This window comes from Cnephaeus nilssonii (genome assembly GCF_951640355.1).
Source record: "Cnephaeus nilssonii genome assembly, chromosome: 11".
In the NCBI taxonomy this organism is placed as follows: domain Eukaryota; kingdom Metazoa; phylum Chordata; class Mammalia; order Chiroptera; family Vespertilionidae; genus Cnephaeus; species Cnephaeus nilssonii.
The window spans coordinates 17,991,966-18,055,544 of NC_137082.1; the positions used below are offsets into that span (position 1 = coordinate 17,991,966).

At 43.6% G+C, this 63,579-nt stretch overlaps 2 protein-coding genes across 7 annotated transcripts; one reads left to right on the top strand and one right to left on the bottom strand.

The window, feature by feature from the left end:
- Positions 1-9,984: 9,984 nt before the first annotated feature.
- MGME1 (mitochondrial genome maintenance exonuclease 1) lies at positions 9,985-17,158 on the bottom strand. Of its 4 annotated transcripts, none has more exons than XM_079784754.1 (5): positions 17,027-17,158; positions 14,656-15,234; positions 13,263-13,479; positions 11,458-11,590; positions 9,985-11,095 (listed from the first exon to the last, which is right to left on the bottom strand). In XM_079784754.1, the coding sequence occupies exons 2-5, from the start codon at positions 15,167-15,169 to the stop codon at positions 10,934-10,936; spliced, it is 1,026 nt and encodes a 341-aa protein (XP_079640880.1). In that variant the 5' UTR covers positions 15,170-15,234; positions 17,027-17,158; the 3' UTR covers positions 9,985-10,933. The 4 variants fall into 4 exon arrangements, with proteins under 4 accessions (XP_079640880.1, XP_079640879.1, XP_079640878.1 ...); XM_079784753.1 differs by lacking the exon at positions 17,027-17,158 and adding an exon at positions 16,884-16,961; XM_079784752.1 differs by lacking the exon at positions 17,027-17,158 and adding an exon at positions 16,839-16,933.
- SNX5 (sorting nexin 5) lies at positions 17,148-44,994 on the top strand. 3 transcript variants are annotated; one of them, XM_079784748.1, is made up of 14 exons: positions 17,148-17,286; positions 17,516-17,598; positions 26,599-26,703; positions 28,955-29,065; positions 29,767-29,888; positions 32,259-32,382; positions 33,862-33,957; positions 35,064-35,169; positions 35,255-35,330; positions 36,396-36,435; positions 36,521-36,607; positions 38,390-38,549; positions 42,350-42,435; positions 44,215-44,994. In XM_079784748.1, exons 2-14 carry the CDS (start codon positions 17,548-17,550, stop codon positions 44,263-44,265), a joined length of 1,215 nt encoding a protein of 404 aa, XP_079640874.1. In that variant the 5' UTR covers positions 17,148-17,286; positions 17,516-17,547; the 3' UTR covers positions 44,266-44,994. The 3 variants fall into 3 exon arrangements, with proteins under 3 accessions (XP_079640874.1, XP_079640876.1, XP_079640875.1); XM_079784750.1 differs by lacking the exons at positions 17,148-17,286; positions 17,516-17,598 and adding an exon at positions 22,550-22,770; XM_079784749.1 differs by lacking the exons at positions 17,148-17,286; positions 17,516-17,598 and adding an exon at positions 22,940-23,406.
- Positions 44,995-63,579: the final 18,585 nt, after the last annotated feature.

Sequence of the window (63,579 nt, forward strand, 5' to 3'; positions counted from 1 at the left end):
TGGCAAATGGCACTAATTGGATTTCTGCTGTCTCCCTGAGTAGGGTGATTTAAGCTGTTTACCCTCTGGTTGGGGAGGAGAAGTGCAAACCATTTACTCTTAAGTGTCCCTGGTTTAGGGAAGATGGCTGAACCTGCTTGGCATCTTGATTTCCTATTTGGCTGCAAACTGCTGTTTAACTATTTGGTCTCAGTTTCCCGATTCCGCTTTTCCTGGCTTACTGGCCTGTCTCAGTCGGACTGCTCTGCTGGAAAGGCCATGGGAGAAGCCACATGGACAGGCCACCTGTAGAGGGAAAGGTCCCGGGACTACTTGGAGAGAGGAGCCCAGCCTCCTCACCCTCCTTGCCAGCACACCGGGCATGTGAATGAGTCATCCTGGACACTCCAGCCTAGTCAAGCTGCGGGACCCTGCAGCTCTGGCAGAAATCTGTGAAGAGCAGAAGAACCACCTAGATGAGCCCAGACAGTGCTGGAATTTGAGAGATAATAAAACAATTGTTTTAATCAACTAGTTTTGGGGTGTTTTCCCATACAACAGTACATCCCTGGAACGCTTTCCCTGACCACCCCAGCGCAGACTGTACCCTCTTCTCTTTGCTTTGTTTTCTTTGCTTTGGTTTGTCTTTCTTCACATAACTTAAACTTCCCTGACATTTAACATGCCTTTGCTTACTGTCCATCTCTCCCATTGGACTGTGATCTCTGTGAGATGAGAAAATTTATTGGTTCTGCTCACTGCTTTATTCTTGGATCTTAGGACAGTGCCTAATAAACACTCAATGAGCAAATATATAAATATCCACTCTTCTAAGATCAAAATAGCCTTGGTGATAGAATGACCCTTTCCTTCTGAGAAAAATAACCCAATCCCCAGCTCTCAGGGACACACACCGTTCTTTTTGTAAGGAACCTTCTGCAACTGACCGTAGGCATCAACATCCACACACTTTTATTGAACTCCTGCTACATGGAAGACTGATTGGGGAACTAACAGATAAACATTTGAAAAATAACTGGCAACTTTAAACAAATCCAGTTCTGTGTTTGGAGAATCGCCTGTGTTCCCAAAGAGGGGGCGAGAAGAAGTAGCTGGTGCAAAGCCAGCTGGAAGAAGGGGTGAAGAGCACCGAGTACCAGGGAGGACATGATGGAGGGCACTGGCCCAGCTCCTAATGACCCCCAGGCTTGCCCTGCACCCCTGGCTAGCTAATAATTCCTTTAGAGAGGCCTCCTGGGCCCCAAGAGTCCTGCTTTCTATGTAAAGGGGCAGATTCGTATGGCCATCACCGTGGTCCACACAGTTGCTATTTGGGTTCTCTCCTGTTCTCTAGGCCTGACGTTTTCTCAACTAATTCCAAGCCCGGTGTACCATTTTAGCTCACGTGGGCGAGTGTTTCGTGGGGACAGCAGATGGATGGGATGACACATAGCAGGATGGTGAGGACAGCTCGGAAGTGCTTTTTCCTGTGTCAGAACTGTTGGCTATGCACGGGCTCCAATATAGTCTAGACTCACTGGGGAAGCAACAGCATGTACTAGGGGATAGCAGACAAACTGGCTTCCATTTCTTTCTTTGCTGCTAAGCAACCTCATCCATACACCCAATGAACCATCTCACCAACTGTCCTGGAAGTAGACCCTGAGACAGTGGTTTATTACTGACATTGTCCCGGGGAAGTGAAACAGGGAAGAGAAGAAAGCCAATACAGCAGGTTGCCGCTGGGCCTCAGTCAGCTGGGGAGTTCTGAGCAACTATATAGAATGTGCCCAAGAGCTGTACTACCTGAGGGCTGAGTAAGCTGGGCTATTCGGCCACTAATTCCTGTGTTTCATTGGCCAAGGGTTGCCTCCAAGGGAATTAACTCCACGGAACTTTGGCCTACCTTGCAGCCAGACAAAAGCTTCATGCGGTTCTAAGGATTTTACAAGAAACCATCTGTCTTAGCTTAGGCTGCTGTAACAAAGTACCATTGACTGGGAAGCTTGTAAACAATAGAAATTTCTTTCTCACAGCCTGGAAGTCTGAGATCAGAGAGCCAGCATGGTTGGGTTCTAGCAAGGGCCCTCTTCCGGGTTGCAGACTACCACTGACTTCTCTTTGTTTCCCCACACGGTGAAAAGAGCACAAGGTCTCTGGCTTCTTCCTATAAGGGCTCTAATCCCATTCCCAGGGGTTCCAACCTCATGACCTAATCACCTCCCAAAGGCCCCCACCTCCAAATACCATCACATTGGGATGGGGGCTTCAACCTAAGAATTTTGGGGGATGCAAACTTCATTGCACCATCATGTGGAACAGCTGAGGGGATATGGACAGGGCAAGATGGTGTTGCCACATGGACCAGCATGGCCTATCTGCCACAAGTCAGGCCCTGTGCTAGCACTGGGTGCAGAGGAAATAAAAACCCGGATCCTTGTTCATTGTCTAGTGGGGGAGATGGATGTACAAGTAGAAGTGACCACTAACACAGAGGTCCATGTCAAATGCTGTGGGAGGTAGATCACCACTGAAGGGACCAGGAAGCTCACACAACAGGGAACAAAAGCTGAGTCTTGAGAGCCAGATACCCAGTTGAGGGTCACATATGTGTTATTAACAGTTCAGAGTTGCCCTGGCCGGGTAGCTCAGTTGGTTAGACTGTCCTGATATGCCAAGGTTTTGGGTTCAATCCCCAGTCAGAGCACATACAAGAATCAACCAATGAATGCATAAATAAGTGGAACAAGTCAATGTCTCTCAAATCAATCAATTAAAAAACATATTTTTAAAAAACAGTTCAGAGTCTCTGCACTCATGTGGTAGCTGCTGTCTGACGTTGGACAACTAGAATTCCTAACCACGATAATGATCCCAGGCATTCACAAAGCAAGCTACACCAGAAGGGGGTGGAAAACTCTCAGTCAATTCCATGTGACATGTGAAAACAATTCTTAGCATACGGACTGTGCTAAAGTAGGCAGCAGTCTGGATTTGGTTCGTGGGCCATGGTTCACTGACTCATGAGCAAGGCTATTGCAATAGCTGTCCAGCTGGTCTCTGACTCAACTCCTGCCCCTGTTTTCCGCTCTCCAAATAAGACTGATCTTCTTGAAAGGGGATGGGATGACTTTATTCCCCTGCTTAGCCTGCCTTTTCATCTTCCTTAGAACAAATCCAATGTCCTTTCATGGCCTATTGAATTTGGCATCGCCTGACTGCCCACCTGTCCCTGGTCTGCAATTCCTTCCCTTTCTTCCCTGCTTCCTGACCACCCCTGACCCTCCTCCGACTGTAAGCTCTCTTTCTTACTTCTAGGCTTTGAGAATACTCTTCCTGTGGCTCTTTACATTGGCTACTTTTCATCTTTCAGGTTTCATCTTAGGTCATCCCTCAGAGGAGCCCTCTCTGACCACCCAATCCAAACTTTCAATCCCCTTGCTGGCTCAGTGATTCTGGCTCTTCATGCCTCACAATCTGTAATTTTCATACTATTTTTTTCACTTGTTAATTGCCTGCCCTTCCTCTAGATTATAAACTCCATGTCTGTCTTGATCCTCAGTGTCTTGCACAAGCTGGCACAAAACAAACACTCAATTTGTGGGGTGAAGGGATGAATTAACCTCTAACTTGCAACCCTGTGCTTTTTGTCCCACCCTGTCCATCTCTGTACTGCTGCACACATCCCATTTTACAACTCTTATTTCACCGTCTGGCTCCTCTAGTTCCGCATCTGCTTTCAAATCACTGAGCTCACAGAACCCACAGCCTCTTAGCAACGGGCTGCCCAGAACTAACCACAGTGTCTCTGGTGGGCCAGTCTGGTCCCCAGCTCTTTTTCTGTTGTTGTGGGGCAGGACACTTTCCTTTTGTTGTTTGTTCCCTCACTCTCTCTTAAAACTGTTCCATGTGTCTTTTGTCTACTTCTTTCAACTTTCCTGATTTTGAATTCAAGATGCACCCAGATCTCCTAACCTGTGACCATCTGAAGCCTGAATCATGTCCTGTAGTTATTACCCAAGTCTTGTTTTAAAAAAAACCCACACCCACTCCTTATGTGTAACTGCTGATTACGGTAATGGAAAAGTAGGACCTTTTGTGCAACAAGCAGTATGTATGTAGTGAATTTGTCCAGCACATTTGTCCAGTGCTGTGGATGTGTCCCAATGACTGGGGAGATGATATACACATCTGAAATGGTTAAGTGACAGAAAAAGGTGGAATTCAAACAAGAATCAATGCAAGTGGCAAAAATAATGGTCCCTTAGGAGTTCAGTGAAGGGTGCAGTCATCATGTGCCGTTTGGAGTTAGTTCCAAGGAGGAAGGAACAAGTATTTGCCCAGGGCCTGCTCCGACAACACTGGTGTCAGTGCTATCCCCAAATTACTGATGAGGAAGTAGGTAAAGTGAGTCACCTAAGGCCGCAGGGCTGGGATTTGAACCCTTGTCTGCCTGATTCTGAGGCTCCTACTTTCTGCACGTACACCATCTCCTTTCCCGCAGAGTTAGGAAGACTTGCGCTGGACCTCAGGTAGGACTGGGGTTCAGGTCCAAACACTAAGACAATTAAGATTTGGCTGAACAGAGGGATGAAGGGAAATTATTTTAGGCAAAAGTATCATCACAAACAAGTGCTTAGAAATGGGCATGAGCCTGGTGCTGTGGGACAGTCGAGATCTGTCTGAATGGATATTTCTAATCACAGCTGACCTTTGCTGTTGTTTGGACTCTGTTTCCTTTTTCTTAACTTCTAATATCCCATTAATTTAGTGATTATACTTATTTAAAGACATGTTATATAACAGTTCTGGGCCAAGCCAGCACAGCCAAGGGTTTGGCGAGCCTGAGGGAGGGCTGGTGAAGGATGAAGAAAAGACAGACAAAGAGAATTAAGCTGGGTCTAGGTGGATCTTCTGTGCCTTGCTGAGGCCACAGAACAGATCCAGACTGCAAGCTGATGGTTTATTTTATAGTCAGGGGTAAACAAGGTAATTTACAATGTTCTTATAAATTTCACTTGTTTTGGCAGCACTTGCTGCACCTCCCACAGCCCATTAGCTACCCAGGAAAGATCTAGGGAGCAGTCACAAGCTCAAGCTTAATTATGCTTAGAGGGCTGTGCCTTGTTTGTGACTTTGCCAGCAGGTCAGTCCGAGGCTTAACCCTATAATCGCTCCCTACAAGTTCAGCAACTTTAAAAAATTTTTTTAAATATATTTTTTATTATTGATTTTAGAGAGGAAGGGAGAGGGAGAGAGAGATAGAAACATCAATGATGAGAGAGAATCATGGATTGGCTGCCTCCTGCACACCCCCCACTGGGGATTGAGTCCATAACCCGGGCATGTGCCCTGACTGGGAATCGAACCATGACCTCCTGGTTCATAGGTCGATGCTCAACCCCTGAGCCACGCCGGCTGGGCTCAGCAACTTTTTTTTTACACCCTTGCTTTCATGGAACATTTTTGTATAGATCTTTTAAAATGTATTTATCTCTTTGATGATTAATATCTAACATTTTCATGCACCCTGAAATCTTTTTAGATTATGACTTTAGGAGTCTTTGCTGTAGACAGGACCAGCCCCTGATTTGGAAAGAAGTTAACTGAGACTCTCAGCTCAGCCCTCTGTGGCAGTTTGAGGGAGCAGCCCCGATGCGTGCATTTGGCCATCTCTCCATGAAAATCCTGCCCTGCTTAGAGCCACAGTCTCCTGCCAGTTTGTAAATAGCCTTGTTCCTAATTTATCTCACTTCTCTTTTCGGAGCCAGTGACCCAGATTCATTTAGCTGTAGGAAACCTCACAGGGCTGTGCAGACAGGTCTCCATGTCGCCATACTAGAAAAATTCAGAAGGAAATCATCAAGCTGCCTAAAAATGGAGAGAAAAATCTCTCACACAGTTGTTACTTTAAATCAAACTAGACCTGTGTTAGGAACTAAGATGCCCCAGTTCAGGTCCATCCCTATTTGGCTTCTGCCCGCTACGTGCAGTCTACTTCTCCCACCACTAGGTGGCAATCCCGTTTTCATTCAAGCGATAATGCTGTTCAAAACAAAAAGTAAAAATGAACTGTTTTCATCCCATCATGCTGGCAAACAAAAGTCTTAAAATTATTGTTAATGAATGTATGGGAAAACAGGAAATTTCAGACATCACTGGTGGGAACATAAAGATGATTTGGGAGGGGAGCTGGGCAGTAATGTTTAAGCTGTGCACGTACTGGGGCCAGCAAAGATGCGTCCAGGTGTGTTCATTTGATGATGGAGGTTAACATTTATTTTGTTCCCATGATGTGCCAGGCGCAGTCCTAAGTGCTTACATCACTGTACTGCTCTATTATAATAGTAGGTACTAGTATTTCTCTCCAATTTACAAAGGAGGAAATCAGGCACAGAACGGTCGGATAACTTGCCATAAGGTCACAGATCTATTAAATGGCAGAGCCACAATCGTCATCCTGCTTCCACCACGTTGCACCTGCCTCCTGTGTGCCAGGAAACACGCACAGGAGGGTGTTGTTCACTGCACCACTGTCTATACTAAGAAAACATTGTTAGTTAGCCTATCAGCCCATTGGTGAGACAATGAAGCATGAGGAAATACAGATTTGGAAGTGGTCACCTGGCGAGATCTCAAAAATAAAGCAAGACAAAGCAAGTGAAACCAAAAACACAGAAAGTACAACCATGTATTTTTCATGGAGACCAGCACAGATCGTAAAACTGTAAAAGGATATCCTGGAAAGATACCCTCCAAATGTATGATGGTGTTTATCTCAGGGGAGAGAAATGGGATTAGGGAAACAAAGGCAAGGACTTATCTGTGATGATCTATTAAAAACTCCCCTCCCCCACTCTTTTCTGTTTTAATTTTTTTAAATTGATTTCAGACAGGAAGGGAGAAAGAGAGGGATAGAAACATTAAAGATGAGAATCATTGATCGTCTGCCTCTGGCATACCTCCCTCTGGGGATCAAGACAGCAACCCTGGCATGTGCCCTTGACGGGAATCGAACCCAGGACACTTCAGTTCGAAGGCTGATGCTCTATCCACTGGGCCAAACTGGCTAGGGCCAACCCCTCTCCCCCAGTCTTGATCATAAAGGAACCCCTAACCCAGAACATCATTTTATGATTGGATTCACACGTGCATTACTCAAACCTGACCACTGTTACTGTTAAGGTAATACTCAATCAGGGAGATCTCCCCAGAGATTCTCTCAAGCTCCCTTCTATAGTATAACTTTAAAGTTCACAGGTTCTGCTTCCAGCAATAGCACATCTCTTTGCTTAACCTGTAGGCCTCAGAGGCTGCAAGCAAGGGAGGGAGGCAAGGAGAATCAGTTCTGCCTTGTACTTAGTAATTGATTGGTTTAAGACAGTGTTTCTCTTTAGGGTACAAACTCCAAACAATTGAAGTATTTTAAAAAAATAGTTCCAACTATTTCCTTGCTTCACTTTTTTAAAAAAAAATATATTTTATTGATTTTTTACAGGGAGGAAGGGAGAGGGATAGAGAGTTAGAAACATCGATGAGAGAGAAACATCGATCAGTTGCCTCCTGCACGCCTCCCACCTGGGGATGTGCCCGCAACCAAGGTACATGCCCTTGACGGGAATCGAACCCGGGACCCTTCCATCCACAGGCCGACGCTCTATCCACTGAGCCACACCGGCTAAGGCCCTTGCTTCACTTTTGTGTGTGTCTGGGAGACAGAAGATAGGGTAGGTTATCATAAAATGTTTAATTGCTTAGCTCTCTCCAACTCCTTTTACTAGTAAAGCTGGTAGGCAAATTGGTTACCTCGAAACACATTGACTTATGCCTAAACCCTTTTCCTGTATTTACCAGAGTCAACAAATATAAAACCATAGGTCATATGTTCACTCGTTTTCCTGGAACTATAATGGGTTTATAGAAAGAAGTTAATGTTCTCAGATTAACAGGTATTAATGGCTCTGAGCAAGAGGCCAGGTCTGAGGGAAAAAAATAAGTATTTTTATTGATTTCAGAGAGAGATAGAAATATCAATAAGAGAGAATCATGGGCTGACTGCCTCCTCCATGCCCCGTACAGGATATTGAGCCTGTAATCCGGTCATGTGCCCTGACTGGGAATTGAAATGTGACCTCCTGGTTCATAGGTCAATGCTCAACTACTGAGCCACACCAGCTGGACTGAAAAAAAATTTTTTTTTGGAAAAATATTGACTCTTGGAGCTTTGGCAGCTTCATTAAATGCAGTCTTATTAAATGCATTAAGCAAGTGTAGAATTGCAGAACGAAATGCAGCTTTATTTTTTAAAAATTTTATTGCGTTTTTTTTACAGAGTGGAAGAGAGAGGGATAGAGTTAGAAACATCAATGAGAGAGAAACATTGATCAGCTGCCTCCTGCACACCCCCTACTGGGGATGTGCCCGCAACCAAGGTACATGCCCTTGACTGGAATCGAACCTGGGACCCTTCAGTCCGAAGGCCGATGCTCTATCCACTGAGCCAAACTGGCTAGGGCGAAATGCAGCTTTAAATCTAATGGACTAGCAAAACATTGGGGGGTGAGGGCATGTATGGGAGTGGGGTGGGAGGGGCAATGGTAAGATATGTACACATATAATACCTTAATAAGAAAAAATAGAAAAAATAAATCTAATGGACTATCTCAAAGCTCAGTCTATAAGGTTACCTTTTGTACTTCTGTGAGGTAATCCCTTCAGAAAAGAATACTTTAAAAAATATTTTAGCCGAAACCGGTTTGGCTCAGTGGATGGAGCGTCGGCCTGCGGACTCAAGGGTCCCAGGTTCGATTCCAGTCAAGGGCATGTACCTTGGTTGCGGGCACATCCCCAGTAGGGGGTGTGCAAGAGGCAGCTGATCCATGTTTCTCTCTCATCGATGTTTCTAACTCTCTATCCCTCTCTCTTCCTCTCTGTAAAAAATCAATAAAATATATTAAAAAAAAAATTTTAGTTACCTCAATTGGAGACTCTCTCATTTCAAATCCTGTTTTATTTCACAATTTCTTAGAACAGGTAGCAACCAAAAACTAGTAATATGTTAATTCTTAAAAAAGTTATGACACATTTAGAAACTCAGATTTGGCTTTTTCCTCTTATGCCTTAGTAGTGAAAATAACTTTTTCCCCTTATCAACATTTCCTTCTCAAAGGATTGAGAATTGGTGAGATTTGAAAATTACCAGGATTGTAGTGAGAAATTGGGGTGCCCTTATGTGGTTCAGGGAAACCTACCCAGGGATTTACCTTCACTGTTCTATCAACCATGTCTTCTTGGTCATACTGTAAGGATCTTTATGGAACTTTTCACACCACCACTAGCTTGGGTCAAAGTGAATTTATGTTAACCCAAAAGAACTGTATTAAATTGAAGGCTCGTTGGATCTGGTTTTCTAAATCCCAGGGTGAAACTTATTAGAGCAGCATGGAAAAAAATCTGCTGGTACAATTTTTAAATTTCTCACTTGATTCCGGACTTTGAATATTACAGGTTACAGGAATATATGCTATTTTAAAAAATGTAGATGTGGCCCTGACCAGTTTGGCTCGGTGGATAGAGCATCGGCCTTTGGACTGTAAGGTCCCAGGTTCGATTCTGGTCAGGGGCATATACCTTGGTTGCGGGCACATCCCCAGTGGGGGGCGTGCAGGAGGCAGCTGATTGATGTTTTTAGCTCTCTATCCCTCTCCCTTCCTCTCTGTAAAAAATTAATAAAATATTAAAAACAAATGTAGATGTGTATAGAGTCAATAATGGTCACCCACAAGCCTCCTCTCTCCCAACTGAACCTTACTTTCCTTGACAGGTGACTGATTCAGGACACCTCCTTGTATTCATTTACATAAAACATATACCAAAGCTACTGGGCCAGTGGTATAATTCTGAATATAAAAACAAAGTCTAAACATTTTCCAGGTTTGTGAAATTAATCTATAAACACAGAAACTAAAACAAAACCAAAAACTTCATTATTTTACTCACATCTTGTATTTTATTTATAATTATGGCTAATGAAAGAAACAAATTGTAGCATCCTATGATTTTAAAACAGTAACTGTAACTTAAACCCACTTCATAAAATAGGGACCCATCCCCCACGGCTATCGTGGGGATTTACTTGTTTCCCAAACCCAGTGACAACTAATAGTTTTTATTACTTATCAAACACCCCCCAAAAATATATTGTTTCCCATAGCTAAAAAAATTCCACAAATGATACATTTTCTCTATGGACATGATTCAATTACTCAAAGCAGAATATAACTAAAATATCTACAATTACTTCTCGGGGTTATTTGGTGGTATGCCAATGATATGGTGAATATGCTCCATCTTTCCCCAGCGCAACATTTATTCAAGGCTAAGGAGTCACATATTTCTTTTTCAAAAATGTTAAATGGAAATTTTCTTTCCCAAAGAAATATATAGAGAACCCCAATATATAAAACAAGTTCTAAGAAACTGTGTTGGCAGTAGTTGGCTGATGTGAGTTCCTCCTCCACACACCCTGGGACTGATATGGCCCCTTCCCTTCTCGTGTAACCCTGGGGAAATGCTTGGCACACCAAGCCTCATTGCCCTCCAATTTTAGTTTAAAGATTGGGCAGCCTGCCCAGGACACAGAGAAGTCCCATGGGGTCCAAGAGCCACCAACACTGTGCCAATCCTGTTTGACCTTTTTTCAAGTAAATCATAGTCAGAGGTAGCATGGCTGATCTTTTGTATGCTAAAGTCCAGTTTTTTTATATCTAAACTTTTCTGGCTTTTCAGTCTTTTTCTTTTTTATTGCAATAAATTTTAACAAATTAATACTTCTGCTTTGTGTTAACGCCAGCTCTCACATCCTGTGGGACCTCCATCTTAGGTCACAGTAAACAGCAATATATTTTCCCAAACTGTGATAAAGTGCTGAATGTTTCCAAATAGCATCCTGCCCCTAATCTGGTTTTTGAATATTCTGGTTCTTTTCCTTTTTTGTATATTCTTCTAGTCGAAGAAGCCACTTTGCCCAGTATTGGGAACACAGCTCTGTGTCCATGAAATGTGGGTGGGCAGGGGATCCATCTTTGTAGGCCACCACAATTAAACCACACTGAACCTAGAAGAAACACAGTAGGATGAGAGAGCTTAGGTTAATTTCCTTCTTACTCCAGGGCAAACTCAGAACAAAACAATCTATAGTAACATCTGCTAACTCAACTTCTAAGATGGGCTGATGAAAGACTGCACCAGGATACACAAGAACACAAAGATGACAGATAACACATTGAAGAATGGACTGTCATCATTAAAGAACTATTAACAACAACAGAAAAAAGCCGCAGAAGGGGAAAAGTGCTTTTTAAAGTGGCAGAGAGACAAGGAACAAAGCAAGCATCGGGCTACAAACAGAATAAGAACCATAATGAGTTAAATAGCTTTAAACAAGTGTTGCTTTAAGCAGAGGCTCAGTGTCCTGACCTGAAAGCTATAGTTGGCATCATGGTTTATGGCACCCATGTACGCCACAACCTGCAGCGGATTGTCAAATGTATTTCGGATAAGAGGTTTTGGTTTTTCCGATGTTTTCCAATCAATCACACACAGGTTGCCTCTAAAGAGAAACCAAATAAAAGTCTTTGTATGTAATAGTTAAAACTAAAAAACTCTATTAAGTTAACCCTCTTATGTATAATTTACTACTTGTCAACCAATGATTGTTGCTTCTATTCTCCACTTGCCAAAAAGCTGAGCTTTACCTCTTAGGATTAGAAAGATCTGACATTCTCTTTGCTTTGAGCCCTTTATTCAGTAAATGAGCCTGTCAGGAGTTTGATGAAAATGTTTCCTAAATTGCACCGGTGAGATCTACAGGTGCAGGCCCACGTGGGAGTGCTGGGAAACAACTTTTTCACAGTTCAAGTTTCTATACACTCTCAAAATGCCTTGGAACCTCCAAGGCCTCCTTTCCTTTAACAAGTGACAGGGGAATTGAAGCTACACCTATTATTACCTTAGTTGATTTTGCTTCAAATGTCTATCAGAATGAACCACCACAGACCAGTAGCAAAGTCCTCATCATAAAAGACTAAACATCCTGGAGCTTTAGAAATTCTCTTGCTCAAAAACCAAGGCTGGGGTTCAAATCCATTAACACTTAAAAAAAAAATCCTGGCCCTAGACAGTTTGGCTCAGTGGATAGAGTATTGACCTGCAGACTAAAGAGTCCCAGGTTCAATTCAGACAAAGGGCACATGCCTGGGTTACGAACTCAATACCCACCCCCCCAGGGGGCCTGCAGGAGGCAGCCAATCAATGGTTCTCATCATAGATGTTTCTATCTCTCTCCCTTCCTCTCTGAAATCAATTAAAAAAAAAAAAGTCCTGTCCTAGTCGATTTGGCTCAGTGGATAGAGCGTCAGCCTGCGGATTGAAGGGTCCTGGGTTCGATTCCAGTCAAGGGCACAGGCCTGGGTTTCGGGCTCCATCCCCAGTAGGGGAGTGCAGGAGGCAGCTGATAAATGATTCTCTCTCATCACTGATGTTTTTTTTTTTAAATATATTTTATATATATATATATATATATTTTAAAATATTTTTTACAGAGAGAAAGGGAGAGGGATAGAGAGCTAGAAACATAGATGAGAGAGAAACATCGATCAGCTGCCTCCTGCACACCCCCTACTGGGGATGTGCTTGCAACCAAGGTACATGCCCTTGACCGGAATCGAGGACCTTTCAGTCCGAAGGCTGATGCTCTATCCACTGAGCCAAACGGGTTTCGGCTCATCATTGATGTTTTTATCTCTCTTTCCCACTCCCTTCCTCTCTGAAATCAATAAAAATATATATTAAAAAAAATCCTGCCACTTTTTTTTTTTTTTTTTTAAGCCCACTGGCGTGGCTAACAGATCAAGATGCTATTTTTAGGGGAACAGGAAAGAAAATCCAGGAATCAAATTTGATCTCATGGCTGGTACCTGGCTTGGGGGGAGGGTAGGAGAACATGCTGGAAAACAGGCCATCCTAGGGATATTAAGAAGTTATCTTCAAAAAAAATAAAGAGAAAAAAATGTTATCTTTTCTCCACCAAACATTTTGATTTTGGAAAAGAGATTTACAAGGATTATGTGGCTCTTCCCTCTGTATCCATCCTTACCCAATTTTTACCTAGCACACAGGTTTTAACTTAACAGAGGCTGTACCTTGAAGTAGGAGTAGGCAGCATCTGTCCCACCCTGCATTAATTCACCTACATACTTTCATAAAAACAATCTAATACTTACTGATACTCAGCCACACAGTCCAGCAGACCTACATACTTTAAGGTCTCATGTTGAACAGCACTTTCAAGAGCTTGAACTCCACTGACATCTTTCAGAATATGCTGGATGCTTTCGATGTAGCCAGACTCACGGTTTTCATATCCCTCTTTTAAGTTCCCCTGGGGTGAAAGTATGCTTTCCAAGGCTTCATGGAACTGTTTCCCTTGTAAAAATAAGTCTAAAAAAAAAAAAAAATCAAGGGAAAAGGAAAAACAAACCAAACTAGTACTAAAAAACAAGTACTCTAAAAAACTCTGTATTAAATTAAAAATTACACAAGATTTACTGAATTTTCTTTAAAACACATGTAACTACTTGTTTAACATGTGTGCACACATGCATGTTTTTTTCTAAGATGCTTCAAAATAACTGCATTACTCTTAAAAAAGTGCTTGTGTACCACCACTTGGGGTAGATACACTGCTCTCTCAGAAGCATAGTCTAAGGCAGTGGTTGGCAACCGGAGGTCCGCAGACCACTGGTGGTCAGTGAGGTCCGAAAGGTTGGTGACTGCTGGTCTAAGGAATGATCAATGTAAAACCTAGCTTTAAGAAAAGATAACTACCCAGTCCTGATGAGATCAGTTAATTCACCTGTGCAATGGTCTTTCCTTTTTATCTTGCTTTTGAATGGAATCTTGTTTAAAGGAAGTTATTCTTTTCACTTGTCTAGTAAGTTAGGAGTTGAAGGCTAAAGTTTATTTATTTATTTTTTTTTAAGGCTAGTCAAGTGAAGCAGTGGGAGTGGAGAAGGAACAAAGAAATCTGTAACTGGCTGTGATCAATTAGTTGTAAGACACCACTGCACTCGGACCAGCCGGCTAAAGTTTATTTATTCTCAGTTCCTAATCAAGAGCATCTGATTATCTCAATTTACCAAGATCTAAATACAGATGATGTGTTCTGGCTTACTGTTTTAATTTCATTAGTCTGGCTTGTCAGTCTACCTTGATAAGTAGAACAAGGGGTATTTACTAGATTCTGAACAGAATGCCTAGCAAACAACTAGAATTCCATTATCAGGTGATTTTCTTCCATAATCAAAGAAAACAGGCAATTCTAATACTTAAGTTTGTAGCTTATAAAATAAATAAATTTTATACATCATTTAGTCAAAATACTTGATCTCTACGCTTGTTTGATTTGTGAAATGGGGACAATAGTATTTATGCTTTATAGAGTTGTCATGAGGATTAAGTGAGTTAAACACACAGTGCTATTTAAAGCTAATTATTATCTGAAAGTAATTTCTTACTAGTTAAGATTAAAAAAAAAAACACCTTAAAAGAATGACACTAGTGCTGTATATTCTAGAAAACATAGTAACAATATAGAACCAGGATTAAGAAAATTACTTGAAGTATATTCTGCAAAGCCATCCTCTCCCAGTTCCAGAATCATCCGCTGTTTCCACCTCTCCAAATAGAAAATCTGTTCTGATGTCATGGTCTGCTGAAGGACCCGGGTCACACTTGGTATCTTATTCCTTTGCAAAGGGATTTTCAAAGGAATTGTTGCACCACCTGTTGCATTTGGCTTTAAGCTTCTCTGTGGATTGAAGAGAGGAAACCAGTTTCCTGGAACTCTTGCTTCCTCATCTTGCTTTGGGGGCTTACACTTACTCACAGGTCCATAGAGTAAAGAATCTTCCTCGAACAATGATTCTGGAGTCTGAGCAGGGCCTCTGAATGACAAGACAGACTGTACTAAATCAGAGTACTTTTCTTGGTTCACCTCTTCATAAGGGTTCACTTTTTTCTTCCGGCCACATGAATAAGAGGAAGTGGAGAAACCCATATGTGGGGATAGTTCTACAGAAAATCCCTTTGAACTTTTAAGCTGCCTGCAGATGGTCTGAAATGCCTTCATCTTTAGACTTTTCACTTCCCTCTAGTCTCCTTGCAATGTGGAGGGTCTTTTTAGTTTTTGCATTCCTATTAAAGAGAAAAGTGGTGTTAGGTGCCAAATGTGTTAAATTATTTTAATTATCAATGTGAAAGCGGCATCAGTATGATATTGCACATTTAAAAGCCTATTCAATAAGCTTTTGCAACATGCTCGGACACAGCTATTTCCAAAGAAAGGCCCTTATCAATACCCGAAGGACCAGCACCTACTAAATTCGAAATAGCAGCTTGGGCAAGACGTCCCCAATATTCTATCTGAAGAAATGTGATGCCTAGGAACTGAGGGAGGAGTGTGAGACTAGAGGAAAAAACAACTCTAGAATCCATCCTGTAATAGCCAGGAGTCACAGTTAACAATTAACCACGGATCCTTAAATATCAGATTCTTTGCTAAGTATTCTGTGTGGAGATTTCTCATCAAACCTCACACCCTGTAAGGTGGGTACTACTTCCACCTTTTTACCGAAGTGGAAATCAAGCTTCTGAAGGTCAAGTCAGGTCCCAGCTGGTAAGCTGGGCAGTCAGCAGGGAGCACCACTGTGATCCCCATAAGTCAGCCTCCCCGGTAGTAGGCAGTTCAGACAGACATGACCAGAGCAAGGACGATTGGTCAGGTACAGGTCACCAGGGTGGGAAACCCCAGGTACCTACAGTAAGGGACAGTCACTCGCCCCCCAGGGTGACTTTCCTTCCCCTAGCAAAAAGCTGGTCAAGTGGTTTTGACCTCTCTGACCTTTCCTCCCTAGAGATAACATCTATGCCTCAATTGTATTTCAGCTCCAGGTCCAGAAAAGCAGCAAAACCAGACCAGCGACCTCTCCCCCACACCCTCAGGACCAGCTGCACTGCATAAGGACCCCTACCGTGGGGCTGGCCAATCAACCAGTGAAGACCACAACCCTGAAAGGACACACCTAGAAAACTGATGAATATTCTATTGAGGTCTTCCCCTAAAATCTCCACCTTAAAACCATTAGGAGGACCCAATGTGTTCCCCCTCCAGGAAGTCCTTATCCCCCCCTCCCCCCAGGCACCTTGCCATTAGTTCCCTCACTTCCAAGCTCCAAGGGCCCTTCCTTTTTTTTTTTTTTTTTGGTTTTGTTTCGTTGATCCTCACCCGAGGATATTTTTCCATTTTTAGGGTGAGTGGAAGAGAGAGAAAGACGATGTGAGGTTGGTTGACTCCTGCCTAAGCCCCAATCAGGGCTCGGTCCGGGAGGAGCCAGCAATGGAGGTACTGCCCTGGACCAGAATCCAACCGGGACGACCGCAGGCCAATGCTCTATCCGCCGAGCAAAACCGGCTAGGGACCAAGGCCCTTCCTTTTCCTCCGTAACAAATTCCCTCTGACCATCTCTTCTACCAACTACTTTTCCGACCTCTGTGATTTACCAAATAACTATTCTCTTCCAGTTTGGGTCTTGGCTCCGAATTCTTTCTGAACAGAATCCAAGTACCCAGGTTGCTGAGGGACGGTCGGTCTGACCCCAGGGGTCAGACTCCTGGTGCCGTAACAGCCGCCTACAACAGAACCATGTTGGCGGTCAGAATGCAGTGGCCCTAACGGTGAGAGTCAGGACTAGGGAAGAGACGGCTTAAGTAGAAGCCTAGCCCAGGGCAAGGGTAGGTACCTCAGCGGCCACCACCCTTCGCTTAACTCCCACGTAGCTAACAACCTCTTCGGACGCGTATTCTCCTCGTTCCCGCGCTTTGGTCTCGAATCAGGCTTCCGCCCAGCCAAGGCGGTCCCAGCATGCACTGCGCACTGCGGCGCGCACGCCCCGCCCCTAGCCCTTGGTTCACCTCCATAGACACTCACGCGATTCTCGGAGAGTCCCGCCCCGCCGGCGGATGCGCGGGCGCTGGCAGATGCGCGGGCGCCTCCAAATCGCGCCCTTTCGCTCTCACGAGATCTCGCTTACGTCACAGCTCGCGGCCATCTTGGACCCTGGCTAAGTAATAAATTTCGCCGCACGACAGCACGCTCTTCCTTGAGACGCGCCTAGCGGGGAGTGTTTCTGGCTTCGCGTCCCTCTCGCTGCCCTGTGGTCTGCGGCTCCCGCGTGGCCCGGAGCGAGGGTAGGCCCCGCGTAGCTTCTTTGCCCGGCTCCAAGATGGACGGGGGAGGCAGCTGTGGGGGAGCACGTGGCGTGCCGCTCGCCTTTCCTGGGGCTTCTGGGATGGTGGCGGAGTCTCGAGGCCTCCTGCCGCCGTGGGGCAGGGAGGCTAGCGGAGGCGGGGCCGCGGCCGCCCCTCTAGGCGCCCCGGCAGCGGCGGCGGCGGCCCAGCCTCTTCTTTCCTCGCACAGCCCGGCAGCCCGCGCTCGAGACCCGCGTCGCCATGGCCGCGGTTCCCGAGGTGCTGCAGCAGCAGGACGAGGACCGAAGCAAGGTGAGGCCTTACACGTTCAGGCGCCAGGCGGGAGGCCCGCCGACCTCTCGGGGCCCCACATTTCTTTCCTCGTCGCAGGGGGACTTTGGGGCTGCTCGCGTGCCCACGAGGGACGCACCTGCCGGGCCCCGAGCGCCCTTTGTTCTTCCCGCGGCTGAGAACAGACGGGGTACTGTTCCCCGCGGCCCGGTGTCCGGTGCCGAGCGGGCGCGGCGAGCTTCTGGAGACCCGAGGATGTGTTCTTACGTGAAAAGAGTTTTAAAACGGATCTTGGCTTCACGAAGACTGGAGGGGGAACGTGAAATCCACTTAACATGCAACAAACGACAGTTTGGTTTAGTTGCCTTCAAACTGCGCCCCCCCCCCCCCCCCCCGGTAAAACTCTTTTTTGGCCTAAATACTGAGGAAATTTCATCAAGCAGGAATCTGAAGCCTGTACCTTATAACTTTATGAACGTTAAAGGCGTCGCTGCGGGAGTTCTGTAGTTTTTAGTAGGTGCTCAAGTAGTCGTTGAACTCGGTTTTTTGTTTTTTTTTTTAAAAAAAACTTGGGTGTTTATGTAAATTACCTCCTTGCCGCTTAAATCTTGAGGTCTAGTAGGTAACTGGTGCAGTAAAATTAGTTAGCCATAGCTAATTAAAAGATTTAGAAACAAGCCTCTACTCTTTTCTTGTCCCTTTACATATGGATTAGTATAAGTTGGTATGAACCACAACGTTATGTGCAGAATCGTTAACAAAAGTTTTTCTGACAGAAAGGGAGGGGGGAATATAAAGCACTCTTAGATTTAACCTGGAAGGCATCTTAAAATGTTACGTCTATGTTAGCCCTCTTTGGAGAGACTCTCATTCAGTAAGTACCAAATTGTTCCCACGAGGGTATCACTGCTGTATTAGTTACTGAAGTGCAACTTGGTGACGAGGGTAGTAAAGTCTTCGTTGGAGTATTTTTACTTGAAAGTTGAAAGAAGTAACTTGTTCTTTTTACTAAAACTGAAAGTGGGAACTTGAGACTACGATTCTTACTAGAACATTCCAAAGGTAGATTTCTTTCTAGAAGTTTAGATGCTGAATAGGAATTTTGATAGCAATTTGATATACGCACACTTCTTCCTTGACCCAGAGTGTTTTAGAGTCTAAAACATTAGACAGCTGTTTAAAGGTGCTCTACCGCTTCACCAGGCCTTCCTATTTGTTAGTATGGTATATGGTAGCTGGAATTTAAAATGCCCATCATTCTAATCCTCCAGCAAAATTGGAGGATTATGAAGGCTAGCTCACCCCCGCCCTCTGCCCCCCGTAGTGGCTACAGGAAAAGGATTATGTAGAATTATTTTCCTTCTATCTTTTTATTAAGAAATAAGGAAATAATAAAACTTACTACAATTATTGCCCTAACACGTGGCTTCATTTTGCTTCCTGATCTAATTTTCGTCCTGTGCTGTGTATCTATAGGTGGTTTTTACTGTTAACTTAAAGGACGTTTTTTATACTCGTAGAGAGGAAGGGAGAAACTTTATCAGCTGCCTTCGCGCCCCCTTTGGTGAATGGAACCAGCGTCCTTTTGGTCCATGGGAAGACTGCTCAACCCATAGCCAGGGCCCCGCAAGCCGTTCACGGACATCCCTGACTGGGAATCAAATAGGTGATTCTTGAGGATTTTGAAGACTTTTTTTAAAAAAAATATATTTTATTGATTTTTTACAGAGAGGAAGAGAGAGGGATAGAGAGTTAGAAACATCGATGAGAGAGAAACATCGATCAGATGCCTCTTGCACACCCCCTACTGGGGATGTGCCCGCAACCAAGGTACATGCCCTTGACCGGAATCGAACCTGGGACCCTTGAGTCCGCAGGCCGACGCTCTACCCACTGAGCCAAACCGGTTTCGGCGGATTTTGAAGACTCTTAAAGGAACTCTTCGCTACTTTAGCAAAACTGAAAGGAATATTGTTCTGTATCTGGTAGCCTGACACTTTCATTTGGTGAAGGTGTTGAGATTTGTCTCCCAAAAAGCAGTTTAAGGGAAGAGTTGCATGGTTTTCTCTACTGATGGAAAAGATTGTATTTTGATCTTTAAATTCAGAAAAATAGGATAACGCATTAACACCAGTGGGCTCCACCTTTATAGTTAACTAGTACTGTGCCACCGTCCCTGCTACATGGACGTTCTCGGGTGTCTGGAGTTTTTAGTGGGTAGGGGGGAAATTACACAGAACCTCGTTCCCATAAAATAAGGTACCCTGGTCTCTAGTCATTTTGCACCTTATAGGTTCTCTAGGCCTTCTGTTTGCCAAAAAGCCACTTAAATAGCTGGCGTTATGGTTAGGTTCCCACTCCCAGATTCAGTGTGTATCCATCTGTGGTGATGAATCTCTTCAATATTCCAGTAAACCCACTGCAAATCGAGTATGGATCCTGATTGCCTACCAAGACTTTTTTTTTTTTAATGATTCTTAAATTGCTAATAGACTGAAGTAAGTTTAGCATGTAGGAAAAATTTTGCAAGGACTAGATGGTAGCCATTCCCAGCCTGGTGGATGTGTCTCCTCAGAGAGTCAAAGAGTTAACGTTTATGCTGCTCTGGTTTGCAGTTTTTTGTTAACTGGTGTGGAAATTGTCTCTAGGGACACTTGGCTCCCAGCTTGAGTGGAAAAATGTCCTAAAGTTTGTTAGTGTAGGAACAGTACTAAACTTTGACAACTACTACGAGTTTCAAAATTATTAATTTTTGTGGACTTTGTTACATTTAATGGCTTTACTTTGTTTTTCTTTTCTAAACTCTGGAAGTGTAGGACTTACCAAACTGCCTAAATCTTAGTTCTGGATCAGTAACTTGTACACAGTGTCTTAAGATGCCTATGATCTCACATTTTTTGGGCTGTAGGAAGAAATGGCCAAGGGGGAGACTATTTCACAGTTTTCTAGGTCCTGGGATCTACATTCTCATTTGGTGTGAGACTTGGTAAATAACCAACATCTGATGTAGAGCTTGAGTTTAAATCAGGGTTTTACAGCCTGAGCATTATTGACATTTTGGGCTTGATAATCTTTTGTTGTGGGGAATTGTCTTTTGCATTGTAGGGTGTTTAAGCAGTATACCAGGCTTCTGGGTGACAGTAGCACCTTTTCCTCCATAGTGATAGTCGAAAATATATGCAGCCATTGTTAAATGTTCCTTGGGTGGGAATCACTGGTTTAAACTTTCCTTTCAAAAATGATGTATATGAGTGGGTGAAGGTTGTGTTACAGAGGCCGATCTTCAGTGTGCCAGTTTTTACATTTTTTTGCAGATCTATGATTGATAACTTATAAGAAAATACATGCTATAGCGTTGACTTTGGGGAATTAGCTTCCCCCACCCCAATATTGAGGAACCTTATCAAAAGTTGGTAGAAGGTTTTCTTCAGTGGGTTCTGGGGGCAATTTAGGATTGCAAAGAGGCAGCTGTGTGTTTATGTTGAAATTTAGTGCCTACTTTGTATAGTGGAAACCTGAAGCTCTGATGCTACAGCACTCAAAACATGTGGACTAGAATTGAAGTTCACTAACAAATACGCTGCAGGGTAGAACTTAGTTTAAAATCTTAAAAACATTTTGCTCTCTATTGTCAGGGCCTGGTTTGAGGAAATGAGGCAAAAATATTTCTGTAGGTTAGTACCCTTGAGATAGCCATAGCCATTGGTGAAAGTGCATGCAGTGAAGTTAGGTGGTAGTTAGGGAAACAACCCTTTACCGAACCCAATTTGAGGACAGCTCAGCATCGTAAGTTCTGCCTTTTAGAAGCAGCGAAGGAAGATGGCTGCCGGAGGACATCTTGTCTCATGCGTGTGGCAAACTTTTTACAAGTATAAATGGGAAGTTTTTCTGCATGATAGAGCTTTCTAAAAAGCTTCACCTCCAACATCTGTTTATTTTCTAATTGGCCACTGAGTTACTCTTAAGAGAGCGCCCTTCTAAAAGGGACATGAAATTCATCAACTGTTTCAAACCCAAAGGCAAAAGCTAGGAGGGAGGTGAGTGTAAGTGCAGTTGGAGGCGCGGAGGAGGACTGCACTTCCTCAGTTCAGATATGGGATCATTGGCTTGACTCCCCCTCCTTCCTTCCCTTTTACAAATTTGTTGTAACTTTTTCAGGCACTACTATGTGGTCTGGAGAGAAAAGTGTAATTTTCTCAGAATAGCTGCTTGTGGTATGCATTTTCTGCTCGAAGAGTATAGTTTACTTGTTTTTGAGGGGCAGGTCTCTAACTTCACTTTAGTCATTGTTAATGGTGAGTACAAATGCAGAAGCCAACTTCTTGGGCTTTCACTTTATATTTCTTGAAGAGCAGTACAAAGCCTCTGGAGAGTGATGAAATGAGGCATTGGAATATTTACATCTAAATGACTTGGGAAATGTGTGGTACCTTTGACTCAAAGCAGAGGGAATCTCCTCAGGAAGCAGGCAGCCTTCTCTTCTCCCCGTGCTGCCATTTGTGCCTCAAACTTATAAAAGCTTAAGCTCAGATAGCTCTCTTGTGTTGCTGAATAATCTTTGGTGGTGATGAAGGTAAATTTGTGTATTAAACCTATTTCCATTCATCTTGGTTTGATCATAAAGGTCAGGCAATGGATGTTCTTAAAAATACTCTCATCGGCATGTGTAGTGTGTGACATGTCAGGTTTGTAGCAGAGGGCTGTGGACTTGATATACCAAGGAGCTTTGGGGAGGGAGCCTTGATAGAATTGGGTAGTAGGTAAAGGGCTTTAGCTTTGAATGGAAGAAAATTAATTTTTTGTTTGTTCAGTTGCTTCCTCCGTAGCACCACTGTGTTGATTTCCAGTAGAATTTCTGTGCTAGAGATCCTTAGATCATATAGTTGAACCCTTTCATTTTGTGAGCTCATTTGAAAATAATCCAGGTATCTAGTAATAAGATAGATTTCTCAAAATGAATGTTAAGTAAATAATTCAACTTAATCTTTCTGGTTCCATGTTGGGATTTGACTAGTTCATGGGCTTTGCAGCCTTGTGAAATGATGATTGAGTTTATCCATTCGCTGAGTACGCTGCACTGACCTTCTTCCAAGCCTTGGTTCCTGTTCTAGGAACTCAGGGTTCAGTAGCCTCCAAATGCCCTGCAGTCTGTGGTGTTCTACCACGGACAGCTTGTGTGTTGGTGGACTACCCGTAAGAATGGTTGGTGTCAGCAGGGATGGGTCCCTCTCGGGCCCATCTCACCAAGATGAGTGGTGGAAATCTGATCACTTGCTGTGGCCCTTTATCTAGTTTTTTTTTAAGCTTATGGCTAACTTCCATAACTTTTATCTATATTAGTATACTGAGATCTAGAAAACTGGTTCTGTTATGATTGATACTGGTAGACCCAAGTTACATGAAGGGAAGAACCAATTGTAGGTTGGGGAGAAGGGGCAGGAAATGAAAAACAAATAGGTTTAAAAGCAGAGCTCATTGCTTATAGTCAGTTCAGTTGTTTTCATGCACCAGTGCCATAAGGAAAAGCTGGGATAGAACAGATAGACAGGTTTTGGAAGAAAATGGTAACAAAAAGTTGGAGTACCAGTACTTGGAACCATAAAGAGGGATTTGTAGAAGGATATGGCATTAGAATTTCTTATAGAGCACTTCTTTCCTGTGAGTTGAAACACTAACAGTAATATATGTATCTGCTGTATATATCTTCTCTGTTCTCCCTTGTAGGTTCTGAATTTCAGAATCTAGCCTTCCATGTTGTCCAATCACATAGCTGCCCTTTGCCATCTGTGAGCCATTAAATCTTTTGAAGAGGGAGCTTTGTAGATGGTGGTAAGTCTTGCACCAAAGAGAGTCATGAAAGTGAGATTTGGACCAAAAGTGGTCTTTAGCTCAAAAGTCTGCAGAGTTGTCCTGCAGCCAGTATCATGTTCCCCAGCTGGGTTGGCTAATGAATGGGTGAGGAAGTGCATATGGATTCTGTATCAGTTTTTCTCCTTTTCAGGCTCTTACCAAGCATTTAGAGTTTTTAAAACAGTTAAAATTTTGCTTTCTAAATAAAGCAGTGTTGTTTATCTCCCCCTCCCCTTCCACCCCCGCCCCCCTCCTCTTTTTCTTGTCACAAGATCATTGTAATCCTTACTATAAGGATTAATCTGGTAGGAAAGTACATTGGGGGCTGAAACTGCATCTAAAACTTTTGGGTATATCATGCAATGGTTTCTATAGAAATATACAAAAGAAAGTCACTTTTAAAACTTATATTCCATTGTTTGAGAATATGTGTTTTAAATTTGATTCTCAAGTGACCTAAGGGAACTGGGAAATTGAAAAAGTAACCTGACTTGGTTCTAAAGCCTGCCTTTCTCCATTGATTTAAACAGCCATTCTTGGCATTTTGACATCAGTAGCCCAACTTGGTATTGGCCACCAGTGCAGAGCAGTACTCTGGATGCTTATTTAGGGTAGGGGATAGAGCTGTGTGAATGGGGTACAACCCAGTTCTTATACTCTACATCCTGCTGATTTATTTAGCAAGTACTGTGGCGGAAGGCTATGGGGTTTGGTTTTTGTTGACTAAGCAGGAGAAAGAATGCTGAACTTTTAATCATACTTGATGCTTCCGGAGTAAGGATTCTGTGCTGACTTAGAAGTTTTAAGCATTTCACAACTTTTTATTTTTTTATTGATTTATTTGCTTCATTTTCTGGCGGGTTGTATGCTGTACTATAGGCTATGTGTTTCTTCATCGCACTCATACCAAAAACAAACAAACCAAAAACCATATTCCTATGGTAACAAGAAAGGAAGATAGTAATATAGTAAATAATCTAGGCTATTAACTATATGGTTAGAGTTATGGGAAGAGGTGAAACCTGAAGATAATTGTTCAGTGGGATAAAAGCAGCTGGTGAAGTTCATTTTAGCTTTGACTGTGATGCTTAAACTATTTCTCTATCACATTCACCTTGGGTCTTTCAATTCCTAATTCCAAAGCTAGTCCATGTGGAGATCACAGGCTCATTAAGTTTGTTTGTCTTATAGTGAGTTAAAATGGAATTGTCAGCATGTTTAGAAATTGAGAGATGCCTAGAAACCAGGATTTGAGACTTCTTTAGGAAATGGAATCTCAGGAAGCATCACAGTTGTTGCTGAGCTCAGGGAAATGTACCTTAAACCTGCCCCATCTTTCTACCAATGTCTGTTGGCCCTTTTACCACCTGCCCACTTTGTTCCTGTTCTGATTGACAGATACAAACATAAGATTAGGTGGGTATTCAGTATTCTCTGCAGTCAAATTTTAGTGTATATTTGAGGTCTTTTGAATTCTGCATTTGCCCAGTGGTAAGTTATCGGAAGGAAGGAAGCTTTTATCAGAAATATGTCAGGAGAGTCACAGTTAGAGTCCCCTGACCTTGAGTCTTATCTTTGTTTGTAGAGATCTCATAAATGGACATAGGAAAATTAAGTCAAAATAAGCAAATATTTCATAGGAGTCATCAGGAATTAATTTGGGAGAAGTACTTAGGTCAGTGATGGGCAACCTTTTGAGCTTGGTGTGTCAAACTTCGCCAAAAAACTGAGCATAACTCGGGTAGTGTGTCACTTTGAGGAAAAAACATTTCGCAAATGTTTCATCCTCGGCATGCGGCCGCAGAAATGGCTACGCGTGTCAGTGCTGACACGTGTGTCATAGGTTCGCCATCACTGACTTAGGTTGAAATGTCAGGGACTTAAATATATTGTGATCTTACTAATACCTGATGTTAAATCAAGTTCTGGTAACAGAACTTGAAGCTTGTTTCTTATTAGAAAGCCATTATTACAGGACTAACTCTGGTTTTTGCAATTTAAATTTTTTCTTAGTGCTTAAGGGAAAAAGGGAGGTAACTGACAGTTTCTAAGATATAGAAATAAAAGTCATGCATTTTTTAGTGGATATATTTAGTCTTTTGATACCCGATTGAACCCGTTTTTCTACTTTCAAAAGTTTATCAGTCTTAGGTCTTGAACTTTATTTTGAAGAAAAGAATTCAAAATGAAATTTAGGGGGAAATATCTCAGTATTCCCTGTTCCCTCATTCTCTTAACTCCAGTCTTCACTTGGCATTCTCCCTGTGTACAATAATCGAGTGTTATGACAGCTTTACTTTATCTCTGGGGGGAGGAGGTGGGAAGACATGAGATGCTTATTTCATGCAGTTTAATGCCTTTGTGTCAGGCCTTTACATTGACCATTAATCACCTTGTCTACTTTAAGAATTAGGGAATTTATCATACTTTAAATTCAGGACAAACACCATTTTAACCACTTTTTTTTTCTAACAGTCCATTTCTTCCAAAAATTTTTTTAAACCGACAAACATGGAGTTGGGTGTTATTTTCCTCTGAATTCCTAACTCTCACAAAATCTGTTGCCTTGGCTTCCAGGGCATTGCTCACACTTGTCTCTTACATGTAGCTACAATGAGATTCTGCTAAGTAGGGTCTTCGTTAGTTTTTCAGTTCATTTCTTGGTGCCTAGATGAAACAATCCCTGTTAAATAACTCTACTCTTGAGCCACATTTTTCTTATCTTTTGACCTAGGATCCCATACCACATAACTGTTCTGTTTTCCTAGTCTCTTTTTTCATATGAATGGTCTGGTGAATGCCACTTGAGGATTCCTTGTAGTTTAGGCGTTTATGTTAGAAGTTCATGATTTCATCCAGTCTAGTTCAAGCCTTCTTAATTACAGTTCTTTAGGTGTTTGATTAAAGGAATTTTTCATGCTGATATAAAATAAGTAGTGCACATATTAAAATTATAGTTGCTTTTTCAGATCACAGGAATACTTTGTACCCATCCATATATTTTAAGAGAAGATTTCCCTACAGTGTCAAATAAACTTAGATTTATCTCAGCTGACTTTGCTCTAAATGATCTCGTACAAGCTGCTTTTTAATTACTAGCTCCCATTTTTGAAAGGATACTTTTTAGGACTAAAATGAATTTGAAACTAATAACCAAAAAATGTATTTCAGCTGAGATCTGTATCTGTGGACTTGAATGTTGATCCCTCGCTTCAGATTGACATACCTGATGCACTCAGTGAAAGAGATAAGGTCAAGTTTACAGTACACACCAAGGTAAGTGGTGGAATGGCTTCAATAATACAAGCAGTGCTGGGTTGCAGCCTTTTTATTTACAGTGGCTGAGAGAAGAGACTTCCTGAACTGAAATGGTTGCCATTTGTTTGCAATGTAGCACCACTGCTAAGTGGGCACCTCCCTCATCTTGTAGTGAGCCTCTAAAGTGTTCTTGCTGCAGTGTTTTCCACTATGGTGGAACCCTAGGGCATTGCTGATATTAAATGTGGCTTGTATACTGCTCTATGAGGAAAGTAAATCAGGCAAAGTGAAGTAGGCAGAACCATCTATCTGCACAGCTATAATCTTCCACCTTTGTTTTTTAATTTGATTTTTTATTGATTTCAAAGAGGAAGGAAGAGGGAGAGATAGATAGAAACATCAGTGATGAGTGAGAATCACTGATCGGCTGCCTCCTGCACACCTCCTACTGGGGATCGAGCCCGCAATGGAATCGAGCTTGGGACACTTCAGTCCGCAGGCCGACGCTCTATCCACTGAGCCAAACCAACTAAGGCCACCTTTGTTTTTAATTTGCATGTGTGGAAAGTGCTTTCCCATGTTTACCAAGTTCTTGGCCCTTGCCCCACTCATTTCTTGTGATTCAAAAGAACCTTTTTTTTTTGTGTGCCAAATTTTTTTAAAAATATTTTTTTATTGCCGAGGCCGGTTTGGCTCAGTGGATAGAGCGTCGGCCTGTGGACTCAAGGGTCCCGGGTTCGATTCCGGTCAAGGGCATGTACCTTGGTTGCGGGCACATCCCCAGTGGGGGGTGTGCAGGAGGCGGCTGATCGATGTTTCTCTCTCATCGATGTTTCTAGCTCTCTGTCCCTCTCTTATTGATTTCAGAGAGGAAGGGAGAGGGGGAGAGAGATGCAAACATCAATGATGAGAGAGAATCATTGATCAGCTGCCTCCTGCCCGCCCCCTACTGGGAATCGAACCCACAACCCGGGCATGTGCCCTTGACCAGAATTGAACCCGGGACCCCTCAGTCCACAGGCTGACGCTCTATCCACTGAGCCAAATGAGCTAGGGCTTGCTGCCAAACTTTTATAAGTTTTAATTTTTTTAATTGATCTTAGAGAAAGGGAAGGGAGAGAGAAAGAGAAACATCAATTTGTTCCACTTATTTATGCATTCATTGGTTGCTTCTTCTATGTGCCCTGAACAGAGATCAAACTCACAGCTTTTGGCATATAAGACAACCAGCTGACTACCAGGCCAGGCCTGTCTCCAATTTTTTTTTTATATCCTCACTCAAGGATATATGTTTTATTTATTTTAGAGAGAGAGGAGTGGAGAGTGAGGGAGAAATACAATTGGTGGCCTCCCATACATGCCCCAACTGGGGATTCAACCCAAAACCTAACGTATGTACCCTGACCAGGAATCAAAACCACCGCCTTTTTGGTGTAAGGGAAAAGACTCCAACTGAGTCATCCGGCCAGGCTTATTTCCAAATTTTTAATTTGTCAAAAGCAGTATCAGTTCTTTCAGGAACACTTCCAGCCTCCTTTTTTCCTTTCATAGTAGTTAAAATGTATTGAATGCTTGTCCTATCCCAGGCGCTGTTGTAAAGGGTTTACATGGATTTGTCTTTTTATAACAACCTTATGGTGGTGTTTTATCTCCATTTTACAGGGGAGGAAACAGGAACTGATTTAAAGCAAATAAATATCTATAAGGTCCTTTCCCACTTTTTTTTTTCTTTTTAATACTTTGGTGGCTTGATTGGCGTACCTCAGTTATTCAAAAGGCAGTGTGAAGACTACATAATTATATCTGAGTTGACCTACAAGGTGGAAATTTGTGAAAAGAATTCCTTAAAGAACATGTTTAATCTTGGCTATGGCTCTTTAAAAATTTATTTTATTTTATTTTATTGATTTTTTACAGAGAGGAAGAGAGAGGGATAGAGAGCCAGAAACATCGATGAGAAACATCGATCAGCTGCCTCCTGCACACCCCCACTGGGGATGTGCCCGCAACCAAGGCACATGCCCTTGACCGGAATCGAACCTGGGACCTTTCAGTCCGCAGGCCGACACTGTATCCACTGAGCCAAACTGGCCTCGGCGGCTATGGCTTTTTATAGTGGTGGAGAGATTGTGTGTTGCTGCATTTTGTTCTTTAGTGGATCTCATTGTGATATTTTATTCAGGATTTTCTCTTAGTGCAGCTCAGGAAACGCAAGCCAGTTTATCTAAAATAAATGGTAGTTACCAGTTAACTTCTCTTTTATTTACAGACCACACTGCCCACGTTTCAGAGCCCAGAGTTTTCTGTTATAAGGCAACATGAAGACTTTGTATGGCTACATGACACTCTTTCTGAAACTGCAGACTATGCTGGACTTATTGTAAGTGCCTTTTTGAAAATGAAGTAATTATCAAAGCATGTTTCTTCTACGTTACTGTTCATTCTGTTTAAAGAGACTTTTACCCATCATCATGGATTGTGAAAAGTCTGATTTCACCTGCCAACTATAGTATGTGCTAATCATTACTGTCAAATTTGATTGTCCTCTGGAATTCTTTTTGAAGTCTATAAACCAGTGATGGGCAACCTTTTGAGCTTGGTGTGTCAAACTTCGCCAAAAAACTGAGCATAACTCGGGTAGTATGTCACTTTGAGGAAAAAACATTATTTCGCAAATGTTTCATCCTCAGGAGCAGCAAATGTTTCATCCTCGGCATGCGGCTGCCTCAGCGGCCGCGTGTCATCAGAAATGGCTATGTATGTCAGTGCTGACACGTGTGTCATAGGTTTGCCATCACTGCTATAGACTATTATCTTGGATGTTTCCTCATCAGCTCTATTTTAGTACTGATTGTAATATATAAATTTTAAACAAACACTATTGTACCCTACCAATTGTTCATAATAGATAAACTGAATAAGTGAGTGCCCAGTTTTGGGGAGGACACTTTTAAATGGCCAAAACGAATAAGGTTAAGAGAAAAACAGGTTGACCACAGGACTGGTGGCCTGTGCACAGGCCCTAACTAGAATGTCACTGCTGGGACAAGAATGCTCACGAGTTACCTGTCTCTGCTGCAGATTCCACCTGCTCCTACAAAGCCTGACTTTGATGGCCCTCGAGAGAAGATGCAGAAATTGGGGGAGGGCGAAGGGTCTATGACCAAAGAAGAATTTGCCAAGATGAAGCAAGAATTGGAAGCGTAAGTGAATCTTGATGGGATGAGTATAGTAGTTACTAGTGCTGTCCTCTAAAACTGCATTTTTCAGAGTGTGGGGCAGTCTTGAGCTTTAGACCTTGACTTCCTTGGGCTACTAGCACTGGATAGAGTAGTTTTCCCCTCTGTAGACCATACTTGTTAGGGAATGCTGATCTGGCGTGGTGAAGTAAACCTTTGTGTCCTATCTAATAAAAGAGTAATATGCAAATTGACCGTCACTCCAACACATGGCTGCCCCCACGTGGACACAAGATGGCTGTCACAAGATGGCCAGCAGGGGAGAGCAGTTGGGAGGGACCAGGCCTGCAAGGGAGGGCAGTTGGGGGCAGTTAGGGGTGACCAGGCCTGCAGCGGAGGGCAGTTGGGGGGGGACCAGGCCTGCAGCGGAGGGCAGTTAGGGGCAATCAGGCTGGCAGGGCAGTGGTTACGGGGTTATGAGGCTGGCAGGTAGAACGGTTAGGGGCAATCAGGAAGGCAGGCAGGCGAGCAGTTGGGAGCCAGCAGTCCTGGATTGTGAGAGGGATCCCAGATTGGAGAGGGTGCATGCAGGCTGGGCTGAGGGGACAGCCCCCCCCCCCCCCAAGCACGAATTTCGTGCACAGGGCCTCTAGTTTTCATATATAATTTTTTTAAACTGCTGATAGTATGCAGTGCTTCTCTGAAGTTTGGTTACTGGAAACATAGTTGAAACTAGATGCAGTGAGTGCTATTACAAAGAAGCATTCTGAATGATGACCACATTGCAGGTTTGGAAGAAGTCCACAGGAAGTTTATTTTAGTTTGTAATTTAATTCAAAGAAAAATGTTTTTATTCTGTATCATAGTTGGAGGTTTGCATTCAAGTTTCTTGTGAAACCATCCTTGCACTTTATTTTGACTTCCTCCCTTCTTCTACCAATTGGAATTCAGGTGCTCATTGCAGCACTTCCCATTAATGCTCTGCACCAAGTCCATATTGTCTAGGGCCAGTGCTCCTAAACCGCCAGGTCCTGAATTATTCATGCATTCCAGTGACTGTCATGACCATTGATGAGGGTAAAGCACTGAACACAGACTCAAGTTCCCACAGTTGGAAAGTTTAGAGTGATCTTTAATGTCTAGATTGAGATCCGCTTGGTAATTTTTTGTGTATGTGATTTTGAGAGTACGTTTATTAAAGCTGGGGGGACAGTGCTCTAGCAAGTGTGGTTCAGTGGGTAGGAGCATTGTTCTGTACACTAAAAGGTCATGGGTTCAATTTCCAGTCAGGACACATACCTCTCCTCCCCCCAAAAAACAACAAACAAACAAACATTACTCTTGAGTGAGGATTTTTTTTTAAAAAAAAGCTGAGGGCAGTGAAACAAGGAAGGGCTTAGAAGAAACAACAGGAGAGAGCCAGAGCCTAGGTGGGGCTGCTCTGGCTCTAGAAATGTTAGGGAAAGAAATAAGCCTAGCAGGGCTTCTTTGGCTCACTGAGAAATAAAGGTCAGTGACAGAAGTGAGCCAAGGTGGGCTGCTATTGGCTCACTGAAAAGTCGGAGAGAAGGGGACTTTGGAGACAGGTTCAAGGGGTCAGCCTTGGATAAGCTGCTATTGCTAGTTGCTCCCCTGGTTGCAAGTCTCATGGAAACCTTTTAGTATATTTTTTAGAGGGTGGAAAGGGAGGGGCAGGGAAAGAGACTTCAATTGGTTGCCTCCCACAGGTGCCTACCCATGGCTAGGGATCGAACCTGCAACCCTTCCGTGTGTGGGCTTATGCTCTAACCATTGAGAAACACAAGCTAGGGCTCTCTGGGACCTTTAGATAGATGCATGCCTGAGGGGGAAGAAAGGGGTGGGGGTGTGTGGAAATGGGGGAGAGTGCTGGGTTTTTTATCTTGAGGGCTTTTAAAGGCTGGGAGTTAGGGGAGGATCTCAATAGTATATTTATCAGCTGTGTTATGCTAATGCACCAAAATGAGATTTATTCCCTTAACTTCATCTGTCCTTAGGTGCCGTATAATTTCTTATGATTCTGAGCCTTTTTAGTCTCTGTGCTGTCTATATAGCTGCCAAATTAAAGGTTTTTTGTGATTTTAAAGAAATCAATGCTCTGTTGGCTGCTAAATACCAGCAGTGTTTGCATGTAGATTTCAGTCTTTGTAGACTTGGTCCATCAACCCCAGTTATAATTTCACTTTCCCTCTTTTGTTTGTTCATTCCATAGATTTCAAAATGGCAACTGTCTTATTACTGAATTAGATATAAAGTTGTACCAAAATGTGTCTTATTCAGATATTTTACTGAGTGGCACGAGCAGTAATAACTGGGTTGGGTAGTAGTTGCCAGTTGAATGGTGCCAACTAAATGTCTTGTATGCTTCTCTTTTAGTGAATATCTTGCTGTCTTTAAGAAGACTGTATCTTCCCATGAAGTCTTTCTTCAGCGGCTTTCTTCTCACCCTGTTCTCAATAAAGATCGCAACTTTCATGTTTTCCTGGAATATGATCAGGATGTAAGGCTTTTTTTTTTTTTTTCCCCCCTAAGATTCCATTTCCATGATCCAGTAAAATGTATTTACAAGACTATTCTTTAAAGATATACCTGATGCCCGGCTGGTGTGGCTCTATGGTTGAGTGTCTACCCATGAACCAAGAGGTCACCAGTTGGATTCCCAGTTAGAGCACATGCCCGGATTGCAAGCTCTATCTCCAGTAGGGGGTGTGCAGGAGGCACCTGATTGATGTTTCTCTCTCATTGATGTTTCTATCTCTCTACTCTCCCTCTCTAAAATCAATAAAGACATATTTAAAACAAATAAACTATAGACTTGTTAAAAATAAAAATACTTGATACATAATCTCCAAAATTGACTTTTAAATTTCTGAATTTCTTTTTTTTTTAATATATATTTTATTGATTTTTTACAGAGAGGAAGGGAGAGGGATAGAGAGTTAGAAACATCGATGAGAGAGAAACATCGATCAGTTGCCTCCAGCACACCCCCTACTGGGGATGTGCCCGCAACCAAGGTACATGCCCTTGACCGGAATCGAACCTGGGACCCTTCAGTCCGCAGGCCAATGTTCTATTTACTGAGCCAAACCGGTTAGGGCTAAGTTCTGAATTTCTTACAACACAGTGGAAACCTTTAGTATATGCCACTTCCTCTCCCTGGCAGATCAATTATGTAAGACATTTTTATAAAAGGCTATTTAAAGATTTTGACCTTTTTCCCCTTCTGAAGAATAGTTTTCTCAGTTAAGTTTGGGATTGTTAGAAGAAAACTAAATGGATCCAAATTTGTTATTGGCTACCTTTTTGTTGACAAAAGACTTGTATACTTGTGTTTTTTTTTTAAATGTTTCTGTTAATATGTATGAAGCAAATCCCAACTTAAAAGTTTCCTCAGTGTCTTCTAACCAGTGAAGTTTAATAAACATAGAACAGAACAAGTTTTACCAAAAATTTAAAAGCCACTGGGATTTGGTGCCTGGCCAGTGGGTGCCTAGCTAATGTGGCTCGGTTGGAGTGTCATCCTGTACATTAAAGCAGCGGTCGCCAACCGGTGTTCCGCGAGGTCTGAAAGGTTGGCGACTGCTGCACTAAAGGATCACAGTTCAACTCCCAGTCAGGACACATATCCAGTTGAGGGTTCTATCCCAGGTCAGGGTGCATGTGGGAGGCCACCGCCGATTGATGTTTCTGTCTCCCTCTCTCTAAAAATCAATAAAAAAGGTAAGGGAAAAAAATCCATCTTGTTGCCCAGATAGTTTTCAAAATATCTATTATGTCATACTTTTAGAATTGTGACCTGGATTTAGGTTTAGCTATATATTCGATATCTTAGATCTGGTGGTTAAGATGGAATTTGTCTATGTCTTTATCTTATGTGTGTGGCAATACTGGTAAACAGTGTTATTTGGAAAGTATTTAGGACTTACCCAGAAAAATGTATTTACCATAAACTTCTTTTGACATTCTCTTTCTTCAGCTAAGTGTTAGGCGGAAAAATACCAAAGAGATGTTTGGTGGCTTTTTTAAAAGTGTGGTGAAAAGTGCTGATGAAGTCCTTTTTTCTGGAGTTAAGGTAAGTGGCTTTTAGCTGTTCCTGACTTTGCATGGAAGGTGACCTTTTATTTCTTTAGAAAAGATATTTGTGAAATGAGTTTTTCCAAAATATCCTGTTCTCTCCCTGGAGAAGGGGATAAGAACCTTTTCACACTTTATTTTCTCCTTTTTTGTAAGGAGAGAAGTGAAATTATTTAAAAAAAGAGAATTACAACAAGGGCAGTCATTCATGATGGTCTCTAGAACTACACAGCCCATTTTGGTAGCTCCAGATACTTGACATTTTTAATTTTATTTACATGCTGTATTCCAAGGACTGGATATGAAGAAAAGAATGTAATATATGTCACTGTCACTGATTTTTTGTAGATAATGCTGAGTTAAGTAAAATATTTAAAGCTAATTTCACCTGTGGCTAGAAAAATTTTAATGGCACATAATGGCTTACACATTTCTACTGTTAAGTACTATTCTAGAAAAATTAATATACAAGTCTCTCAACCTCATAGGTGTGATTTACTCCTTTATTCCTCATCCCCCCTTTTAACTGTGTTACCTTAATAGCTACTATTTGGTATCTTAAGTTTGTCACTTGAGGGCTTGAGTAAGTAGCTTAGAATATAGGTGCTCAGTTCCAGGGGCCTTGTTAGAAATTTGGAAGCTCTTTGATCTCATTGACACAGTTTAAGGTGTGTGGGACTTGATCTGTACCCACATATTGCAGGGTGTTTAGTGTCCCTGGCTGGTGCCCACCGGATTCTAGTATTTGCCTCTCAGTCTGAAAGCGACCAAATTCAGACCAAATACACATAGAGTACCTATGAAGGCTAGGTAGCAATCCACTAAGCAGAACTATTGCTCTCGCAGAATAGCTAGATCTTAGGATACCAGAGTGTTACTGAGCTTTGTTAAATGGTTCTTCAAAATGGTTCTCTGTTGTCATTGCCTGCGAACACTTGACTTTTGCTGGTCTTAAGTGTGAAATGGTATTTTGTCAATTTGTATTTCCCTGGTCTATAGAGGTTAAGCTTATGCATGAGCTTATTTCCTTAATGTTCTAATTCAAAACACATACTCATATTTTAAGTTTTGCTTCTTAAATTTTTCCCCCCCCTCTCCTTTTAGGAGGTAGATGACTTCTTTGAGCAAGAGAAGAATTTCCTCATTAACTATTATAATAGGATCAAGGATTCATGTGCAAAAGCTGACAAAATGACCAGATCTCATAAAAGTAAATATCATTCACCCACTAGCCACCTACCTTTGATAATGTGCCAGCTCTGTTCACATAAACAAGGCTGTCCTTGTTTCTGCAGATGTTGCAGATGACTATATCCACACTGCAGCCTGCCTGCATAGCCTGGCTTTAGAGGAACCCACAGTCATCAAAAAGTAAGTTTTTGTTGGAAATGCTTTTCTCTAAATTCTCTAATCCAAAACTAGTAGGTGGTATGTTTGGAAGTATAATGAGTAATGACTGCATAGAAATTTCAGTTCTGCTCTTGAGTACAAGTTTATCAAAGGTAGATAAGATAGTTTCTAGAAACTAAAATCTTACCCTCTGAACACACAGACACTTTGTAGTGGACTCAGAGGGCACTTTGTACCAAACGTGATTATTGAGCCTATATTGCATGTCTCTACTATTTTTTTTTTTTTGAAGTTTGCCTTGTATGTTCTATTCCACATAGTTCTTGCCACTTTACTTGGCAATATCTTGGACTGGTTTGAAGAGATTTGATGGAAGTGGTCATAAGGATAATGTAATGACCCCAGTCTGATCTTGAGCTTTTTTTTTTTTTTTTTAATTTATATTTTTCACTTTCTCTATGCCAGCCATTTTTGGTGTGATACAGTATTCTATTTAATACCTGGGCTTGGTATAACAGGCGGCAGTATTTCTGATTTGAAAGTGGAAGTCAGCTAATGGCAGAACCAAGATGAAATAGTTTACACTTAATGGCTTTGGGGCACACGTGGTGGTTCATTAGAACCTGACCTTGGTTAACACAGATTTGGCATTGGATAAGAAGTGGGGACATACCCTGGCCAGTGTGACTCAGATGGTTGGGGTGTCATCATGTACACCAAAGGTGGCGGCTTCAATTCCTGATCACATAGCTAGATTGTGGGTTTGATCCCTGGTTGGGGCTCCTCTGGGAAACAACTGATTTGATGTTTCTCAAATCTATCTCTCGCACGCACATGCACAATATCAATAAAAAATATCAATAATTAAAATTGGAGCACAGGTTCTTCATGGCAATATGGCTGAAGGGGGGTAGTGTACCAAAAGGTTGAAACCCATGACTGCGGCACTATAAATGTTACATTTTATTGTCATCTTCTCTACTAGATTGGGCCAAATCTAGTGATGAAAGCAATACTTTGATAAGTTAATTCTAAAGCACCAAAGGCTGAGACTCCTGAATTTACCCATTCCTGTATATATTTTAGGTACCTGTTGAAGGTTGCTGAGCTGTTTGAAAAACTTAGGGTAAGGATTTTTATTTTGGTCTTCATTATATATTTTAAAATCTGTTGATACCTCCTTTGATGATGATCTTTTTTTATTCTAAAAGAAAGTAGAGAGTCGAGTCTCCTCAGATGAAGATTTAAAGCTGACAGAGCTCCTTCGATACTATATGCTCAACATAGAGGCTGCTAAGGTAAGTTCTTTATGTCTGCCTTGCCATGACCTCTAAGAGGTGTGATGTTAGAGATGTATTCTTTTTGTTAAAAATGAAGGAAGATGGGAATTTGTCAGGATTGTTTATGTAAGTGATGAGAACCTAAATAGAGATGTAAATTGGGGCAAGTTTGAGTTATCAGAAATTGAGTTTATTGAGGAATGGCAATTTGGAAAAGGCATGCAATAGTAGCAAGCTACATGTGAGTCTGATCAGGGTTTGGAACAGATTTATGGGCAAGGAGGGTACAAAAAGTGAAGTCCGTCCAGAGTTCAAACAGTAAGTTCATGGGTAGATGTTTGTTGGTCAGGAGATTCTTCTGTAAATCAGGCATTTATAGGAAATTAACCTGTTAGTTCTTAAGTTCTGTTCTTTGCGGGCACATGCGTGAGGTTCATTTTTAAATTGAAATTTTTCCACAGTGGTGTACCTTTTTGTGGCATTGTATCCTCACCTTGTATTACTTGAGATCAATACGGGTTGTACTGAGAAGACAGATAAATAGTTTGGGGGTTACGAGTTATTTGATGCAGGACATAACTGAAGACTTTCCGAAGGGGCTATTTCTGAGGCAAAAAATGTTTTGGGATTTGTGAATTTTATTGACTTGCAGTTGTCATAAAGCATTACTTATTAAAAGCAAGACTAATTGGGAGCAGAGTGACCTTTTAGAATGAAACATGCATTCTCCACTGTCTACACAGCCCTGAACAAAAATGTTTAAGTCATTTTTATGTGAAATATTGAATTGGGCAACATAAGATTAGATAGGGGAAATATATAACCGGAAAATGCTGTCAGGATGTAGACATTCATTATTTTCCCCTTAGTTTAGTTTTATTTTAGTTAATTTAGAAAATTTAGTTCTAGAGTCTTTTGGTATGCTTCTTTAGTCTTATACTATTTGGATTATTATTTTTTACACATTCTTGACTATATATGGGTTTAAGTGCTGATGATAAACAAGTTTTTTCTTTTGCATATACACAAAGGTGGACATAATTGAACCTCAGATGAATGTCATACATGCATATCTTTCCATTTTATTATAATTATTTTTTAATATATTTTTATTGAATTTAGAGAGGAAGGGAGAGGGAGAGAGAGATAGAAAGATCAATGATGAGAGAGAATCATTGATTGGCTGCCTCCTGCATGCCCCCCTACTGGGAATTGAGCCCAAAACCCAGGCATGTGCCCTTGACTAGAATTGAACCTGGGACCCTTCAGTCTGCAGGCTGATGCTTTGTCCACTGAGCCAAACCAGCTAGGGCATAACTTTCTATTTTAGATACTAAGGTAACTTTGCTGCAACATTGCAAAGAATATTTCAGATTAGATCCTCAGGGTAGACTTCCAGAGGCAGGGTTCTCTGGATAGGGTTATAAGAATGTTCTAACTACCTCATTGCTCACTTGCATTCTATCCGCATCATTTGACTCACCTTGCAGTAACTGCACGTTTCAATACACAGTGGTTAATTTTCTGAAATTACTTTCCTAGAAAAAAGAAATCCTTCAGTTTTGATTGTTGGTTGTTGTTGTTTTTTCTTTTGACCCACGTGAATAGTTCTGAAAAAAGTTCTCAGTAATGGCATAAGAATTCTTCCCAGACTAATCTTGGGATTAAAAAAATAATGCGGAGGGGGAGTGGTCATAGAGGTAGACTAGATTTTTGCCATCTAACATTTCAGGTTAGTGCATTGGCACTAGAGTACTTGGGATATTTTACCATGTTTTTATCTGTTAATTTTCTTCTCAGGATCTCTTATACAGGCGTACCAAAGCCCTCATTGACTATGAGAACTCAAACAAAGCGTTGGATAAGGCCCGGTTAAAAAGCAAAGATGTCAAGTTGGCTGAGGCACACCAGCAGGAATGCTGCCAGAAATTTGAACAGCTTTCTGAATCTGCAAAAGAAGGTAGAGCAGGGCCACTCTAACTTTTACGTTTTATTTGTAAATGGTTTCATACTCACTGAGAGAAGTTGCACAAATACTGCAAAGAACACCATACATACATCCTTTAATTGCAGACACCTACCTGTCCACAGTTTGTTCTTTCTGCATGGTCACTTGGCACACTTGCTCCCTTGTGGGTGTTTTTATAACTGCATTGGTGCTTTTGTCTTTTTCAACCATTTGAGTTTGAGGTTTTATGTATTATGGTCTTTTTTTCCTTAAAAAAAAAAAGTGTGTGTGCATTTTTTAAGAAGATACTTGCCTTTTTGAAGACCATAGTCTCTTATTAAAAATAGAATGCTTATTTTTGGTTGGTCTATTTCCTCATTAGATTCCAGTTATCCATTTCCAACAGAAAAGTATATAAATAATGTACTTCTTAGGGTATGGTATCTGAGGGTGTGTTGTGTCCATTTCAAAATTTTGTGGTATTAATTTTGATTACCCAGACATGTGTTGTTATATTTCTCCACTGTTGTAGTTGTTATTTTTTTCCCCATGCCATTAATTACTAATTCATGGGGAGACAATTTAAGACCATGCATATATCCTATTCATCAGACTTTTCCCCTAAATGTAGCTTATGTTGGTTCTTGCCTGAACTAACCTTTACACTCGTGGTTGCAGAAAGGCAATTTCCCCCTCCCTCCAGTTCTAGCATTCCCTTTCCAAATTAGCACTTGACATCAATTTTTTAAGCACAAGCCTGCCCTTTTCCCCTATTTCTTCATTAGAGTCATGGACTCCTATATTCTAAAATAATTTTGATTTTATTATACTATCTATTTTGGTACTCATTGTTCAGTCAGCCAGTGAGAAAGTGCTTTTAAGCTGACATGTTCTTATGACATACCCCCATTCTTTTTTTTTTTTTAATTGATTTCACAGAGGAAGGGAGAGAGAGAAACATCAATGATGAGAGACAATCATTGATTGGCTGCCTTCTACATGTCCTCTCTTGGGAATCGAGCCTGCAACCCGAGCTTGTGCCCTGACCAGGAATCAAACTGTCACTTCCTGGTTCATAGGTCGACACTCTACCACTGAGCCACACTGACTGCCTCCCCCCCATTCTTTTGAACAGTTAGATGTTCTATGTTGATCTTACATATTTTCATCTCCAGGCCTGGACACTGCCATTTCTTTCAGAAGCCTAAGCTCTTGTTACTTAAGAAACTAGTAACAAGATTTGGTGCTAAATATGCTTATTGATTCTGGAGAATCTCTGCTTCTGGGCCCTTGTGTTGACAGTGAAGAAATAATAGGGATGTGTGCACACATGTGCACATGCATTTGGCTTCTCTCTCCCCTCAAAATTCATGAATCCATGATGATGATGTAGTTCCAGTCCATGTCCACAGGGCTTTTCTTGCCTTCCCCCATTTTCGCTTTGTGGGGGAGATGGTGCACCATGTAGTCTTTTCCTTAAGGGATCTCACAGCCCAATAGTTCTTCGGGTTCATGGAACATGCCAAACCAAAAAGTAAAGAATGTGTCTTTTAGAACAAACTTAGTTATAGTGAGTCTATATTTGACACAACCTCAAAACACCTTCCTACCCTCCCTCAAAACTCAAGACTTTGTTTTCCCAAAACTTTTTTCCTTCCCTAGATTTCAAAAATCTAGGCATATTTGGAAACGTCCTGATAATAGCTATCTGTGAACAGTACAGTTCTCCTTTGTCTTTGCTCATACGTATTCAGGACTAATGTCTTAACTATAAGGAGCAGAACTTCTCTGTACAAAAACTCTGCAGATCGCATGCAGACACATACAGGTGGCTGTCTTTTAGATTCTTTCAAAGGAACCTCCTTTGAAAAAGTTTTATTGATTTTAGAGAGAGAATCCTCAAACCTCCCCCTTATTGCCCTATTCTTCCCCCCCCCCCTTTTTTTAAAAATATTTTACTGATTTTTTTTACAGAGAGGAAGGGAGAGGGATAGAGAGTTAGAAACATCGATGAGAGAGAAACATCAATCAGCTGCCTCCTGCACACCCCCTACTGGGGATGTGCCCCCAACTAAGGTACATGCCCTTGACCGGAATCGAACCTGGGACCTTTCATTCTGCAGACCGACGCTCTATCCACTGAGCCAAACCGGTTTTGGCTCCCCCCTTTTTAAAAATATATTTTTATTGATTTCAGAGAGGAAGGAAGAGGGAGAGAGAGATAGAAACATCCATGATGAGAGAGAATCATGGATCGGCTGTCTCCTGCAAGTCTCCCACTGGGGATCGAGCCCACAACAACCTGGGCATGTGCCCTTGACCGGAATCAAACCTGGGACCCTTCAGTTTGCAGGCCGAGGCTCTCTCTGCTGAGCCAAACCGGCTAGGGCTCTTCTTGCCCTTTTTAGCAGCTAATTTAAATTTATAAGGAACACACTTTAAAATGACTGAGTCGAAATCTTAGGTTATTATATAGGCGAAAGTTCAGTGGCTCTGAGAGTTTTAGAGAAGGGGATTAAAGAGAAAACAAAAAGTTTAAATGGTGCCAATTTAGGCCTGTCCTTATTGCTTAAGGTTGTTCCTGTGTTATAGATTTTAATTCAAATTACTAGAGGCCCGGTGCACGAAATTTGTGCACGGGGTGGGGGTGGGGGGGAGGTCCGTCCCCTCAGCCCAGCCTACACCCTCTCCAATTCGGGACCCCTTGGGGGAGGGATAGGGCCTAAACCCGCAGTTGGACGTCCCTCTCACAATCCGGGACCACTGGCTCCTAACTGCTCACCTGTCTGCTGGCCTAGTCGCCCCCAACTGCACTCCCTCCTGGTGTGTTTGCCCCCATCCTCACCCCCCACTGGCCTGGTCAACCCTAATTGTGCCCCCGCCAGCCTGGTCGCCCCTTATTTTCCCCCCACTCCCTTGCCGGCCTGGTTGCCCCCAACTGCCCCCCCCCCCCCCCCCCCGCCGGCCTGGTCACCCCATGCAGCCTGCTGCTCGGTCATTTGGTCGCTCCTTTTATATATATAGATACGCCTGGGTGTATGATGTTTAAAAGTACAATATTCCAGACCATTCAGAGATTAACGGGTCTTAGCTTTGGTCCCAGTTCTTTGTAAGATTTGTGGTTGAATGGATTTGAGTCAGTTGAATGAGCATAGTGAAACAATGGTATGGGGGAGACAGAAGGCTTAGGGTATAGAGTCTTGGTCCTGTGTGGAGGCCTTAGAGGAAGGAGGGAGCTTTTCTTGACATCTGGGAAGACCCATTTAGCCTAGTAAATTCCAAGTTGTGGCTATTAACTCATCAGTATAAAAATTTTGTGAGTTTTTAGTTTTTAATGTGGCTGTTTGCATTATATTTCTGTTGAACAGTGCTGTATAGACATGATACGGGAGGATAAGTTTGCTCCTAAGTACCCTACAGCACCAACTTGAGCTAGGGAGGGTTTTCAGAATTAAAAAAAAATATCCTTAACAATGTTATTGGTTCAAGTGTGTGTGGCTCACCACCTCCCTAACCCTCTGTCTAAAAACTTGGTTAAGACAAAGCTGCTCATCTCAGAGATTCTCCAAGTCAATAGCCCTTCTCCAAATTTTGATTCTCAGTGATTGGATGGTGTTGCTTACTTATTTAAAGGTAATGGCAAGCATATTACAGTGTCCATAGAATGGGATGTGTACCAATTGCAGAGATAATAGAAATGTGAGAAAATATGGCAGTGCTTAAAAGCTTTGGAGATCATTTATTTGTAAGAATATTTGGAAGTTAAAGATGAAAATTGTTAACTTTTTTTTTTGAAACTTTCTCTTTTGTAGAACTAAGCAATTTCAAACGAAAGAGAGTGGCAGCATTTAGGAAGAATTTAATTGAAATGTCTGAACTGGAAATAAAGCATGCTAGGGTAAGTATTCAGATTAAGCCAACAACTTTTTAGGGTTGTTTCTTTAAGTTTATTTTCCAGTTATCCCAATATCATTAAGCAAGTGGTATTTGCTTTGTGGCTTTAATCCCTTGTGGTGTAGGTGGGAGCCAGTTGTTAAAGTATGTTTATTCTGCAAAACAAATTTATAACGTTTTGGTGAAATACTGCATTTGAAAAGAGCATTCTTGATGGTGGCTGCCCTGCCTCCTTCTCAAAGTTCTGTGGACCACACTTGGAAGAATCTGTTTAATAATTTGTGAACACATCTATCATACCATTTTACAGCTCTTAATTATCTGGAGTTTTCATGGAAAACAATTTTTAAAATAGTCATCTAGTTTTGCTAAATGTCTTCTGATATTCCTTTTTGGTTTGGAAAGGAAGAAAAATATATATTGATGTCTAGCTTAATTTGCACAGAGAAGTTGGAGAACAAAGGTTTTCAATGGTTGGTGCACATTAGACTTTATTAGGGGATTTTTAAGACTTTTTGCTGCTCAGGCCCATTCACTCAGAACTTCTGGGTATGGTTTTCTTGGGTGGTTCTGGGGTACAGCTGAGATTGGCCCCCCAAAAGAGCTGTATGGTCCAGGGCACCTGGGTCAGCCCTTGGGTCCGTAGGGAATTGGAGGAGAGGGAACTGTCACTAGCCATCAGCATTGGTGAAAGCAAGAAGACTTAACAGCATTTGTGTGTTTTGAATGCCTTTATTGTCACTACAACGTAGATGTTTTTATTCACTTGTCTATTAAGTCCAGTCCTTTTAAATTGGAATTTTAAAGTAGTATCATACATAAATTATACCATAATGTTCTGGGTATTTTAAGTTTTCTGAATTCTTTAAAGTGAGAACTAAGAGACAATTTGTGCAAAGTCCTATATAAATATTTATCATTTGTTATCTCATTTAAAATTCCACCCATAACTAATTTTTAGCAATTAAAAATACATTTTTTATTTAAGAAATACTTTTATTGATTTCAGAGCGCAAGGGAGAGGGAGAGATAGAAGCATCAATGATGAGAGAATCATTGATCGGCTGCCTCCTGCATGCCCCCCAGTGGGGATCGAGCCCGCAACCCAGGCATGTGCCCTTGGCCAAAATCAAACCCTTGTTAGTCCATAGGCCTATATGCTCTATCCACTGAGCCAAACCAGCTAGGGCTGCAACTTTTTATTTAGCCTTCTCAAGGCCTTTATCTTCAAAGAACAACTTATTTATGTAGTAGTTATGTTAATTCACTTAAGCAGAATTAGCATTACTGTGTTGGTGCAAACTTGGGGCTGGGATAGTGGAGGTGGCTGGAACTACAACCACTAGCTGTTTAGCTATGAGCAATCCCAGACCTGCTGAGGAAGAGAAACTTACCAACATGAAATTAGGGTGAGGAGGGTTGTAGACTGTAATTCCGTTGTGATTTTTAATTTTTTAAAAAAATTGATTTTAGAGAGAGGAAGGGACACAGGAAAAATTGATGTGAGAAAAGTATTGATCAGTTAGTTGCCTCCCACATGCACGCACCCCAACTGGGAATTGAGCCCAGCACCTTTTAGTGTATAGGACAATGCTCCAACCAACTGAGCCAAACCAGCCAGGGCTGATTAAGTTGTGATTTAATGAAGAAAAACACCAAGTTTGACTGGCTTAAAATCTTGTGAAAAGCTAGGTCGGTGGGTTTGAGTTTAATTCTTACAGAAATGTAGGAAGTCTTGGATTTGATTGGCTCATTGGTGTACCTTGACTTGTTTTTCTTCCAGAACAATGTCTCCCTCTTGCAGAGCTGCATTGACTTGTTCAAGAACAACTGATCTGCCTTTTCTCTGAATGAAGGATATGAATGTGAAAGCCAGCATCACTTGCACTTAAATCATTACCACAGAAGATTTATTACCTTTGACTTACTTTAAAATTATGTTAATAAACATTTTGATTTCTAAAAATCTTAACACTTAACCATGTTGGTTTAAAAGTATTTCTATTACATGCTTCTTCAACATAACTGATCTTTTCTTTACGCAGTTAATAACTCAGAATGGGCAGAATCTAAAAGTGGGTTCTCTGTAATTTGTCTTTAGTTATTAAAGGGTGCAGGAAATATGTGCCTTCTGGAAACAAGTATAAGCAATTGCCTGGCACATGTAATCTCACTATTTCATGTGCCCATGTCCCTGCAAACCAGTTATTTTAGAGTAGGTGCCAATTAAATAATTCAGCTACTTGTTATAGGTAACAAACATTCCATTCCTTAATTAGGTAACTTTCCCCCTTACTCAGTTCTTTAGTAGTCATCTTAAGTGTTTGTGCTATAATGAGCAAGAATGCCTCATTTATCTTTCTATACCCTTTGCAGCACCATTTTTGTAGTTGGGATATAACTATTTGAGAGAGAAGTATCTTGGTACAAAAATCAATTTGGTTTACTTTAGAAAATGGCCAGATCATCTTGTTACGAAAGATCTGAACGCCCTCCTAATTGGGCAGGTGGATGTTTATGTTTGGACATTTTATAAAGTGTATAATAAAATAATAAACTATGATATATGGAGTGTTTTTGTGGAAAATAAAGCCCAAGATTGCAGTTGCAGCTCAGTTTGGCAGTGGTGAGGGGCTTCAGTGTCTGTCTGTCCTCATGGGCTCCGTTCTAATAATGTCAACAGTTTTTTGAAGACTTAATGTGTCAGAAGGTTCCCAGATCTGGGTTTGCCTGCTTTTGGTTTGCAGTTTTGACAGGCTTTATATGATGTGTCCTCAGAAAGGATATGCCCGTCTCATTGGTGGTAACTGAGCCCTAAAGATGGTGCTTTCCAGGTTTTCTCTGAAGTTTTTTTTGTTTGTTAATCCTCACCCTAGGACATTTTCCAATTGATTTTTAAAGAGAGTGGGTGGAAGAGGGAGAGAGAAACATCCATGTGAGAAAGACAATTAGTTGCCTCCTACATGTGCCCGGACCAGAGGTAGGGATAGAGCCTGCAACTGAGGTATGTGCCCTTGACTGGAATCTATCCACTGAGCCAAATGGGCTAGGGCTCCTGGAGTTTTACCTCTTACCTATCTAATTAACTATTGGAAAGATACTTTGAGACTGTAAAAAATACCCACCCACCACTTTTAGCCTCTTTCTTTAATCAGTTGTAACTGGTTTGTAGGGTTCCAAAACATTGCTATTTGAATACCACAGGTAGCATTTTTTTCCCCCTAACAAACTGCTTTGAAGTCTTAACCTCCCCAGCCAGGTACAGGTAGCTGAAATTTACTGAATGAGCTGGACTGTCCTACTTAATTTACATATTTTTGGAAGCATGGTGCTGGAAATGAGTGGATTTAAATGGTGGTCTGGGTTCCTAACATTTCCTCCTGCTTACCTGTCACCCCCCATAATGTCTATAGTAGCACAAATGTTGTGTGGTTGGGCTGGGTAACTAGGTGGGTTGCAACTGGTCCAAGTAGCTCTTACTATTGGACCACCTTGCCTCAAAGCCTGACAGGCTTTGTTGCACTTTGTTCTAGATGTGTTGCTGGGTATCAAATAGGAATGCTATGTTCTGAGTCCTGGCTCTGCTTACTGTGTGGTCTAAACTGGCACCCCCTCTGAGTCAATTGCATCTCCTATAAGCTGCCTCAATACTTCAGGTGTCCTTCAAGTTATTTTAAGTAGGTCTGAAGGTCATTCATGAAATCTCATGTGGCTCTTAGGGAGGGATGTTTGTAGTCCTTTTTCTACTCATGCCAGTTAACAGCAATCTGTATAGCCCTGTACCTCTTCCTGAGAAACCATCAGAGGGAAGGCAGTGTGGGACTACAAGCTGTGTTGTCCTACATGCCACCGAGCCTGTGGGGATGGGGGGGAAGATAAAAGGAAGGCAGCTTCCCTGTGGGTTTCAGCAGGAGGAAAGCCAAGCTGCTGGGCAACTGCAAGAGTGCAGGTGGGCTTGGGTAGAGCATTTTGAAATGTTTTTTCAAAGCCAGTTGGTGAATATGGGCCATTTCAGATATGTTGGGAGGCTTTTGTAGGGGTGCCTGTTTTAAACCTTAGAGTGCTATTAAGTGGATTGCTTTGAGAGACTTGACAGCTCTGTCTCAGGAGAGTTGCATCGTAGCAGAGAACCACAGTTCTTAGTTAAGGCATTTCACCTAAAGGAAGATAAAGGGATGCAGATCAGCAAAGGAAGACCATCCCTGATCTGTAAAGCTTTGGTGGAAAGTAAAAGTTAGTGGTGGCAGTCACGCAGTGAGCCAGCATTTGCCTTGCCTTTGAGGTTGTGAGGTTTGAGATAGTGCCTAGACACAGCTCTCTGAATTGTGATTTCCATTTGGGAGCTATTTCCAGCAGACAAGTGCCTTGCACCATCAGCCTTCCATCTATAGGTGGCAGAAGCACCAAGGGCAGCTACAGGCACTCGCTTGTGGGCCTCTTCAGGAACAACGGAGAGGGTAAGCCTGGCATTCTTGCAGAGTTGCTCGAACAATCATCCTGTAACAGAAGTGTCCTGGGATCTAAGATTACAAGTTTTTTTTCTGGATGGTGTCTTCCCATTCCAGCAGCTCTCTCCAGGATTCATGAGGGCCTCCAATGCCTGGTGACCCAAGATAACCTGTGTTGCTGTGGCTGCGCCTTCTGTTCTGGGAACTTAACTTTTTCTGGCACTTAAATAGCTGCAAGGTACTGGGGGTTCAGACCTGGGCCATGCAGCATGCCTGGAAGGAATGTGGGGAGGATCTACCCCCCACCCCTGCCTGGGTGGGCAAAGATTCCTCATTGTCATTTGGTTGTCATTCAAGGACATTTTTTAAAAATCTTTTATTTCTGACTATAAAAGCAATACATTTAAAGAATTGAAACAATGCCGATTTATAAACTAGGAAGTAAAAGTCTTACCACATTCCATAAAAATCAGTTATTAGAAAAATTAATTTTTAAAGGGAAAAAATAAAATCAGTTATTAAATGTTTATTTTTCCTATCCTTATGTGTAGTGTATTTTACAGAAAACCATTCAGGATGCCAGAGTTGGGGGTGGTATCAATTTCTGGAGGTTCTTAGCTCTTGAGTGTCTCTGCTTCTGGAATGGTCTCTTCTGCATCTTGTTCTGCTGCCCATCCCACTGGAAAGGGCAGAAGACTGGAGGAGGCAGGAGGCCCTCCCTGCCTCGTCTTCCCTTCAGCAAATCTGGCCACCTGCAAAGTCTTCATTAGTTTGAATGACTTACTTTGAAATTTATTTACAATATACAAATTGAATCTATCATCAGATTGTAGATACAAAATAGCCATTTACATGCAATAATATTTCAAGGAAAAAAGGATTTTAAATATATTACCAAAACACTACTAACATAGTATAATCACAAAAGTTGTAGGAAATATTTAAAAATCTGCAAATAACAGGATTACTTCTAAAATACTTTTCCCCTCCAGCTCTGTTTGCTCATCAGTTTATGTTCGTTACATTTCACAAATGAGTGAGGTCGTGTGATACTTACCTTTTTTTTAACTGCCACGTTGTAGATCCTTTCATGTCATTTTGGTGTAGATTGGAGATCATGTGTCTGTTCTTTGCCATGTTGCCTCCAAACTGCAAAGCATAGGAGGGGACTGACTATTCATGCCTCAGAGATCAACCTAAGACCGTGGTCGGCAAACTGCGGCTCGCGAGCCACATGCGGCTCTTTGGCCCCTTGAGTGTGGCTCTTCCACAAAATACCACGGCCTGGGCGAGTCTATTTTGAAGTGGCGTTAGAAGAAGTTTAAGTTTTAAAAAAAATTGGCTCTCAAAAGAAATTTCAATTGTTGTACTGTTGATATTTGGCTCTGTTGACTAATGAGTTTGCCGACCACGGTAGAGGGAAAAGGTCTGATGGGAAGGCAGAGGCCTGGGGCTGAGCCCCCTGGGTTTTGGGAGAGGCCCTGTCTCCCAGGAGTCATCGTCCCCAGGGCCTCTGACCATACATAGCTCGTCAGGCTAATGAGAGCTCTCTGGCTCACTCCACCTCTGTAATTTGCTCACTGCCTCTCCCCCCCCCCCCTCTAATTTTATTGCCACCTCAGCAGTTTCCCAAGATCTTGGGGCTCATTTTCAGTGGAAGGCCCCTCCCTGGGTTAATGAAAGGGGCTGCTTTCCTGCAGCTAGCCAGCTCTCCTGGGGGTGGGGAGGGAGAACAGCTTCTTTGCAGAGCCCTACAAGGGGAGGGAAAATCTGTTGGCAAATGTTTTAGAGAAGGAGGCAAACCCTTTTCACCAAGTGCCACTCTAGGTACTTTTTCAGACACTTTTAGAAACTCCACAGTAAAGAGGCAGAGGACAGACCACAAGAAGAGGAGCGGGCAGGACACCTGGGTGCCCAACGTCCAGCTCGAGGTGGTAGCCTCTCCGGTGTCACTGCCTTGTGTGGGGTTAATGTCTCTGTTCAAGTTCCTCCGGCCTTGTTTCCCCACGGACTGTGGCTCCTGTAGGAAAGGCCATGTTTTGGAATCATCCAGGCCTTGCAGGTGCTGGTTCCTATCACAGTCCATGGACAGATTCCTGAAGCGCACACATCTTCACATTTGTAGAGTTGAGGTACCCTGAATACAAAAGGAGGGTGCAGTTGGTGACGTTTTTGCCTGCCTGCACCTAAGAGGCATTTGGAATAGCAGTCCCACCTAAGATGAGAACAGTTCAGACTGCTTGTTGGGGCTGTGAGGACCAAGGGAAGCAGTCCATGCAAAGCCTTCATGCTCACCACAGAGTAAGTCCTCAATAAAGTGTCATGTCATTGGTCCCTGCCTCTCTCGGGGCTGTGCACACTGTAGACTTAAATGTTTGTTCCATCGGTTTGGAGCCATTTACCTAAGGGCTAATTCTAGGAGTTCCATCTCTGCCAAAGAGTTCATATCTCAGGTGTCTACAGCGTGACTGGAGGTGATAGGTGGTGGCTTTGTATGGCAGGCAGGCAAATCCGGCAGCAGCCTGGACCTTGCTCCCCTTGAACCTGGAGCTGTCCTCCAAAAGACCGCATTTGCACAGGTGCCTTTGCCGCAGCCCTTAGCCAGGTGGGCTCGGGAAATTCAGTGCCCAGCCTAAAAGTGAGTCAACAACACAAGTCCTCTCACTCGAGCAACTCTGATCTCTGTCTCGTAGATTCCTTGGTTTACACAATGCTTTATCACTTGACCCTAGGGTCCTGGCCACTAAGGCCACCTGCAGCTCCTTCCCAAACACACACACTGACCCTACCCCAGGACCTGCCTCTCCGGCCCAGGGCATGCCTGCCTGTAGGGGCCACTGCCAGCCCAGGAATACTCTCAGGTATTGCCCAGCAAGGGACAGGAGCTGGTGGGATGAATGGAGGTGGGTTCCACACAGTCCCTGTTTAATGACCCCATCTCACTTCCACACCCCCTGCTCTGGCTTCCTGGTGCCACCTCCCAAATGAAACCCTTATGCCCAAATCCTCAAATTGGCTCGCTCTTGGAGGAGCCTAAACTAAGGCAAACATTGAGCAGTCAGCAGTGGACTCCAGAGACTTGCACTCTGTGCTTTTCCTCCCAAATTATCAAAAATTTCCCCGAGGTCCCTCCAAGGGAGGGCAGCAGGGAGGCTGAGGTGCAGCTGGGAGCTCCTTTGTGCCCACACCCTGCATCTCCCGATTCCCTGTGCAAGTCACTCAGCCTCTGACTTCTCATCTGAAAAATAGCGGTGGGAGTATCCCCACTGGTGGATCCAGGGAAAGGAGGATTAAATAGGTAAGTGTGAAAGTCTCTTTTACACTTTAAAGGGATTATTCAAATGTAAGGACCACCAGGATTCAGGGGAGTGAGGGCCCAGGGCAAGGCAGGCAGATGGATGCCTGGAATGAATCTACCAAGTGGTGGTCCATGAGCAGCTGGCTAGGGATCACTAGGGTGTGAGATGAACTCATTTATTCACTCCACAAATAGCTGAACCCCTCTAGGTGCCAGGCACCGGGGAAAGCAGTAAACAGAATAGGCAATCCTTGCCCTCATGGAGTTTATTCTGTGGGACAAGAGAGACAATAAACAAGTTAGTAGATACATAAAGAGGTAAGGTGAGGAATGCTTTGGTGAGATGTATATCACAAGAGAAAATGGGAGTGGAGCTGTTATTTTTATATAGACCATCCAGGGATGGCTGGACTGAGCAGAGGCCTGGCAGCAGTGGGGGAGAAAGGCATATGGATCTTTGGGGGAAGAGGGTTCCAGGCAGAGGAAAGAGCGAGGACAAAAGTCATGAGGTAGGGACAGTTTAGTGTGTGTATTAGTTACATAACAAACTACCCCAACACTTAGGTTAAATATCAGTTGTTTATTTAAAAAATATATTTTAATTGATTTCGGAGAGGAAGGGAGAGTGAGAGTGAGATGGAAACATCAATGATGATCGGCTGCCTCCTTCACGCCCCACACGGGATCGAGCCCGGAACCTGGGCATGTGCCCTGTGACCAGGAATTGAACCCTGACCTCCTCCTGTTTCATAGGTCAACGTTCAACCACTGAGCCATGCCAACGAGCCATCAGCTATTTATTTATTTATTTATTTATTTATTTATTTATTTATTTATTTATTTATTTTTATTCTTTTATTTTTTAAAAAAAATTTGTATTGATTTCAGAGAGGAAGGGAGAGGGAGAGAGAGATAGAAACACAAATGATGAGAGAGAATCATTGACTGGATGCCTCCTGCACGGCCCACACTGGGGATGGAGCCCAAAATGCCGACGTGCCCTGACGGGGAATCGAACTGTGACCTCCAGGTTTATAGGTCGACGCTCAACCACTAAGCCACGCCAGCTGGGCCAGCTGTTTATTTTTAATGGCTGGACCAGCTGAGCAGTTCTGGTAGCTGGGCTCTCTCAATTGTCTGAGTTCAGCTGCCATGTTGTCTGGGGCTGGTGGCTTAGAATGACCTCAACTGGGATTGTAATCACTCATCCCCCAGCAGGCTAGACCAGGATGATGCTTATGGTGGCTGGGCCAGCATCCAAGGGAGCAAGGAAATCTGCAGGTCCACGCTGGGCACTGGCACACCATCACATCTGCCACACTCTATTAGCCAAAACACCTTACAAGGCTGGCCTAGGTTCCATCTTTTTTTTTTTTTTTTAAGCTAATAAACCCTATTTTTATTTTATATTTTATTTTATTTTTTAAACCTGAGGATTTCCATTGATTTTTAGAGAGAGTGGAAGAGAGAGGGAAAGACAGCGAGAAATACCAATGTGAGAGAAACACATCGGTTGATTGCCTCCTGCACAAGCCTTGACCAGGGCCTGGGCCAGGGAGGAGCCTGCAACAGAGGTACATGCCCTGGATCGGAATCGAACCCAGGACACTTCAGTCCGCAGGCTGACATTCTATCCACTGAGCTAAACCAGCTAGGGCCTGACTCCATCTTTTGATGGGAGGAGCTACAAAGACTGCAGCCACTTTTGCCACTTTCTATAATCTCCCATCTTGCAGGTGAGAAACCAGAGCTCAGAGAGATAAAGGCCACACAACCCCTGAGATTCAAACTCCTGCCTGTTTAATTTCAGGGTTGTTGCCTTTTCTAATATAAATTGTCTCTTGTCCATCAGGTTTCTTAAATTGATTTATTAGTTTTTCCTAATGACATAGTAAGGTAGAAAATACAAAAACGACAGGACCTATCCTGCTGGTGTGCCTCAGTGGTTGAGTGTCGACCTATGAACCAGGAGGTCACGGTTCGATTCCCGGTCAGGGCACATGCCGGGTTGTAGGCTCACTCCCCAGGGTGGGGCATGCAGGAGGCAGCTGATAGATGAATCTCTCTCATCATTGATGCTTCTATCTCTCTCTCCCTTTCCCTTCCTCTCTAAAATCAATAAAAATATGTTTCAAACCAAACCAAACCAAAAGACAGGACCCAGAGGTGATATGCTGAAATTTCCTTCCAGCCTTTTTTCCTGCACATTGACTGTGAACCTCCACCTCCCACCCCAAATCTCTCTCTATTTCTCAAATACTTTTTTTAGGTGGTATCATCTTTCTTTAAGACGTTATTTTTTAAGAATAGTTTTAGGTTCACAGCAAATGTAAGGGGAAGGTACGGTTGATGATATCTTCTTTATCCTCCATGTGAATAATGTAGAAGAACGAATTGTTCATAAGTAGGTCAACTTTATTGTTTAAAGTATTACATTTTCCCCCATTGACCTCCTCCACCCCGCACCCACCCCTCCCCAGGCCTTCACTGCACTGTTGTCTGTGTCCATGGATTATGCATATATGCATACAAGTTCTTTGCTTAATCTCTTCCGGGGGTCAGATTTAGATGGACCTAAACACCAGAGTGAGGATTCTTTTTTAAAATTCTATTTTTATTGATTTCAGAGAGGAAGGGAGAAGGAGAGAAATAGAAACATGAATGATGAGAGAGGATCACTGATTGGCTGCCTCCTGCGCACCCCACACTGGGGATTGAGCCTGCAACCTGGGCATGTGCCTTGACTGGGAACTGAACCGTGACCTTCTGGTTCATAGGTCGACGCTCAACCACTGAGCTATGCTGACTGGGCCAGAGTGAGGATTCTGAGGCAGGTAATGGGGAACTATTGAGGGTTTGAATAGGGGAGTGGTCCACGTGTGATAGATAACAGGTATCCATGGCTGGGCAGGTGGCTGGCAAGGGAGAAGTTGGGGAAATTACCTGAAGTGTACCAGAACCAACATCCAAAGGGTCAAGAGACCGAAAGAAGAGGCTGACAACTCCAGGATTAGAATTTATTCTGTTCAAAGGGGAACTTTTGGACAGAAGCTGAGTCTTGGGCGGCAGCAAGACAGTGGATCCCTGAACACAAAGTGGAGGAGGCTTGATATATACAGCCTCCAGGAACACGGGCGGCTTGCAGCCATGCGGTATGCGCTTGTTAAGAACTATATGTCCCACGTGGTAAACAATGTAATGGGCCTACTTCTCTATGCCAGAACATTCCTTTCAGGTGATATGGACCCACCCCTCCCAGGTGAACTGGTGGACACTGAGAGCAGTCTCCTCCTCCTCCTCCTCCTCCTCCTCCTCCTCCTCCTCCTCCTCCTCCTCCTCCTCCTCCTCCTCCTCCTCCTCCTTCTTCTTCTTCTTCTTCTTCTTCTTCTTCTTCTTCTTCTTCTTCTAAAAGATATTTTTATTGATTTCAGAGAGGAAGGGAGAGGGATAGAAAGATAGAAACATCAATGATGAGAGAGAATCATTGATCGGCTGCCTCCTGCTTGCCCCCTACTGGGGATCGAACCTGCAACCCAGGCATGTGCCCTTGACTGGAATCGAACCTGAGACCCTTCAGTCCACAGGCTGGCACTCTATCCACTGAGCCAAACCAGCTAGGGCGAGAAGCCTGCTTCTTAAGATGGCGTTGGTCCCGCCAAGCACTAGAAAGCATTTTGGCTAACAGGGTTCTGAAATTCTGGGCAAAGGGAGTGGGAGTCCTGGGCCAGGGATGTGCCGACGTGAGGGGAGTGGAGCTTGAGTGGTTCGTGGGGGATATGAATGCCATCTGCAAACCCTTTAAGGGCCCTCAGGTGAACAAAGGGTGGGGTGTGATGGGTAGGAGAGACAGGGAGACAGGATTGGCAGCCCTCGGGATGGGTGAGCCCCTTGTGAGGTGGAGTGGGCTGGTTGGACATGTGCTAGGTTTTGCTAACTCAGCTACTCTCCCTCTTTTGGGTAGAACCCCTGATATTTCTGTGGGCGCCTCTCTTCCATTCCCAGCCCTGCCCTTCTGGGGTTGCTGACCCCAGCCTCTGCTTTCAGGAGTGGGTGGCCAGAACTCTGAGGTCTGGCCCAGGAAAGCCTTCTCCCGCCCAGGCCTTAGGCCTGCAGCAGGAACATGGCTCCGTCAGGGACTTCTGCTGGGGCCATTGGTTTGGGAACACGCTCCAGGCTGTTAGAGCTGCCAGGGGGTAAGCGTGGTGCTGCCGAGAACCCAGATGGCATTGCTCCTGCACCTGTGTCCACATGCCAGGCACCATGCTGCTGTGGGGCACCCAAGGGTCGGTGGGTAGTCACAATCCAGTGTGGCCAGTCCCACAGAGAGAGAGAGGCCCAGGGGCCGGACTGGAGGTGGGCGCCAGGGAAGCCTTCCTGTAGGAAGGAATTGAGACTCCATGTGTGGCCCAGAGGGGTGATCTGGAGGGAAGAGCGTTCCCAGCCAAGGCACAGAGGCAGGTCTGCCGGCAGCATTCTGCAAGACTGGAGAGGCTGTGTGGAAGCCAGGATACTGGAGCTCTCCTCACTCCCTGTGTAGCCACAGAAAAGCACACCCCTCCCTGGGCCTCAGCTTATTCTCGTTTGTCTAACCTGGACAGGCGTCAGAATCACTGGAAGGTGCTAAAAATGCACATTTTGGGGCTTTTTCCTGATTGTCTCAAGTGGGATATGTGATGCGTGTGGCCCAGAAATGTACATATTTACCCAGCACGTCAGGGACCTCTGATGAGAGCCCTGTATCCACACTTTGAGAAGCTCTCCCCGAGAATGCCAGCAGGCCATCTAACCAGGAGATCCACCAGGTACCTGCTGACGCAGGAGTTAACCCAGGACCTCCCAACCTGGCACTGGTCAGACTGAGGGTGCTGCCTTTGGGCCACACCTTTGCCAAACACAAGGTGCTGAGCCCCTGGCGCTGCTCACCATCCTGGTGGCTTGACTCCAAGTACCCCAGGGTCCGTGAGAGAGGCCTCTCCAAGGCCCTTGAAGAGGGGATTCCCTGGAACTGCTTCTAGGCCGTGCTCCCCCTGTGGCCTCCGCCACCTGGCCTTGTGCTACTCCTCACCTTTGTCAATATTTACTTCTTGCCTGGCCTCAGTCTGGTATTTGCTTGAAAGGGCGGGAACAGACGTGGCAGACCTTGCCTCCTTGTTTTGCACTCTGCTTCCTGGCATTTCTGCGCAGGCTGCCTTGTTTTCTGCAAGTGGGCTCACCCTGCAGCCCCGCCTCTGCCCGGCTCCAGCGCAGAGCCCAAGGCCTGAGAGCTTTCTCGTGTCACTCTTGACTCCACTTTCCCTCGGAGGCACCTTGGACCTGTCCTCTGGCTCCGCACACAGCGTATCTGGCCTACAGGCCTAGAACTGAGGTACTCAGGACATTCTAAATGTTCCAAAGATACTCCTGGCTGCAGCACTGGCTCCTGATCCAGTTTTGAATAAGCCACCAAGAGGTTGTGGTGAAAGGGCGTGTTGTTTGAAACAGATGTGCGCATCATTTTCTTTCTTTTTTTTAAAAAAAAAAATTATTTTACTTTTTCTATCACCATTTATCCCTTCTATGGCCCCTGCACATCATTCTCTATGAAGCCAGACCCTGGCGTTGGCTGATGCACCAGAATGGGCCTGGGAAACCCCAGCTCAGACAGGGAGCTGTTAATGCTGTTGGTAAATGTGATCAGCCTCAGACAGGCTACTGGACATTTTTTCTGCCAAATCTATTCAGATGGGATCTTGTAATTTTTGCCTCCTTCGAACCTCAGCGGCACTTTTCAGAGAGAGAGAGAGGGAATGCCTCAGCCCTGACTTCCCCACTCCCACATTTCAAAGTATTTTGAGATCAGTTGTCTGAGTTTTGAGCATTGCTCACGTCAGTGCAAGTGTGGTGAGTGCTCCTTTCCTAATAAAGACACGGCTAACAAAGTTGGACGTTCGCTGCTGTTTCTTTAACTTTTTATTTTGAACTACAGTTAGAAAAGTAGTGGCAAAAAGAATTAGTAAGCGTAGTAGGAAAGTTGCAAGAATAGTACAGAGTTTCCCTATATCCCTCCCCTACCTTCCCAACCTCACAAAACCATAGCACCATGATCAAAGCCAGGGCATTAACCTCAATACAACACACGTAAGCCAACTGAAGGCCCCGTGAAAACCTCACGTGCTTCCCCAGGAATGTCTTTCTGCTCCAGGAAGGCATTCAGGATCCCACATTCTCATTTACTTGTTTTTCTCTCTCTGGTGTCCAGCTGTCTGCAATAGTTCCTGGGTATTCCTAGCCTTTTAGGACCTGGATACACACGAAGAGTGTGGATCAGTGACTTTGCTGAACATTCCCCAGTTCAGGCCTGTCTGGGTCTCCTCATGACCAGGTGGAGGTCGTGCATTCCAGGCAAGGACATCACAGATGTGGATATCTACCCTCCACACAAACATTTTAGGAGAGATAACTTAAGGCTAAGCAAATCCCTTTTCTCCTCAAACCTTCCATGGATTCTAGCATCTGTCAGCAGATCTTGTCTGCAACAGTCACCTCTGTACTGTTTGCCTAAAGCTGATTTTCCCTTCCCTCCTTCCTTCCATATTTATTGACTGGATTCCCATCGCAAGAAAGAGCTGTCACTTCTGCTCCATTAATTTATTTAATCAATCAAGTAGTTCTATCAATATGAACTCATGTTCATATTTTATTCTATGGGTTATAATTTAATACTATTATTAACTAGAGGCCCGGTGCATGAAATTCATGCACTCGGCGGGTGAGAGGAGGGAGTTCCTCAGCCCAGCCTGTGCCCTCTCCCAGTCCAGGAGCCCTCGGGGGATGTCTGACTGCTGCGGAGGCGGGAGAGGCTCCTGCCACTACTGCTGCGCTTGCCAGCCATGAGCCTGGCTCAGGGCTTCTGGCTGAGTGGCACTCCCCCATGGGAACACACTGACCACCAGGGGGCAGCTCCTGCATTGAGCGTCTGCCCCCTAGTGGTCAGTGTACATCATAGCGACCAGTGGTTACCGTTCAGTCGATTTGCATATTAGCCTTTTATTATATAGGATTTATTTTACTGTTCAAATTATTTTAACCCTCGTCATTCGGAGGTCCTTAGGAGGTCCTGTGTTCATTGTTTCTTTTTTGTTTGTTTGTTAATCCTCACCTGAGGATATTTTTTCCATACTATTTATTTATTTATTTTTTAGATAAAGTGAGAAGGGGAGAAGGAGGGAGAGGGAGGGAAACATTGGTGTGAGAGAGACACATCTATTGTTGCCTCCTGCATGCACCCCAAATGGGGCTGAGGATCGAACCTGCAACTCAGGTATGTGCTCTTGACCAGGAATAGAACTGGTGACCCTTCAGTGCACGGGCCAATGTTCTAACTGCTGAGCCCCACCAGTGGGCTCCTGTGTTCTTTCAACAAGCCCCCATCTTTTTCTGGTTTTGCAAAAATTCCAGAATTTGCCGCTGGCCTCACTCAGCTAATTGTTAGATGTCCTTTTTGAGTTCTGCATAGATTATGAGTTACTGAGGCCACAGATCACGTCTTCTGTACGCCAGATTATGCCCCAAACATATTCCTTAGTTGATTGGTGTGTTGGCAGAGTTAGCTCTTTGGGAGAAATTCCCACTATTTGGAGGTTGGAAGTTGTGATTGTTGTGCTGGGAGCTGGTAAAACCAGGTAGAACCCAAATAGGGTTCCAACACTACTGTCTTTTACAGCTTATGTTCCTTCTACCTGAACGTCTCCACAGTGAACACCTGGAGTTCAAAAGCTCCAGAATGCCCAGTTCCTATTGACCTGTAGCTCCGTTTGCCTGGCACATAGAAGGGTGCCAATATTTCATGATGATAACCTTGACCTTTGCCCAAGCTTTACCTGATTTTACCAAAAACTGAGAAAGTTGGGACATATCTTAATTTGGGTTCCCCCAGAAGCTGACCTTATTGTAAGTCTACAAGTGCAAGTGATCTCAGTGGGGAGTGGATAAGTGAGACAGAGGATAGAGGGCAGCCATGATTGAGTTATTATACTATCCAGCACATCATTCCTTTGTACAGTTGGAGCCCGGTCCTGCTGGAGAACCCTGGTCATTAGTGTGGAACATGTGCCTAAGAGTTCTACCCCTCAGGAGCTGGGGTGTTTATGTACCAACTCCCATTAGTTTGTGGTTGAGGGCTGCTCCTGGGCATGTTAATTCTCTAGCTCTTCTAAGTACACAGGCAGGGTGGGCTCCTGCCGCTAGAGCAAGGGGCTCAGAAATAGGAAGGGTCTACAGGATATAGGTAAAGGCATATCCGCATTTTACAGATGAAGAAACTGAGGTGCAGAGAAGCTAAGTGACTCTCCTGAGGTCTAGAAATGGTACTGAGGGCTGGTCCTTGAGGAGATGAATTTGAGTAAGGACTGTGTTAGATGGTTCTCTGAAATCTCCCTTTGCCTCTGCATCTTATGGCAGGTTCTTCCTCCGTTGCCTGCTCGCTGGCCTGAAGATGACCTCCAGGCTTGGCAGGGAGTGTATTTGCACAAGACACACCCCAGCAAAATGAGTGATGGTTTGGTCTAATGTCTTGTAGTTGCAAGTTCATTGTTTGAGTTGGATGGGGCCAAGCCCCTGTATTATTTCAGGAGGCTTGAGTTATGTCAACCCCACCAATAAGCAGTGTTGAAAGATCAGGCAAATAGGTGGAAGAAACTCCTGGCTTCCTGTTTGCTTACACTGTTGGGCTGACAGAGAATTTGTTTATCTCTGACACCAGGTTCCTCTGGGCTGCACTTGGTGTGTCCCAGTGTCTCGCTGAGTCCTGTCCTCTCCTGAACTTCCAGACCTAGTTCTTGGTTCTTTTTCTGACAACCCCCTCCCCACAGCCCCTCACACATTCCCAGCCTGTTTCCTGGTTAGCCTTTGGACCTGGGCTATCCTTAGGAGTCTGGAGAGGAAATTTTGGGCCAGGAGACCTGGGCTCTGCCAACAAATAACTGGGTGTGTGGGACAGATGTCCTGGCCCAGCCTCAGTTTCCCACAGAAGGAATGGAATATTTAAAGAGGAAATTCCCTTTGCTTGGTCATCTCCCCAGACAGCCCGGAACGCCAAAGCAGATGAAATTACCAAAGGATTGTCGCATCCCAGGGCCTGGCTGACTTCCTGGGCTCCAAGAAACATTAAAACAGTTCGCAAGCATATAAAAAAGAAATTCCACTTCACCGGTGTTCAGGATCATGTGAATTCAAACAAGATACTAGTGGGGGTGAGGGTGGGGGAGTGTCTAGCCCCTGTGGGGGCAAGTTGACACTATCTGTCACAACAAAAAAGCCCATATCCTATACCCCAGAGAATCACTTCTTCTTTTTCTTATTTTTAAAAATATATATTTTCATTGATTTCAGAGAGGAAGGGAGAGGGAAAGAGATAGAAACATCAATGATGAGAGAGGCTGCCTCCTGCACACCCCCTCCGGGGTATTGAGCCCTGACCAGGAATCGAGCCGTGACCTCCTGGTTCACCGGGCAGCGCTCATCCTCTGAGCCACACCGGCTGGGTGAGAATCACTTCTTTAAATCGGTAGCAGAGAGTGCCTGGCACAGATGCACAAGGACGCAGGTCTGCGTGAGGCTGTCCACCAGAGCAGTGCTTCTCCACACCATGGCAGGCTCGGTCTTGATTTCCAATCTGTTGCAAACCTGTACGTTTTTACAAAATTAATTACTAGAGAAGTGAAAATTTTAAAACCGAAGACTTTCAAAGCACAAGCCCCCGATTTTTATTGTGAAAACTGACAAAGCATCACTCTGGGCAGTTGCTGTAAAGGGTCCTCAGTGCTCACCCCAGTGTCTGTTCTCTTCTCATCACGGGCTGCTAACAGCTCACGGCCGCACCAGGTGTGCAACCACTACTGTGCTGTGTTGCTTGCAAAACAAAACAAAACACTGGAAAGAACCTAAATATTTATCAGTCGGAGAATGTGCACATAAACATATTATGTCCATACTATAAAATCTGTGTACTAGTGAAGAATCAAATGGGAGGTTTGTAAATCCTGACCTGGAAGGGTGGCTGAGAGACATTGAGTGGGAGAAAAAAACAAAAACATACAAGTTGCTAAAGGATACAGTTTTATCGTGTGTTAAAGGTGAAAAAAAAATCCACAACAAAACATTATATATTTCCTACCCTATCTAATAAAGAGGGAATATGCTAATTGACCATCACACCCTCACAAAAGATGGCGGCGCACACAGCCAATAAGGAGGGAATATGCTAATTGACTGCCCCGCCCTCAAAGATGGTGGCGCCCACAGCCACAAGATGGCGGCGCTCAGTGCCCTCAGCCCCGCTGGGGCAGCAGGCACATGGCACAGCTAGGTCCACCCCTAGGTGGGTCCGGCTGCTCCATGCACCTGCCTCTGGAGTCCCCCAGTCCCCTCTGCCCCGCAGCCGCCCAAGGCTGGCCTGAAGGGCAGGCAAGCCTCGGATGGCGGCTGCCCAGCTGCCCAGGGCCAGCCTGAGGCACAGGTAACCAGGGCTGGGCTGAGGCTTGCGCTGCTGGCAGTGGCAGCAACAGAGGTGTTGTCTTGCCCTGATTGCGGGTCGCCTCCAGCCCCTGAGGGCTCCAGGACTGTGAGGGGGGCAGGCTGGGCTGAGGGACCCCCACTCCAGTGCATGAATTTTCATACACCAGACCTCTAGTGTGTGTATAAATATGTATAAACATATAGAAAAGGTACTGGAAATGCTACTGAGAATGGCAATAGTTTCATTTTTATGGAAAGACAGCATTCAAATAATACTTGCAAAATGAAAAAAAACAAAAAAACCCATACTAACATCTAAGCAAGGTTGATCTAAGGCAGGTAAAGCCTCTCCCTAGTTCTCAAATTTCATTGGAAACCAAATTTTCCAGACTTTTTGCTGCCTCCCAACTAAAGGACACACCACACACTGCCACGCAGGTGAAATATGGACTAGGCGAACAATCCGGATCAAGGACAAACTCACAGGAAAAAAGAAGACACTCTGGCCCCAGTTGTGGCCTGAGAGGCTGGTTGTTGATAGCATATGAGCCCCCTGTGAGGTGGCCAGAGGCAGAATAAAGAATTTGGATGTTAGATTCAACCGCAGAGTAAAATTCTAGGACCTGAGTTCTGAGTTGAAGGTAGATTGAACACAGGTATTTAGTCTTGGCTCCTTCCTGAATCCTAGGTCAAATGATGGTCAAGGGAGACAGAACCCTACAAAGATGAAGAGAACGAGGCTGGAAGACAGGTGAAGGAATGTTAAGGAACTTAGCAGAAGAAACACTGGCATCCTCAGTGGGCAGTGGGAGGGGAAGCTGCAGGACTTTCACCACAGAGCCCCCAAAGCCCCTTTGTTCTCTCCTCTCTGTGTTCTTTGACCCTACAGTTCTGACATTCATGCTGATTTACCTTGATATGAATCTTCCAAGATGGAAAGTTACTTTTTTTGATTCTGGTAGGTTTATTGTATAATTGCCTTGATCATTTCCTCTGTTCATTTTCTGGAACTCTTTCTAGCTGGATGTTAGACCACCTGGATTCATACTGTATTTTTTCCCCCTAGTTTTCATGTTATCATTTTTTGTTGCTGATCTATTTTTGAACAATGTCATTGTCTTTATCTTCTGAATGCTTCTATTGGATTTTTTAAAATGAAACTTTTAATTTTGTAGATGCACATGTAAGAAACAATACAGGGAGATCCTATTTACCCTTTACCCTCCTCCTAGTTGTAACATCTTGCAAAACTATAGAACAATATTACAGTCAGGATATTGACATGGATGCAGTTAAGATACAGACACGTTGGTCACCACAGGGATCTTTCATGGTGCCCTATCATAGCCACACTTGCTTGCTTCCTGAGCTGTTCCCTCTCACTTATTTCTATAATGTTGTCATTTTAACAATGGACTCAGAAATGGAATCACACAGTATGTGACCTTTTGTGATTAGCTTTTTTTCACTCAGTATAATTCTTCGAGATTCATCCAGGATTTTGCTTATATTAATAGTTCGTTCCTGTTTATTGCTGAGTAGTATATTCCATGTTACTGATGTACTACCATTTCTTTAACTATTTGCCACTTAGAGGAATTTAGTTTGTTTCCAGTTTTTTGGCTATTCCAAATAAAGCTGCTATAAACATTCATGTACAAGTTTGAATGTAAGTTCTCATATCCTCCTATATAATAGGAGGTAATATGCAAATTGACCCTCATGCCCTTGTGTTACAAGATGGCCACCCCCACGTTGTCACAAGATGGCTGCCACAAAATGGCCACTCCCATGTCATCACAAAATGGCCACCACAATATGGCCGCCCCCACATCGTCACAAGATGGCTGCCACAAGATGGCCACCCCCATGTCATCACAAGATGGCCGCCCCCACGTTGTCACAAGATGGCCGGCAGGGGAGGGCAGTTGGGGGCAACCAGGCCTGCAGGGGAGGGCAGTTGGGGCAATCGGGCTGGCAGGGGAGGGCAGTTGGGGGTGATTGGGCCGGCAGGGGAGCAGTTAGGTGTCAATCAGGCTGGCAGGGGAGAGGTTAAGGGGTGATCAGGTTGGCAGGCAGAAGCAGTTAGGGGCAATCAGACAGGCAGGCAGGCAAGCAGTTAGGAGCCAGCAGTCCCGGATTGTGAGAGGGATGTCCGACTGCCGGTTTATGCAGGATCGGGACTAAACCAGCAGTCGGACATCCCCTGAGGGGTCCCAGATTGGAGAGGTGCAGGCCCGGCTGAGGGACCCCCCCCCCCCAGTGCACAAATTTCATGCACCAGACCTCTACTTCTGAGATAATTGCCTAGGAGTGCAATTGCTAGGTCATACGGGAGTTGCACATTTAGTTTTTTTTAAGACCCTGCCAAACCAATGTATGAGGGATTCATTGTCTCCAGACCCTTGCCAGCATTTGGTATTATCACTGTAATGTATTTTAGAAATTCTGATAAACATCTCATAGTGGTTTCAATTTGTATTCCCCTGATGACCAATAATGTTGAGCATCTTTCATATGATTATGTACTATTGGTAAATCCTCTTCAGGAATGTCTCTTCATGACTTTTGTGATTTTCTAATTGGATTGTTTGTTTTCCTACTGTTGAGTTTGTGTTTTTTTTAAAATCCTATATAATAAAAGCCGTGAGTGAATGGTGGAATGACCAGTTGCTATGACACACACTGACCACCAGGGGGCAGACACTCAACGCAGGAGCTGCCCCTTGGTGGTCAGTGTGCTACCACAGTGGGAGCGCTGCTCGGCTGACGGGGATGAGCGGCTGCTCCTGCTGTAAACCCCAGGCCATGGGACAGGAACGGAATCCGGGCTGTAATTCTCGCCTCCTCGCCCCAGGCTCCTCCTCCTCACTCCCTGTATGCTGCTCAGTGCCACCACTGGGCTTGC

What these genes read in the sequence shown, in the direction of transcription:
- MGME1 (XM_079784754.1), bottom strand. Translation starts at nt 15,169, where the DNA reads ATGAAGGCATTTCAGACCATCTGCAGGCAGCTTAAAAGTTCAAAGGGA. An exon ending in GACTGTGTGGCTGAGTATCA is followed by an intron (nt 11,591 to 13,262) that starts GTAAGTATTAGA and finishes GTTTCTCTTTAG; the next exon opens with AGGCAACCTGTGTGTGATTG. An exon ending in ATGCCAACTATAGCTTTCAG is followed by an intron (nt 11,096 to 11,457) that starts GTCAGGACACTG and finishes TGTTTCTTCTAG; the next exon opens with GTTCAGTGTGGTTTAATTGT.
- SNX5 (XM_079784750.1), top strand. Translation starts at nt 22,714, where the DNA reads ATGCCCTGCAGTCTGTGGTGTTCTACCACGGACAGCTTGTGTGTTGGT. An exon ending in AATGACCAGATCTCATAAAA is followed by an intron (nt 35,170 to 35,254) that starts GTAAATATCATT and finishes TTGTTTCTGCAG; the next exon opens with ATGTTGCAGATGACTATATC. An exon ending in AGCTGTTTGAAAAACTTAGG is followed by an intron (nt 36,436 to 36,520) that starts GTAAGGATTTTT and finishes TTATTCTAAAAG; the next exon opens with AAAGTAGAGAGTCGAGTCTC.